At 34.8% G+C, this 72,089-nt stretch overlaps 3 protein-coding genes and 1 pseudogene across 3 annotated transcripts; all 4 read left to right on the top strand.

Annotated features, from left to right (window-relative positions):
• Positions 1–21,327: 21,327 nt before the first annotated feature.
• Positions 21,328–22,266, top strand: LOC100616992 (olfactory receptor 8K3-like; annotated as a pseudogene).
• A 12,146-nt stretch (positions 22,267–34,412) lies between these two features.
• On the top strand, positions 34,413–35,351 carry LOC100023593 (olfactory receptor 8K1-like). The gene has a single exon (XM_016423635.1). The coding sequence runs from the start codon at positions 34,413–34,415 to the stop codon at positions 35,349–35,351; it is 939 nt and encodes a 312-aa protein (XP_016279121.1).
• A 10,058-nt stretch (positions 35,352–45,409) lies between these two features.
• LOC100619920 (olfactory receptor 8K1-like) lies at positions 45,410–46,357 on the top strand. The gene has a single exon (XM_007497456.1). The coding sequence runs from the start codon at positions 45,410–45,412 to the stop codon at positions 46,355–46,357; it is 948 nt and encodes a 315-aa protein (XP_007497518.1).
• Positions 46,358–60,066: 13,709 nt separating this feature from the next.
• LOC100020485 (olfactory receptor 8K3-like) lies at positions 60,067–61,103 on the top strand. The gene has a single exon (XM_001366291.3). The coding sequence runs from the start codon at positions 60,105–60,107 to the stop codon at positions 61,092–61,094; it is 990 nt and encodes a 329-aa protein (XP_001366328.3). The 5' UTR covers positions 60,067–60,104; the 3' UTR covers positions 61,095–61,103.
• The last annotated feature ends 10,986 nt before the right edge of the window (positions 61,104–72,089 follow it).

The raw sequence follows: 72,089 nt of genomic DNA, 5'->3' as shown, positions 1-72,089 counted from the left end.
TATTATAGTATTTTGTTTTAAAGATCAAACAATATATTATTTATTAAGTTGTCAGCACAGAAACTGCCCTAAAATGCACATTTAATAAATGCTTATATACATTGCTTTTTAATGATTACAATCTTTACCAAAACATAATCCCTTATGTATGTGTATATATATATATATATGTATATATATATATATATGTAAATTAATTTATTTTAACCACCTTTTTTATTTTCTGTCCCAAATCCCCTTCTTCCTCCAGGGCTCTGCTCTACCCATTAAAAAAAGTAAGCAATAATATATCCATTATGTATGTGAAGTTATGTAAAATTTGTTTCCATGTTATCCATGTAGCAAAAAATAAATTTAAAAAATATATAGAAAATAAATAACAAACCGTGTTTTTCAAACTCTATTCATTGTTTTATCAGTTATTTTTTTCTCTAGTGGTAAATCTCTTTCATTAGGAGTCTTTTGAAATTGTCCTGGGTCATAGGACTGATCAGAATAACTAAGTATCTCCATCATGCTCCCTATTACACCGTTGTTGTTACTATGCATCATGTGGTCTAAGTTTTGTTCATTATAATTTGTATCAATTTACATAAGTGTTTAGCTGCAGAGGCCATTAGAATAAGGCCTTGTGTGGACAGTAAATTTATGTCTAAAGAGAGATTACTGGACCAGGCAGAATCAATAAAGACCATTATTGTGTTTTAATGCCAAAAAGTGGCAAAAATGTGAATCAATTGATTGCTAAGTTTTATTGAAAAGTTGTTTTTTTTTTAACTGAGAAGGAAAGTTTAAGGGCTAAAGATAATCCTTAATATACTACAAAAATACATATTAACAAGGAGGAAAATTAATATAAAGGTGGTTCTATGTTGGGAAACAGAAGGATAAGTTCAATTAGCTGGGAAGGATTTTTCCTGTGGGAAAATGAATTACACAGGAGATAATGACATGCTCTAAAATGTCAGTCTTAGAGTGAAATGCTTAAAATCTGATTTTTTTAGCTGCCTGGAGCTGACTAATTACTATGGTACAATTCATGTTACATAATAAATATTTGTAGCTGCAGGAAGGAGAGAGGATTTGGTGGCTAGAAAAGTATTTTTAGTGTCAAATAAAAACTAGACCCTTTCCCCTGACAATTTTGGGTACCTCTCCCAGGAGGAGGAAATAAGCAATGATATGACCTTAAAATATTAAAAAAGAAGATCACAGGGGGCAGTTAGATGACTCAGTAGATTGAGAGTCAGGCCTAAAGACAGGAGGTCCTAGGTTCAAATCTGGCCTCTGACACTTCCCAGCTCTGTGACCCTGGACTTAATTCCCACTGCCTCACCCTTACCACTCTTCTGCCTTGGAGCCAATACACAGTATTGACTCCAAGATGGAAGGTAAAGGTTATTAAAACACACACACACACACACACACACACACACACACACACACACACACACACACAAAGAAAGAATAATGTTACTTTTTCATCTCAAAGGTAGAATCTTCTTTGGCTTGTTCATTCTATTGGCTTAATCAGCTGCTGGAGGTAGACTTTATGGGTTTCTGAGCCCCTTTGAGGCCATGCCACATTTCACCCAAATAAAGGCACATACAAATAACTGTAGCAAAATTATTGGTTCATGGGAAGGCTGAAACAATTTAATTTGAAAAATGGAAAATCTCAGCAAATTAATAGCAAGAACTAATTCAGTGCATGACAATAAAAAAAACATTTTAAAGAGCTCATTAAATTAAATCTTACTAGAAGAAGAAATGATTATGGGTATGAAAGAAATCAACAAAAAAAAGTGAGGAATGGTGGCCTAGCAATACCTGATTTCAAACTGCACTACAAAATGATACTTGCTACTGGTAAACAGAGTCATAGATCAGTGGAGGGAAAAAAATTAGGTACACTATCCAATAGTAAATGGCCATAGTAATCTAGCATTTGAAAAACCCAAAAGTCCAAGTCTTTGAGGAAAGAATTCATCATTTTCAAAAATTGCTGAGAACACTAAAAATCATTTTTCCGGAAAGTAGACAGAGTCCAACATCTGACAAAACAAATCAATATAAGGTCAAAATACATCCACATTTTATACTCAAAGAATATTATAAACAGAATTTTAAAAAAAGTAATGAGAAAATTATCAGTCAGATATATGGATGAGAAAAGATGTTTTTGACAAAGCACATAACAAAAAGGACCCAAACTGGGAAAAATGGAAAACTGATTATGTGACAAAATGTTTGTGAACAAGGAATACATAAGCACTCAAAGTTACACAGATAGCAATATGTTGTGGGAGAACTTGATATTGTGTGGTTCAGGAGGTTACATTCTCTTTTTTTTTTTAAACCCTTACGACAGTCAATACTGTGTATTGGCTCCAAGGCAGAAGAGTGGTAAGGGCTAGGCTTTGGGGGTCAAGTGACTTGCCCAGGGTCATACAGCTGGAAAGTGTCTAAGGCCAGATTTGAACCCAGGATTTCCCATCTCTAGGCCTGACTCTCAATCCACTGAGCCAACCAGCTGCCCCCGAGGTTACACTCTCTTATGGAATTACCAGGCTCTGAGGAATATCTTTAATTTATTGAGTGAATGTCCACGAGTGTAATAGATATTGTTGTAATGGTGAATGAATGCATATTCTGGTACTGTAACATTTTTCAATTTGGTGTGCAGAATACACAAGCAATTTACATCCCAGGACTATATCATATGATTGAATCCTTGGTTGTTCTTTCAGTTACTAAGACTTCCATTCCATTCCATTCCCCTTTTCAAATTCAACTGTCATGTCACTCCCATTACTTTGAATAGGATTATTGGTTTCAAATGTAATGTCAGCTACATTTTCAGTAAAATTTATCTTGCCTAAATCAATCATTGATGGATGGAAAGTTTCAGCTTCTGGATTCAAAGCAGATGTTTTTTCCTAAGGGGTTTTGTGCCATGTAGCTATTGGACGAATTAACTGAGGTTGGTGGTTTCAAAACAATTATATCTCTAGCAAGAGTAACCTGTAGGGAATTGAAATTTTGTTTCTCTGTATCTCTCACTAACTCCTGCTTGAGTTTCTTGTGACTTTGTCCTTTTCTTTTACTTGTACAAAATGCAATCCCAATCTACAATGAAAAATGTTCTCTAATAATGATTTGGTTTGATTTGCACGTTTTCTTGTGTGGTTACTATACAGCCATTCTCAAAGTCTCATATCTCTCTTGCTATTTGAGAAATTATTTCTTTTATTTCTACATCCCTCTTTTACTTGTCTCTGCAATTCTCTTGATTTATTAAATGTACTATCACTCACATATTCACTTTCTTGCACAGATTTTTCACCATTTCTTATCTTTTTCCTTCTTATTTTAACAGTAGCCTCTTTTTCACTATCAATTCTATCTCCATGTACCAAACTATATACATTATAGGCTTGACTTCATAATTCTTTCCTAACCATGTCTGAATCCTTAGGTGTGGCTCCAGATTTAATGGCCTTTTGCATCTCTTCTAAATTAGATGCTTCATTTGTGGATTTTAGCTTACAATGAGAACAGCAAGTGGAATTTTGTTTTTTATATCTATTTTGTATTGTCTTGTTAATTTCATGTTTCTTCCTCAGAAACAGTCTTTTATGAGATGTCCTCTCTTGTGGCAAGAAAAGCATTGCCTAGTCTCTCTCTGCACTGGTTTTGGTTTATAACTAGGTTTTGTGTAAGTCCTAATAGTGTTGAATTTCTTGATTTCCTCAATCTCCTATCTTTTAAGTCTTGCATTTGTTTGTGCTGTTCTGACTGATTATCATGGAGGTAACTAGCTGTTTCATGTAGTTCTATCAGATTGACAGTGTCATATTGAGGGAAATAGTGTTTAAAAAATTTCTTTAAGTGAGGTGTGCAACCCTTTGAAAACTGGCTTCATAGGTGACTCGAAGACTCCTCACTATTAGCCTCTAGACCCATTAATTGATTCTGCCAATTCAGAGAAAGGATCAATGAGTGTGGCTGGATGTTTCCCTTTGTTTTGCATGAGTTAATCAAATCTTGCCCATGCATTTGGCTTTGAGCAACACTGTTTTATAGCTTGGAGAAAGTCTTCCCTACATTTCCTTAAGTAGGACACACTAGTGGGGTTTACAAAATCTAGATCTTCCCTTTGCTCCTCAGTTGGCCAACTAGTTAAGTTGTTATCAGTTCTGGTCTTTTCAAGGAATTGCCTTTGCTTATGGGGGCTAAACAGTTCAGACAGGAGAAACTCTACATCTTCAAAGTCTAGGTCAAATATCCTAAAAGCATGTTTCAGTTCTTTCTGCATTTTAAAAGTTTGTTCTATGAATTTTGGAAAACGTTTCTTTAGGGATTCAAGTTCCTGAGATGTGGACTGTGGACTTTAGGTTGTAGTACACCAGTTGTAGTTGATAGCTTGGTGACCTCCTTTAGTGGGTAAATATTTTCTGATTCACTGTAAGACTTATTGTCCTTGTCACCTTCATTTCCCTTTTCATTGACCTTTGATTTCTTTGTCTTTCTTTTTTTTTGGGGGGGGGGGAAATCTGCCTGGCCATTGTTCTTGTCCTTAATCTGATCTAACCCCTTTTCTTTGATCAATTCCACAAACAAGTTCTTAATAATGTTTTCCAGGTTTTTTTCCTACCACTAGTATCTTTTCTGTCTTTTTGGGTATCACAAATCTAAAGACATTTTCAAATAAGTCAGAGTCTGAATGAACCTATTTTTAAATATTACACTACAATACCTGTATTCACTGCTTTAGTGACTTTGTAACAAATTATTCTCATATTTTTTTCAACTAGAAGAAATCTTTATATTCCTGTATAGTAAACTATACTTTACACACCTGACTCACCAGTGTGTTTGAAACTGGCTCATAATTGTGAAAGTTTAGTGGGTTGTGGCCACCATACATACTACAGGTTCTTGGAGACACAGATGAGAACTGGGTAGCTGGTAGACACAAAAGGAAGAAAGTGGCACTAAAAAAAATATAAAATAAAATAAAAAAAAGGTTTAGTAAGCTAGTAAACCCTTAAACTACCAGTACTAGTCTTCCTGAATACTTTGTATACCTCTATGAAATATTATATGATATGATTTCAAATCAAGTGCATTTGTGATATGACAACTAAATTGATAAAAGTATACTATAATTAAATAGGAAAGTTCCTAATCACCTTTTCTAGGTCATTTTTTTTATCAACTAACTGCATAATTGTCTATGCAAACTGTGAATTTTAGTTTTACTCCATGCTACTTAGCCTTTTTTTTTTTAAACCCTTACCTTCCATCTTAGAGACAATACTGTGTATTGGCTCCAAGGCAGAAGAGTGGTAAGGGCTAGGCAATGGGGATCATATGACTTGCCCACGGTCACACAGCTGGGAATTGTCTGAGGCCAGATTTGAACTCCGGTCTCCAGGCCTGGCTCTTAACTGAGCTATCCAGCTGCCCCCCCATGCTACTTAGCCTTTAGAATTCTAGCAACCAGGAATGTATACACTCCCACATTAAGGATTGGGTGTGGAGGAGGAAGGCCTAATGCAGGCATGTGCTAGCAAGTGACAAATCAGAAACAACTGACAGACCCCCTGGGCTGTCCTAAGCCAAGTTTAAGACACCATTGGTACATGTGAGACACAGGAAGTGATGCAAAGAACTGCCTTTATATTTTGAGTCACTTCCTGTGAGAGGGAAGCTTTTGAAGACTTGGCCCTGGAACTCGAGCCTGATGGAGTTGAGTGAGAGGCCTCGGACTGCTTTCTTTTTAGAAGGTCATGTAGTGAGTTATAAAGCTGACTCCCCTTTCCCTTGGCTTCCTGGAGAGGCCCCTTGGCCAAGGCCTTGGAATTCCTGCCTGGCTCAGAATTTAAAATTAGATTTTTATGCTTATATGAGAATTCTAAGGTAATATTGTGGTCATAGATTTAAAATATAGCTCAAATCAAAATGACTTTTAGTACTGGTTATTTACAAAAAGGTAGAAAGAGTGAAAGTAGAGAAATGAAAGAAGAGGATAGAGAAAATGCCTAGCTTATCACATTAAATGTTGTTCTGGTGTCTGGTTCAGTCCTGCTAAATCTTGTTAACTCTCAGCAGGAAAAACTGGTAGTGTCTTATGCAAGGGTTTCACCTATGCAGCCTACTGCAGGAAAGGAAAGCCTCTCCAGGAATTAATCTCTCCAGAAGCCAGGAAAGGAAGGCCAGCTACTCACTCATCCAAGATGAAGTCCAAAGAAGAAGATCTAGGAGTAGTTCTCCAAGAAGCAGTACAACAGTCAAAGTCAAGGTTCAAGCTGTAGGTCAAGTCCAAAGTCAGCTCCAAAAGCCAATTCACTAGGAGAAACCCCTTGGATAGGAAGTTTAGGACTTTTTATAGTCTTTTTTCCACTTCAATTCCTGTTCATTCCTCAGCTTTATGGGAATCAATTTCAGTCTTTCAATTTGCTTAGCAGTGCCCAGGGGTTGGTCCTTGGCCTCTGGAATTGTTACTCATTTTAGTAAGTCACTTGGGAACTTCCTTACTTAGTGTTAAGTAGAGGCATTTAAGTTTTTGATTGATTAATTTAAAAATTGCTGATTGATAAACAAAGAAATTTTGATTAACTCTTCACAAAGTATAATTTCAATGCATTATTGAAAGCAAATAAATTTCTGCTAGATTTCTTTTTTAATTTGTCCCTCTTCTCTTCCATTGCAGAAAAAAAAATGTTTCCTAATATGTAGTCAGAATGATTTTTTTGTTCATTCATTTTTAATTCATCTGCATCCACTAAATCTTAGTTATTTAAAATAATCTATTTCATTACATACTACAGTTATATATCCTAACTATGGTTAAAGTTTTCTTCTGTAGGAAAATCAATTAACAAGCATTTAGAAAATACTGTCAGGGGGTGTAAATCTTGAAATCTCTCAGACTTGTGAATGTTAAAAATTTCCCCACTGGGGAATTCTTAATTGGAACAAATTCCCTACTGCAAAACATCCCCCATTTTGATGTGAGAACTCGCCAGTATTAGAAATGGGAGGACCTTAATTCCACCAGTACTTAAGACTGCTTTAGGGCATAAAACTCCTTGCTAAACAAAGAAAGTACTTGGATCCATGCTTATGGTGGGGCAAGGAGTTCTTTGAGCCAGGCCTGTTTTTAGAATTGATACAATGGGATGCTAGGTACCTAAAAGGGTCGGGCAAGTTTTCTCTTGATGAGATTAGTTGACTCAGCTGTGTTTTCTCTTGTTCAGACTTACTGAGGAGATTGGTCAACACAGCAGCATTTTTTCTGATTCAGACTTACTGAGGAGATTGGTCGACTTAGCAGGAATTTAGATGGGCAGTCCTTTGGAAAGAGTCTACAGTGATTGGTAGATGTAGGGACTTAGGGGAGGTGACATGGGAGAAAAACCCCTATATAAGAAAAAAGCAGAATCTCTTGAGGGGATCTCCATTTGGAGAATTCCTTTTGGAGGATCTCTGATGAGGACCGCTTGGGAAGAATCTCTTGAGAGAGGTTCTGGAGAAGGGAAGCTCTTGGAGGACAATCTCTAAGGAGGTCTCGATGGAGCTCCTATAAGGGGACTCTGTCCCTCTGGAGGCTTTGGAGAGAGGCCCTTTGGAAGAGTCTCTGGCTGGAAGGCTCTCTCGTGATGTCAGCTGAGATGGAACTGGCCTGGTGTCACTAGAATCATTGTTTAGACAGACCTTGTGGTGAGTGTTAAAAGACTGGCTGACTGATCTCTCTCTCTTAAGACTCAGGTCTAGGCCATGTTGGCTTAAGGCCCTTCATACTTATTTCCTTTTTCTCTCTTTCTCCCTTTTCTTTAATTCCACATTTGTATTAATTAAAATCTCTATAAAACCCAGTTGACTTGGGCATATTGAATAATTGGGAATATTTCCCTGGTGACCACCTTATATTTGATTTAAAACCAAGACACTGTAGTGAAACATATTTTCTGCCGTCAAATTTACTCACCCTCTCTTATATCTATCACAATTTATATCTTCCACCATTTTAACTCACTACAATTTAAGACATCAAATCTCACGGGGGGGGGGGATAAAGATCCCTACCCCCTTATACTTGATTGGATTTTAGTGATAGTGATAGGTTTAAGATCATCAGTTTGTGATTCTAAAGTGATTAGTATAAATTCCATTACAATCTTAACACAATTGGTAGAATTACAAGGATTTCTAACTAAAGCATAAAAATGGCTTCTAAAGGGAATTTTCAACCCCTCTCTAAACTTGTACTTCCCCTTAATCATAAGATGCTGACCTTCTAAGTTTCATGACCAAACTTGTGATAAACATCTTGTACCTCTCCCTATTTGGAAATAGCCATCCTTCCCCCCAGATCAGATGAGAGAGAGAGATAATGGACATTTGACTTGACCTTTAGACTAATATGGGCTTTCTGAAATGAACTAACCAATCATCTTTGTAATTGAGTAACTGTTTCTAAAATTAGGTCTATATGATGTTATGTCTTGTGATATGTCATTTTGTTATATAAACCAGGTATCAGCCTCTGGGAATTGTCTCTTGATGGGTTCTGACAATGTAATACATGCAAGAGAATACTTTTATTGGAAGACTTGGCCCTCATCCAATAAAATCGGACTTTCTAACTTGACTTGGAGAAATTTGGCTTTTTGACTTTAATTACCTAAATTGTCTATATGGAGTCTGTGGGTTTATATTTTACAACAGTACTGGTATTTGTTTTGTGCTGGGCATTGAGAAGAAAACAAAGCTTATATGAGAGACATACTATCTTCCACAGAAGACAATCTACCTTTGAATATCTCTTTTGTTTTTTATTTTTAATTTGGAAAATTTTATTTAATAAATTAATTTAGAAAATTTTTTCCATGGTTTCAAGATTTATGTTCTATCCCTCCCCTCTCCCAACCACCTACTGTAGCTGATACATTATTCCACTAGGTTTTACTTTTGTCATTGATCAAGACATATTTCCATATTATTGATATTTGCACTAGGGTGATCATTTAGAGTCTACATTCCCAATCATATCCCCATTGACCCATGTGATCAAGAAGTTGTTTTTCTTCTGTGTTTCTGCTCCCACATTTCTTTCTCTGGATGTGGACAGTGTTATTTCTCATGAGTCCCTCTGAATTGTCCTAGATCATTGCATTGCTGCTGGTAGAGAAGTCCATTACATTTGATTTTACCAAAGTGTATCAGTCTCTGTATAATGTTCTCCTGGTCATGGTCCTTTCACTCTGCATCAATTGAATATCTCTTTTGGTTAAGTTGGTTATCCTCATTATAAACTTAATTTTCCCTCTACAACTTCTATCTATAACTTCATGTCTTTTTTATGGATCAGAACTAATTGCTTCCCTCTCCCTTATAATAATTATTTAAATTCTTGAAGAAAAATTTCATTTTCATCTCTTATCTTCAGTCCCAGTTCACTGTAATAATGCTTACAACTACTTGGTTGAGAACTCTTTTTTAAAATGAAACAAACACAAACAAAAAAACCTACCAAGTACTACAAAACAATTTTGTAAAAATTAGTTTACACTAACAATGGACATAATTATAGCATCTACCTCCATGGATTATTGTAAGGATTAAGTGACAAATTAATTGCAAAATGCTTAGTACATTGCCTTTCACATTTTTTTTATTTAAAATTATTTTATTTGGTCATTTCCAAACATTATTCACTGAAAACAAAGATCACTTTCTTTTCCTCCCTATACCCCTCCCATCACCTTTCCCTCTCCCATAACCAATGCACGATTCCACTGGTTATCAAATGTATTCTTGACTCGAACCCATTTCCCTGTTGTTGGTATTTGCATTAGAGTGTTCATTTAGAGTCTCTCCTCAGTCATATCCCCTCAACCCATGTAGTCAAGAAGTTGCTTTTCGTCGGTGTTTTTACTCCCACAGTTTATCCTCTGCTTGTGGATAGTATTTTTTAGATCCCTGCAGATTGTTCAGGGACATTGCATTGCCAGTAATGGTGAAGTCCATCACCTTCAATTGTACCACAATGTATCAGTCTCTGTGTACAATGTTTTCCTGGTTCTGCTCCTTTCACTCTGCATCAGTTCCTGGAGGTTGTTCCAGTCTCCATGGAATTCCTTTACTTTATTATTCCTTTTAGCACAATAGTATTCCATCACCAACATATACCACAATTTGTCCAGCCATTCCCCAATTGATGGGCATCCCCTCGTTTTCCAATTTTTGGCTACCACAAAGAGTGCAGCTATGAATATTCTTGTACAAGTCTTTTTGTCCATTATCTCTTTGGGGTACAAACCCAGCAGTGCTATAGCTGGATCAAAAGGCAGACCGTCTTTTATCAACCTTTGGACATAGTTCCAAATAGCCCTCCAGAGTGGCTGAATATATTCACAACTCTACCAGCAATGAATTAGTGTCCCCACTTTGCCATATCCCCTCCAGCATTCATTACTTTCCATAGCTGTCATGTTAGCCAATCTGCTAGGTGTGAGGTGATACCTCAGAGTTGTTTTCATTTGCATCTTTCTGATTATAAGAGATGTAGAGCATTTTTTCATGTGCTTATTAATAGATTTGATTTCTTTGGCTGAGAACTGCCTATCCATGTCCCTTGCCCTTTTATCAATTGGAGAATGGCTTGATTTTTTGAACAATTGATTTAGTTCTTTGTAAATTTGAGTAATTAAATGTTTGTCAGAGGTTTTTATGAAGATTGTTTCCCAATTTGTTGCTACCCTTCTGATTTTGGTTACATTGGTTTTGTTTGTACAAAACCTTTTTAATTTGATGTATTCCAGATTATTTATTTTGCATTTTGTAACTCTTTCTAATTCTTGATTGGGTTTGAAGTCTTTCCTTTCCCAGAGTTCTGACATGTATGCTATTCTGTGTTTGCCTAATTTTCTTATACTTTCCTTCTTTATGTTCAAGTCATTCACCCATTTTGAATTTATCTTGGTGTAGGGTGTGAGGTATTGATCTCAACCTAATCTTTCCCACAATGTCCTCCAATTTTCCCAGCAGTTTTTATGAAATAGTGGATTTTTGTCCCAAGAGCTGGGATCTTTGGGTTTGTCATATACTGTCTTGCTGAGGTCGCTTGCCCCCAGTCTATTCCACTGATCCTCCTTTCTGTCTCTTAGCCAGTACCAAATTGTTTTGATGACCTCTGCTTTATAATATAGTCTGAGATCTGGGACTGCAAGACCCCCTTCCTTTGTATTTTTTTTCATTATTTCCCTGGATATCCTTGATCTTTTGTTCTTCCAAATGAACTTCGTTATGTTTTTTTTTTTTCCTAAATCAGTAAATTTTTTTTGGAAGTTCCATGGGTATGGCACTAAATAGATAGATGAGTTTGGGTAGGATGGTCATTTTTATTATATTGGCTCATACTACCCATAAGCAGTTAATGTTCTTCCAATTGTTTAGATCTAGTTTTAGCTGTGTGGAAAGTGTTTTGTAGTTGTGTTCATATAGTTCCTGTGTTTGTCTCAGGAGATAGATTCCTAAGTATTTTATTTTGTCTAAGGTAATTTTGAATGGGATTTCTCTTTCTAGTTCTTGCTGCTGAGCTGTGTTGGAATTATATAGAAATGCTGATGACTTATGTGGGTTTATTTTATATCCTGCAACTTTGCTAAAGTTGTTGATTATTTCGATTAGCTTTTTGGTTGAATCTCTAGGATTCTTTAAGTAGACCACCATGTCATCTGGAAAGAGGGATAATTTGGCCTCCCCCTTTCCTATTTTAATGCCTTCAATTTCTTTTTCTTCTCTAATTGCTACTGCTAGTGTTTCTAGTACAATGTCAAATATTAGAGGTGATAATGGGCATCCTTGTTTCACTCCTGATCTTACTGGGAATGCATCTAGTTTATCCCCATTGCAGATGATATTAGCTGATAGTTTTAGATATATATTTTTTATTATTTTTAGGAATGACCCTTCTATTCCTATGCTTTCTAGTGTTTTTAGTAGGAATGGGTGTTGTATTTTATCAAAGGCTTTTTCTGCATCTATTGAGATAATCATGTGGTTCTTGTTGGTTTCCTTGTTGATGTGGTCAATTATGTGGATAGTTTTCCTAATATTGAACCAGCCCTGCATCCCTTGTATAAATCCTACTTGATCATGGTGGATGGCCCTTCTAATCACTTGCTGGAGTCTTTTTGCTAGTATCCTATTTAAGATTTTTGCATCTATATTCATTAGGGAGATTGGTCTATAGTTTTCTTTCTCTTTTTTTGGCCTGCCTGGCTTTGGAATTAGTACCATGTTTGTGTCATAAAAGGAGTTTGGTAGAACTCCCTCTTTGCTTATTATGTCAAATAGTTTGTATATCGTGTTCCATGCTTTGCGGTCTCTTAGTGTGTTAGCTGCTAGGTCGTGTGTGATACTTATGGGAGCCCCCTTATATCGGAAACTCCTCTTCTTGGCTTCTTGTAGGATTTCCTCCTTTTCTTGGAAGCTCTTGAATTTGGCAATTACATTCCTAGGGGTTGCCTTTTGGGGATTTAGTATAGAGGGTGTTCTATGAACCTTTTCTATGTCTATTTTGTCCCCTTCCTCCAGAACGTGTGGGCAATTTTCTTTTATAATCTCCTGTAGAATAATATCGAGTTTATTGTTTATCTCTGGTTTTTCTAGGAGACTGATAATTCAGAGGTTGTCTCTTCTCCCTATGTTTTCCAAATCTGTGACCTTCTCAGTGAGATATTTTATGTTTTCTTCTAATTCTTTAATTTTTTGGCTTTGCTTTATTGATTCTTGCTGTTTTATGATCTTACTTTCTTCAAGTTGCTTAATTGTGGTCGTTAGGGACTGGCTTTGCTTTTCAGCTTTTTCTGTCCCTCTATTGGATGCTTCGAGCTCTTTTTCCAATTGAGCAGTCTTTTCTGTCAGAATGCTGATCTCTTTCTCCCATTTTTCTTTCCAGGTTTCCATCTTCTGGATAAGTTCCAGTTTGAGATCTTCCAGAGCTTGTTGATAGTTTCCATTTTGGGAGGCATGTTCTGATTTTTTTTGGATTTCTCCCTCATTCTCTTCTTTTCCTTGGGTACTTCCACCATAAAAGTTATCAATAGTCCCCTTTTTCCCTTTCTTCCTGGAGGCTTGATTTTGGGCCATGTGAGCCATCCCTTTGGTGGTTTTATTCCCCTTTCCTTTTTGGTCTGGGGTCTCAGTGATATGGACTGGTTTTCTGTGAATTTAGGTTTCCTCAGACTAGTTCTTCCCAGCCTCCTAGGTTTCTTAGAGCACTGGGCCCCTAATCACATCCAAACTGCCCAGGTGTTCAGCTCCGCCCAGATAATCATGCAACCTCCCCGAGTAAGGCTCCGCAGCCTGTGCTCAGCACAGGGTTCTCCCTTCTTCCAACTTCTCCCATCTCCTCAAAAAGACATGCTAATTATTATATAAAAATATGAATATTGATAAGGATATAGATATGATAAAGCAATTACCTTAATCTTTCCGTTTGTCTCCATAAGAGGCTAGAGAGCAGGGTTTCTAAGTAAATCAGAACTGACAGGAGTCAGTGAACCAAAGCTGAAGATTCCATTACCAGGAAGACCAGCACTGAGGAGAGGAAGTAGCTGGCCCTGTCACAGGAAGTTATGGGGGACAGTTTGTCAGTGAAGAGAAAAAGGAAGCAGCCACAGACAGTTGAGGGTCTGTCTTTTACCTCTGGGATCTCTAGAAAGCAGGAGATCTGTCTTGGAGGCAAGGATCTGCTGGCAGTTGGCTACTGACAATTGGGCTGCTGTAAAGAACTGATTGAAGGAGTGAGTGAGTGATGGCTGTCTATTATTTTAGGAAGTTAGTGAGTTAGTGAATAATTTATAGATAGAGGACAGTAGAGTCGTCCTGGCCTGCCAGGCAGAAGAAACTGTCCTCAGAAGACATTGAGAAATGGTTTATGAAATTTTAGGTAGTATTAGGAAATTTAGATATATTTATAGGGTAAGAGATTAATAATCTCTCTTTCTTCTTTTCTATCTTTCAATCTGTATTTCTTTCTTAAATTAAACAAGGATTCTGTTAAATTGCTCTCCTTACTTTTTAAAAACTCTTTAACTCTTACCGATATAAAATATGAATATATGTAAACATATGTTATAGATTATATTAGAGGGTATATTTGATGGATCCTTGACAATTAATAGATCAGGCAGCTATCTTTCTTTTGTCTTACTATCCTCCCTCTAAACCTCCCTTCCGCCCTCTTCCAATCTCCCTTCCTGCCCTCTTCTTCCCTTCAATTTTCCTCTCCCTTCTTCTTCAGCCTCCAAGTCACTCAGTGTGGGCTATGATGGTTCAGAGGAAATACTCTTTTCTCTTCTTTATCTCAAATAAGGGTTTATTGGGGCAAAACAGGAAAGATAGAGGAAAAGGTAAGAGGGTGAAGGTTTCCCTATTATCTACAGTAAATCTTAGGTTGAAGGATATTGAGAGAAATGGCAATAAAACAGAACCAATCAGAGAGATATATGGTCGTTCTTCTTCTGCCTTCAAATCAGCCAAGCCACCTCCAGCTTGATTATCCCATGTTCCAGAGATAAACCCAGCTTCTTCCTTCAAAGTCACTACCATCAGCCCAAAGCTCAGAAATACAGTCACTGTTCCCTGGGCTCCAAAATGTTTTTCCAGTAACATTCCAAATGGAATTTTCCTTTGATTGACAGTTGACCCATCTCCAGCTTCTGTCCTTTGCAAATGTGCCTCTTCTGCACATATAATCATGTAATACATTTTCTCCTGTTTATCATGTTTTGAAACATGACACACATTATGACATAGAGTGCTTATACTAGAGAAAAATTGATGTAGGAAGTAAAGTGAGGAATTATATGCTTCCATCTACATTCAGACTCAATCTGTTCTTTCACTGGTGTTGGATATTCTCTTTACCATGAGCCCTTTTGGGTTGTCCTGGACCCTTGACTTGTTTATAAGAGTTAAATCATTCACAGTTGAGAACATTCAGATCATTATCAAAGCCCAATGGTTTCCATTACAATAAATCAAAACATACAATTACTGTTGTTATTATACATTTTCTAATCATTCCCCAGAGAAATTATGTTTCAATGCTTATGGGTACACTTTGTCTGGAAATTAGATTTTTCTTTAATAAAACAGAAAGACTAGGAAACTTTTCATTTTAAAGAGGAATTTTCTTTTAATAATGAAGTATAATCAGAATGAAACATAAAGTCCATTAAACCTGTGTTGTTATTACTGTAATTTAGGAGGAAATGGAACATAAATATATATATTTAAAGTAATACTTTTTGCGAGCTTTCACCTAACTCTTTCTTTGTTCATTTCATTCCTCTGTTGACCTTTTTGGTTCTAGATTATATGTCCTCTCTTCCTGATAAACTTTTCAAATTCAGCATTATTTAACTGTCACTAATTAAGCAACTGCTATGTGCTTAGGACTTGGGTAGACACTTGCGATTAGAAGATACGAGCTAACCAGTCCCTACTCTAAAGACCTTCTGTTCTACTGGAGGCATCAATAAATACATAATGCTGAGAAGGACCAATATATCCTTTAGGAACAAAAGGCAAATTAGAGATTCCAAACCAGGCACACATTAACAAAGAAAGTTGATGGTACATTACTGTGGAGAGGAGGTCAGTTTCCTTATGTACAAGGATTTTAGGTAAGTGAGAAAACTATTCTGCAAGTATAAAATTCTTGTTCCTAAATATAACATATTGGGAGAGAGATATGAATTTAGGACTACTGTTTTGGGTTCCTCTTCATGTAACATATTTTTATGATGTTAGACTGGATCTATTTCACTCATGTCTTACTTATGCATAACTAGAATCTGCTTCCCCATTTCCTCCAACCCAGTGCATCCTGTGAATGGATGTGAACACACAGGGATATGTGTGGGGGCATGAGAGGTGGACTGAGAGTCATGTGGGAGGATGAACACATGGTCAGAATTAGAGTAGAAAAATTGTATTTAAACTTCTACCTATTGGTTCTCTCTATTTCAAATGATTTTTTAATAAACTCCATGGAAACTAGAACCTGAAGTTATTCATTTAATTTTAACACTTAGCCAATCCACATTTCTCCCCACTAAATTATACTAACTTGTCACAAAGTTAGAAAAGTACCCAAAAGTCTCTAGAGCTATACGTTCAATTATTTTGACATGTATGTTCCCTGTAGCAAAGTCCCACAGTAGTAACTGTAAAATAATAATTAAAGATATGGCACTAAAGAGACCCAAATAATATAGAAATATTAAAGTCTCTTGGAGAGACTGTTCCACTATAATAAAATTACAATTTTATCTAAATTGATTTACTATTTCAGTGCCATACCAAACCACTAAGCAATATTCTAAATATTTTATAGACCTGTGGAAAATAGTAACAAAATTATTTAATGGAAGCAAAAGATCAAGAATATCAAGAGAATCAATTATAAAGGTGATTGATGGTAGCTTAGAAGTACTAGATTTCTAATTATATTACAAAATGGTAATCATCAAAATAAACTATTAGTGGTGACGAATTAGTGGTGAATCAGGGGAAGAGATTATGTACAATAACACATTAGCAAATAACCATAGTAAGACAGTGTTTGATAAATCCAAGGATCCAATATTTGGGGCCACAAAGTCAGCATGTCCAAAACCTTCTGGGAAAAATGAAAAGTAATTTGCTAGAAAGTATGCATATAACAATATTTCACACCACATAAGATTATAAAGAGTATATGCTTTAGACATGAAGGATGATATGAAAATTATGGGAACATGGAAAAATATCTGTCAGCAATATGGATAGTGTATTTTTAAGACCAAAAAGAGAGTGCATAATAAGAGATAAAATGTGTAATTTTGACTACATGAAATTAAAAATTTTTAATAAAACTACAGATCTCAAAGTTCCATGGAAAGTAATAAACTAGGAGGAAATAATACCTATTTTCTTTAATAAAATACTTCATTTTCAAATATGTAATTGTCAAAATTATAAAAATAAGTGTGTTTCTCTAATTGATAAATAGTAAAAGGATAATAAGAGACATGCTTCAGATAAAAAAAAAATATCAATTGCCATACCAAAAATGCTTTAAATAACTATTGATTAGAGAAATACAAATTTAAATAACTCTGAGCTACCACTTCAGAAACATCAAATTGGGAAACATGAAAGAAAAAATAAAATGAAAAGTGTTGGAAGGGATATGGGGGGAAAGTATGTACATAATTCACTGTTCTTGGAGTTGCAAACTGGTCCAATCATTCTATAGTACATATGGTATCTATACTGTTCTAAGATTATTTCTGGTGATCTTGAGACCACCATGATAGTCTTTCCTTAAGGGAAAATGTAGACATAGAAAAGAAATTCCAATAATATTGTTCAAATTTTATATAGTTGTGTGCCCAAATATAATACTTTGCCTACCAAAATTTTCCCTTTTATCTTTGCACCTTTGTACTACAAAAATCTACCTGGCAACCTGAATTTTGACATAAAAATTAGCCAATTCCAGATGGCCACCAAATTAAGGATAACATATCTCACTTAGAAGTATATTTTGGAACATATCAGACCCTCCTATAATAAAGACCTCTTAACAATACACTTACATGTATCTTATTGTATGTTACTGAATATTATTTTTAAATGGGATTTCTTTGGCCCTTTTCCTTTCTTCTTTTCATAATGTCCCAGTATTCCCAACCACTCAATAAATCGGCATTGAATTCATCCCATTTTTTATTAAGGAGCTTAATTTCCCTACCTCTGGTTAGATTACTAACCTATTTTATAGAAAAAAAGAAATTATTATCCAAGCAAGGTCTTAGTTTCTTGACAGCTATATTTATACTATATGAAGATGGCACTGTGACTCTACTCATTTTGAAACAAAGACAATAGGACAACTCTATGTCAGAACACTGTCACAAAATACACCAATGGCTATAAAACTTTGCATATCCATTGATGATGAGTAGGTTTTCACCAAAACCTGGTGAAGATATAAATGATCTGATACAAAGTGAAGTGAACAGAACCAGAGAACAATGCCCACAGTAATAACAACATTACAATGATGATGAATTTTGAAAAACAGCCAGTAGAATCATTAAAATTATGTTATTTTCCAAAGGACTTACAATGAAAAATATTGTTTATCCTCATATATAATGAGTATTAATTACTTGTTTTTAAAATGGGTGTAAGACTGGGATAGGAGGAAGAGAATTTAAAATTTAAAAATACTGATTGAAATAAAAAAAAATAAACCTATGGACTACTTTCTTTAAAAAAATGGTGTTATTAAGAAAGAAAACATGCTAACATTTATTAAATGCTTATTATAGACCATCTGTGCTTACTACTTTATAAATTATATCTCATTTGTTTCTTATAATAATTCTACCTGATAGTGCTATTATTTCCATTTGAATGTTTAAGAAACTGATGTAGAAAGAGATTAAATTATTTGTCAAGGGTCACAGTGCTATTAACTTTTTGAGACAATTTTGAATTCAGTTTTATTGGTTACAGGGCCAGAGAAGTATCCATTAGGCAACTTTAATACCTGGAAAAAATTTAATTGATCCTCATGAAAACACTGCAATTCAAGTGCTCTCATTAACTTTATTTTGAATTGTTAAGGGTAAAATTTAGGGTTTAGACTGAATATATTATTTAGTGGTCGCCAGGGATTGAAATTCTAAATTCCAATGAAATACTCAAGTCAGAATAGAATTTTATGGTAGTTTATTTACAATAGAAGGAAGAAATTAAGAATGAGGGAGACAGAGAGAAAAGGGTAGAAGATCTGAACCAGTCTGGCCTGAGGCTGTGAGATAGATTTACAAGGCAGAGGAACTTCAGAGCCTTCAGCCAATGGGCCTTCCCAGAAGATTAAATGTAGCTCAACTTCCAGGCACTAGGCCTTCCACAACATGAGGGACCTCTTTTGAGGCTGGTGCCTTCAGAAAGCAAAGGAAAGAGGATTCAGTATTAACACTCACCACATGGTCAACTAAGGGAAGTAGTCTGAGGTCTCACATTGAGCCTCTCCAGGGTGGAGCTTCATGGCCAAGTCTGCAAAAGCTCCCTCTCACAGGAAGTTTTGTGAAACATAAAGGCAGTTCTTTACATAACTTCCTGTGTGTCACATGTGCCAATGGTGGCCTAAGTTTGGCTTAGGACAGTCCAGGTGTTCAGTCAGTTGTTTCTGATTTGTCACTTGCTATTACATTCTGGTCATAGGCCTTCCTTCCCCACACCCAATCCTTAAGTGGGGGTGTATACATTCTTGGTTGATAGAATTCTAAAGACTAAACAGGGTGGAGTAAAACTAAAATTCACAGCAAGAAGAAATAAGTAATTAGAAAAAGGTTAAGTTACTTGCAAAAAGGTAAAATATTTAATGTATGAAAATAGATTATAAATCATCTCTTCCTACCTGTAGACCCAGTCTTCTATTAACTCCACTGTGTAGTTTCTTCTAAAAGACCTGATAATCCTCTAAATACAAACCAGTTTCTTCATCACCCCTTGGTTATTTGGGTGCCCAGCACTAAGGTCATTTTACCAATCTTTCTTAGAGATGCATCCAAAACAACAGACACTCCTCCTTCCTCATCCAAATTGATGTTATAATCTGGGCACTACATGTTCTTCATCTACTCCATCTTTAGTATGTAAATATTTAAAATTAACTTTTCTCTTTGACTAGAAAACTCCTGCATGCCTGTCAAAGTCCTTATACTTGGTACAACCAGCATATACCATCCACAAAAAAAACCTGGAACATAATAAATATTTAAGAAATATTTCAAGTAATTGAAAAAAGACTGGGTAATTTAGGTGATACAATAATATGCAATTCATTAAACTTTTTCAGTACTCTAGAGATGAGAACGCATGGGAACTGGGGAAACCATAAAGTCTCCCTCTGAAAGCCAGTAATATGGATGATGTGAACAAGCCACAGAAGATTCTTTCTTCCAGATAACCAGGTAACCTCATTCTTCATGACCTCTTTACAGAAATTATCAAGTCATAGGATATCCAGGTAACAGTTCAATAAGCCAATCACTCTGCCCATTGAAAGGCCCTGTGGTGAATTCATTCAATTTTATATTTAAAGAAATCATTTTATAAAGGAAATAAGATGAAACATAGCTCAGACCAATGTTAGAAATATTTTTTTCCACCACTAGAGAATTCAAGTAATATTTCCCAAGGAATATTGACTGCCAATAATATGTGCGATCCCAGTAATCTTTGATATTTACTTTGCCATTGAACATCATCTGAAAATAAATGTAATAAAAAAAGGGTTTTAATGTGACTTGAAAGGAAAGGCAAAATCCGAGATCATAATCATAGTGCAGGAAGCAAAATATTCTTTCTCTGATAAGACAAAGGGAAATGATCTTATACAGAGTGAGGAGATCACTAGTGTTTTGCTTAAGTTCATATAGTTAAAGCTACAAAGAAGACTGCAATAACTACTGAACCTTTAATTTGAATTATTTTTGACATTCCTAAGAAGGAAATTCTATCTATTGGAACTGGTCATCACTTTGTCTACAATAGGAATTTATATGACTCCTGGTATTATGCGGAAATATGCTGGATATGATTTCAGAATGTAGATCTTTTTGGCTTCAAGGTCAACTTGACACTTTTATTGTTCAGTCATTCAGCCATATCTGATTCTTTTTGACACAGTAGCCCTTACTGATAACCAATTCACCATAATGTCTTAATAAGATGTTCTCAAAAATCTATCCTCATTTAGTATCTCACCATAGTTATTTTAAACCCACTGATTATTTAAATGTTTTATATATATACATATATATAATTTATAATTAATTATAAAATTAAATTAAATCTAAACAATCATATATATGTGTATATATATAAATATATTGTCCAGTCTCATTATGATCCACCTGCACACTCATTAAAATTATTTTTCACAAACAATTAATGTTACAATATTTTAAAAGTTAATCCTTTTCTATCCTCTGAGGTTTAAGGAGCTTCATAATTTATAATTCATTTTGTAAAATAAAACTTGTTGAATTTTCTCTTCATAATGAGATATGATTAGGTATGATATAAATTAAGTATAATTGGATGGGAAAATTCTGACTCATATAAGATATTTCTTCTCATTTAAGATATTTCTACCCAGTAAATTTTTAATTGACTACATAAATAATGCTCAAATGAAACTTCATTTTATCCTCAGATTCTCTTCCTTAGACTGAAGAAATGTACAATTTGAATGAAACCATTGGAAGTCAGGTCACTGAATTCATTCTCATTGGCATTACAAATAATCCTGAGCTACAAGGTCCCCTCTTTTGAGTATTTTTCCTCAATTACATGGCCATAGCTCTGGGGAACCTGGGACTGATCATCTTAACCAGTGTTGATCTCCATCTGCAAACCCCCATGTACTTTTTTCTCAGGCACCTGGCATATGTTGATCTTGGCTATTCCACAGCTATTGGTCCAAAAATGCTGGTCAGTTTCACAGAGGAGAAAAACATCATTTCCTACAACGGATGTGCAATACAAATATGTTTCATTGCCGTACTTATAACCTGTGAATTTTTTATCCTGTCGGCCATGGCCTATGATCGCTATGTGGCTATCTGTAAGCCCCTTCTTTACATGGTCATCATGTCAGACAGGGTGTGCTGGGTCTTATTGGCTATCTCATATGCCCATAGTGTTATGATTTCCTTAGTGATCACAGTAAAGCTTTTTAATTTGTCCTTCTGTGAATCCAATGTAATACATCATTTCTACTGTGACAGTCTTCCTTTACTGTCCATTGTATGCTCAGACACAAGTGAGACTGAATTAACTATTATGATCATTTCTGCATTTAATTTGATTTCTTCAGTATCAATAATCCTGACCTCCTATATGATTATTCTTGTGACTATCCTCAGGATGAACTCTGCTGAAGGTAGACAGAAAGCCTTCTCTACCTGTGGCTCCCATCTCACAGTAGTAACTGTTTTTTATGGGACACTTATCTTTATGTACCTACAACCTCAATCAAGCCACTCCTTGGACACAGACAAAATAGCCTCTGTATTTTACACTCTGGTAATGCCCATGCTCAACCCATTGATCTATAGTTTGAGGAACAAAGAAGTAAAAGGTGCTTTGAAAAGACTCTTTAAGAAAATAATGTAAATACTCTCCTCTGCAACTAATATATGTTTTGATTCTATTGCCTTATGAAAATCAAGAAAACCAGCTAGATTTCTTAACTTCTCTCCAATTTTCTTTTGCAGAAAAAACCTCCACTAATATGCAATGAGGGGATTTTTGTTACATTTCCATATAACTATTAATCTTCAATAATCTTATTTGTTTTAGTTTCATGAATCTTTTGATCAAAGTGATGTTTTAGAGTTTTTAGCACCTAATATTTCTATGAAAACAATCTATTGTATTATGTATGCCAAAAGTAAAATGCAACATTGCTTTCAGTTATCATCTGTGGAAGAATCAATACATTACTTATATTTAGAGAACACTGACATGAAGTACAGTGCTAGTCACTGGGCATACATAGATTTAAAAAATGTTTCTTGCTAACAAGGAATTTATTTTTTATTAATGGAAATTACATGTATAATAATCAAATAATCTGCCACAGCAATCATTTCACTTTCTAATTTCTTTAATTATTAAGATGTTTACCACAATATTCCCTCTAAAATTTCTAACCATCCCTCCTGGTTTTCTTCTCTGTTTTAAAGTATTAAAAATATATTTCTTCTTTGTGATAAACATTTAAATTATTGAAGACAGCTTTCTTCCCTTCTTATACCTCCAGTTCCCGATCTTTCATTCTTGTGCTAGAGAATAAAGACATATGAGTTATAAATGTTGTTCTAAAAGGGTATCTCTTCATTTTCCAGTAGTTCTTTGCCAACAGAAATTGATTTGCTATTAATATATGGGTACGAGGATGTACTTTTCTCCTATCTTTGATCTCTTTGGGATATAGATACAATGGTATTGCTGGGTTAAAAGATATGCACAATTTTATGGCCCTTTGGGAATAATTCCAATTTGCTCTCCAGAATGGCTACATCAGTTCACAATGGCACCAGTAGTTTATTAGTGTCACAGTTTTTTTAAAATCTCCTCTAATATTTATCATTTTTGTTATTATAACCAATCTGAAATGTGTGTAGTGGTACATCACAGTTTCAGTTCACATATTTCTAATTAAGAATGCTTTGGATAATTTTTTCATATGACTAGAGAGGATTTTACTTTTTCCTTTGAGAACTGTTTGTTCTTATCCTTTGGGCATTAGTCAGAGAGTTTTGTATTCTTATAAATTTGACTGAGTTCTCTATATATTTAAGAAATGGGATCTCTGGCAAGAAACAGTTAGTAAGAAAATTTACCCCAAGTTTATTGTTTGTCTTCTAATATTAATTGCATTTGTTTTCACTTTACTACTACTACTACTAATAATAATAATGTAGTCAAAGGTATCTATTTTACATCTCACAGTTTTCTGTCTTGTTTGAGAATGACTTATTCCCTTATGCTTAGATCTGACAGGCAAATTATTCCATGCTCCTCTAATTTGTTTAGGGTTTTGTCCTTTATTTCTAAGTAAAAATATGATTTATTACTAAATCAAAATATCATTTTGATTTTATCTTGGTAAATGGTATGAGGTGTTGGTCTATTCTTGGGTTGTCATACTGTTTTCTAATTTTCCCAGCAGTTTTTGTCATATAGTGAGTTCTTTGAAAAACTTAGTTCTCTGGCTTTGTCAGATATTACATTACTATTATCTTCCACAATGCATTTTGAGTGATTAATCTATTCCATTGATCCATTCTTCTATTTCTTAGCTAGTATTTTATTGTCACCATTTTTATAATACAGTTGGATATTTGGTATGGCTAAGCCAACTTCCTTCATTTTTTTTTATCCTTTGGCTTTTGCTCTTCCTCATGAATTTTATAATTTTCTTCTAGCTCTCTTAAACAATTTTTCAATACTTCTATAATCATGGTACTGAAGAGGTAAATTAAGTTAAATAGAATTGTCATTTTATTATATTGGTTTGCCTTAACCATAAGCAATATCTCTTTCCTTTTTTTACCTCTGTATAGTTAAAAGATCTGGGTTCAACTTATAAATGGGTTACTTGTGACATATCCTGGACAATTAGTTTTATCTGTCTTGCATGCATTCATCTATAAAATGTGCAAATATGATGATAAAAAGTTTAAGCACCATTTCAGTTAAAATCTATGATGATGAACCTATTCTTTGTACTAACATAATTTCTTTCCTTGATCCTCATGTCATGCGTTTTTGGTTTTCCAACATTATTATTGCTTCGATCTGTTAACTGCAGAGCTTGTTAATGTCTATACCAAATATTGCCTCCAAAAAGTGTATTGTAAGATTCAAATTTGGTCAAGGCAGAATGCAATCTGACATATTTTATGCCAGGATGCTAGGTCTTCTTTTGTGCATATCGTTTAGCTTCCTTTGTTGATGTATATGCCCTAGATTCATAATAGTGGAATCTACTCAAATTGATTTCATCAAAAATATGTAAAAATATATTTCTTTTCTATTGACCACTTATGAAACTTTAAAAAATACAACCTAAGTGAAATATTTTACAATTGTCCCATTTGAATGTTGTTATGTTTTTAGCTTCATATAAATTCATGTCTAACTTGATAATTTTTAGGAGAAAGTTCTTGACTTGTAAGAAAGATACTTAGAGGTAAGGCATCTCTCTTACTTTCATTGACTAATTAAGAAAGACTTTAATTGTTAGATCTAATTGTTTTGAATTTTTTTTATCTTTCTTTCAAGTTCAATCCCTGAAAAACGTGTGTGATTCAACATCATTGAACATATAGTCTCTTCTAGGTTTTTCTTCAATGAGAAAAGACTTGGGGAACAGTATTTATCAGCTGGTCTGGGGAGAGAACTAGAAATATTTGCCTGAATATATAGATTCAGGAGGAGAGAAAGCACCATTGAATTGTTTAGTGATTTTGATTTGGAATGTATTTAAAATAAAATGTTGACAAATGTCTATTTTTATGTAATATGCCTTTTCCCAAATTAGTTCTATACTCAAATCGTACAGCAGTAGATTTCCATTGGACTGATAGGATTGTTTCATTAACAAGAATTTCAGTACCACAGTATTTGAAATCCTAGATTTCCTACAACATATAAACAAATAAAAACACATAGATAGATAATGGATAGATAGATAGATAGACAGACAGATAGATGGATAGATAGTTGGATGGATGGATGGATGGATGGATGGATGGATCGATGGATGGATGGATACAAGCTAAATAAAAAATAATTAACAAAATGAAGTCACCAGAATTTAGAGGATTTCATGAATGCTCTTTCCATCATAATCCCCTGAATGTTGGCAGTTTGGAATATACCTCTTCATTCTCTTTGAAAAGCAGGTTGTAGTGTCAGGGATTTTAGCCATGATGGCAGAGTAAACTCAACCATCTCCAGAGTCACCTTGAGAATCCTCTCCAACTGATATTTAAATATTATCACAAAACAAATACAGGAGTGAAAGAACCAACAAGGAGACACAGTGAAACAACTTTCAAGAAGAGAAAAACCCAAAAGGTTGGCAGAGAATATCTGGGATACTGGGGTGAGAAGAGAACACAAGCAGCAAGATAATGTCAAGGAGTGAAGAGCAAGCCAAGAGCAAACCACACACTCCCACCCCACATCTCCTGTCCCAAGTTCAGAACCTAGGTACAAACTAACATTGGGACCCTGAGATCCTGCCTGGGCAAATAGTGGCCCAAGTCAACCCACACCCCTTGAAATTTCAGACCTGAGGAAAAGTCTGGAGTCCTATCCCAAGGCAGTCTAGGCTGAAGTGGGATGATCTGTGTGAGATCAAAAAAGAAGCCAGGAGTCCCATTCTGGCCTAGAATGAGGACATAGTTCACAGTTCAGAGTGACTGATAGTAGTAAGGGGAATCCCCACTGGATATTTTCATCTAAGACTCAGGGTGGAGTTCCAAAACAAGACAATCAAGGATGTGCCCTATCAGAAGTACACAGCAAGATCAAAAACTTATACCTAAGCCCAAGGCTACAATTTAAGCAATTACTGACCTGATCAAGAACAAGGTAAGACCAAAAGCTTACAACGAAGCCAAAGGCAAGCCTTTGAACTATCAAAATGTGAAGGGTCAATTAAATTAGCAGGGGGAAGGACATATGAGAACTCTTAGACCTCAGAAAATCACATCATCCTCCAATAACTGAAAGTGGTAAAACTCAGAAAATAAGCTGATATTTCTTATCATTAAATTGGCCTCATATTGATCAATTATTTTTTCCAAATTCCTTTAATTAAATATAGTCATTTAAAGGAGGCAAAGCAGGACACTTCTTTTTCTGATGATAGAGAATTGTTCTTGTGTGATGTCCCCCTCCAAAAAAGAAAGTTCCTACTCTTTCTTCAATTAGAAATCAGATTACATAATATTATATAATTACCTTTTGCTTATTGGCCATATTTGATTAATTGTTTTTAATATATCAAACTCTTCCCTTTCTTCTGAGATCCAGTCCTTAACTTAAGAAGAGGCCCTGGTCCCAAAACCTGTAAACTCAATAATATGTTAGCTGTTGGTGACTATCTCATAAATGTATAGCCTCATTTTATGCTTACTGGCCAAAATTGAGATTTTTAATTCATCTTTCTGTAAACCTAATAAAATAAGAAATTTCCACTGTGAGTCTGCCTTTATTATTCATTATACGTTCAGACACAAGTGAAATTTAAATTTTAATTAAGATTCTTTCTGCATTTAACTTGGTTTGATCCATCTTGCTTATCCTTGGCTCCTTCATGCTCATTGTTGTGGCTATGATCACAATGAACTCTGTAGAGGCCAAATAGAAAACCTTCTCTATATGTGAACTTTCACTTCACAGGGGTGGTTTTATTGGATAGGGGCACTTCTCTTAATGTAGGTATAGCCGTATTCTAGCCATTCTTTTGATTTAATCAAAATGACCTCTCTGTTTTATGCCTTGGTCATTTCCATGCTCAGTCCATTGACCTATAGTTTGAGAAGCAAACTGGTAAAAGGTACCTTCTTTTAAAATTTGTCTTAGCCTTCCCTTTAAAATCCAGTATAGAGTATAACTCCCTTACATTATAAGAAGCAAGTAAGGGTTTCCTTGATTTCTTAGTTAACTTCTTCCAAGTCATCTCTCTTTTTTGAATAAACAAACATGTCATTATATTCATTCAAAAATGATTTTTATTTCTCAGTTACTTTTAAAGATATTTCTTTAAAGACATAAAGGATAAGGTAAGAGGGTGAAGGTTTCCCTATTATCTTAGGTTAGAGGATATTGAGAGAAATGGCAATAAAACAGAACCAGTCAGAGAGAGACAGAGAGATATGGACTATTTTCCTTCTTCTTCTGCCTTCAAATCAGCCAAGCCACCTCCAGCTTGATTATCCCATGTGCCAGAGATAAACCCAATTTCTTCCTTTAAAGTCACCACCATCAGCCCAAAGCCCAGAAATACAGTCACTGTTCCCTGGGCTCCAATCTGCTTTTCTGGTAACATTCCAAATGGAATTTTCCTTTGATTGACAGTTGACCTATATCCAGCTTCTGTCCTTTGCATGCATGCCTCTTCCACACATATGATCATGTAATACATTTTCTCCTGTTTATCATGTTGTGAAACATGACACACATTATGACATAGAGTGCTTATACTAGAGAAAAATTCATGTTGGAAATAAAGTAAGGAATTATATGCTTCCATCTACATTCAGACTCAATCTGTTCTTTCACTGGTGTTGGATATTCTCTTTACCATAAACCCTTTGGGGTTGTCCTGGACCCTTGAACTTGTTTATAAGAGTTAAATCATTCACAGTTGAGAACATTAAGATCATTATCAAAGCCCAATGGTTTCCATTACAATAAATCAAAACATATGATTACTGTTGTTATTATACATTTTCTAATCATTCCCCAGAGAAATTATGTTTCAATGCTTATGGGTATACTTTGTCTGGAAATGAGATTTTTGTTTAACAAAACAGAAAGACTAGGAAACTTTTTGTTTTAAAAAGGAATTTTCTTTTAATAATGAAGTATAATCAGAATGAAACATAAACAAAGTCCATTAAACCTGTGTTGTTATTACTGTAATTTGGGAGGGAAAGGAATATTAATATATACATTTAAAGTAATACCTTTTGCGAGCTTTCACCTAATTCTTTCTTTGTTCATTTCATTCCCCTGTTGACTTTTTTTGGTTCTAGATTATATGTCCTCTCTGCTTGATGAACTTTTCCAATTCATCACTATTTAACTGTCACTTATTAAGCAACTGCTATGTGCTGCTTACTTGGGTAGACACTTGGGATTAGAAGATAAGAGCAAACCAGTCCCTACTCTAAAGACCTTCTGTTCTACTGGAGGCATCAATAAATACATAATGCTGAGAAGGACCAATATATCCTTTAGGAACAAAAGGCAAATTAGAGATTCCAAACCAGGCACACATTAACAAAGAAAGTTGATGGTACATTACTGTGGAGAGGAGGTCAGTTTCCTTATGTACAAGGATTTTAGGTAAGTGAGAAAACTATTCTGCAAGTATAAAATTCTTGTTCCTAAAAATAACATATTGGGAGAGAGTTATAGGACACATCAGAATACTTTATTTTCTGAGTAATGCATCTTATCTCATACTACCATAATTTAGGACTACTGTTTTGGGTTCCTCTTCATCTAACATATTTTTTATGATATTAGACTGGATCTACTTCACTCATGTCTTACTTATACATAACTAGAATCTGCTTCCCCATTTCCTCCAACCCAGTGCATCCTGTGAATGGATGTGAACACACAGGGATATGTGTGGGGGCATGAGAGGTGGACTGAGAGTCATGTGGGAGGATGAACACATGTTCAGAATTAGAGTAGAAAAATAGGATTTAAACTTCTACCTATTGGTTCTCTCTATTTCAAATGATTTTTTAAATAAACTCCATGGAAACTAGAACCTGAAGTTATTAATTTAATTTTAACACTTAGCCAATCCACATTTCTCCCCACTAAATTATACTAACTTGTCACAAAGTTAGAAAAATACCCCAAAGCCTCTAGAGCTATAGGTTCAATTATTTTGACATGTATGTTCCATGTAGCAAAGTCCTACAGAAGTAACTGTAAAATAATAATTAAAAATATGGCACTAAAGAGATCCAAATAAATAGAAATATTAATGTCTCTTGGGGAGACTGTTCCACTATAATAAAATTACAATTCAATCTAAATTGCTTTACTAATTCAGTGCCATACCAAACCACTAAGCAATATTCTAAATATTTTATAGACCTGTGGAAAATAGTAACAAAATTATTTAATGGAAGCAAAAGATCAAGAGTATCAAGAGAATAAATTATAAAGGTGATTGATGGTAGCTTAGAAGTACCAGATTTCTAATTATATTACAAAACGGTACTCATTAAAACAATCTACTAGTGGTGACGAATTAGTGGTGAATCAGGGGAAGAGATTATGTACAATAACACATTAGCAAATAACCATAGTAAGACAGTGTTTGATAAATCCAAGGATCCAATATTTGGGGCCACAAAGTGAGCATGTCCAAAACCTTCTGGGAAAAATGAAAAGTAATTTGCTAGAAAGTATGCATATAACAATATTTCACACCACATAAGATTATAAAGAGTATATGCTTTAGACATGAAGGATGATATGAAAATTATGGGAACATGGAAAAATATCTGTCAGCAATATGGATAGTGTATTTTTAAGACCAAAAAGAGAGTGCATAATAAGAGATAAAATATGTAATTTTGGCTACATGAAATTAAAATTTATTGAAAAACAAAACCACAGATCTCAAAATTCCATGGAAAGTAATAAACAAGGAGAAAATTATACCCATTTTCTTTAATAAAATATTTCATTTTAAAATATGTAATTGTCAAAATTATAAAAAAGGTATTTTTCTCTATTTGATAAACAGTAAAAGGATAATAAGAGACATGCTTCAGATGAAAAAAATATCAATTGTCATACCAAAAAAGCTCTAAATAACTATTGATTAGAGAAATACAAATTTAAATAACTCTGAGCTACCACTTCAGAAACATCAAATTGGCAAACATGAAAGAAAAAAGAAAATGAAAAATGTTGGAAGGGATATGGGGGAAAATAGGTACATAAGTAACTGTTCTTGGAGTTGCAAACTGGTCCAATCATTCTATAGTACATATGGTATCTATACTTTTCTAAGATTATTTCTGGCGATCTTGAGACCACCATGATAATCTTTCCTTAAGGGAAAATGTAGACATAGAAAAGAAATTCCAATAATATTGTTCAAATTTTATATAGATGTGTGCCCAAATATAATACTTTGCCAACCAAAATTGTCCCTTTTTTCTTTGTACCTTTGTACTACAAAGATCCACCTGGCAACCTGAATTTTGACATAAAAATTAGCCAATTCCAGATGGCCACCAAATTAAGGATAACATATCTCACTTAGAAGTGTATTTTGGAACATATCAGACCCTCCTATAATAAAGACCTCTTAACAATACACTTACGTGAATTTTATTGTATGTTACTGTATATGTTTTTTAAATGGGATTTCTTTGGCCCTTTTCCTTTCTTCTTTTCATAATGTCCCAATATTCCCAACCACTCAATGAATCAGCATTTAATTGATCCCATTTTTTATTAAGGAGCTTAATTTCCCTACCTCTGGTTAGATTACTAACCTATTTGATACAAAAAATTATTATCCAAGCAAGGTCTTAGTTTCTTGACAGCTATATTTATACTATATGAAGATGGCACTGTGACTCTACTCATTTTGAAACAAAGACAATAGGACAACTCTATGTCAGAACACTGTCACAAAATACACCAATGGCTATAAAACTTTGCATATCCATTGATGATGAGTAGGTTTTCACCAAAACCTGGTGAAGATTTAAATGATCTGATACAAAGTGAAGTGAACAGAACCAGAGAACAATGTCCACAGTAATAACAACATTTCAATGATGATGAATTTTGAAAGACAGCCAGTAGAATCAATAAAATCATGTTATTTTCCAAAGGACTTACAATGAAAAATATTGTTTATCCCCATATATAATGAGTATTAATTACTTGTTTTTAAAATGGGTGTAAGACTGGGATAGGAGGAAGAGAATTTAAAATGAAAAAATACTGATTGAAATAAAAAAAATAAACCTATGGACTTTCTTTAAAAAATTGGTGTCATTAAGAAAGAAAACATGCTAACATTTATTAAATGCTTATTAAAGACCAGCTTCTGTGCTTACTACTTTATAAATTGTATCTCATTTGTTTCTTATAATAATTCTACCCTATAGTGCTATTATTTCCATATGAATGTTTAAGAAACTGATGTAGAAAGAGATTAATTTATTTGTCTAGGGTCACATTGCTTTTAAGTGTCTGAGACAATTTTGAATTCAGTTTTATTGGTTACTGGCCCAGAGAAGTATCCATTAGGCAACATTAATATCTGAAAAAATTTAATTTGATCCTCATGAAAATACTGCAATTCCAGTGCTCTTATTAACTTTATTTTGCATTGCTAAGGGTAAAATTTAGGGTTGAGACTGAATGTATTATTTAGTGCTTGCCAGGGATTTAAATTCTGAATTATAATGAAATACTCAAGTCAGAATAGAATTTTATGGTAGTTTATTTACAATAGAAGGAAGAAATTAAGAATGAGGGAGACAGAGAGAAAAGGGTAGAAGATCTGAACCAGTCTGGCCTGAGGCTGTGAGATAGATTTACAAGGCAGAGGAACTTCAGAGCCTTCAGCCAATGGGCCTTCCCAGAAGATTAAATGTAGCTTGACTTCCAGGCATGAGGCCTTATAAAACATGAGGTACCTCCTTTGAGGCTGGTGCCTTCAGAAAGCAAAGGAAAGAGGATTCAGTATTAACACTCACCACATGGTCAACTAAGGGAAGTAGTCTGAGGTCTCACATTGAGCTTCTCCAGGGTGGAACTCCACAATCAAGTCCTCAAAAGCTCCCTCTCACAGGAAGTGATGTGAAACATAAAGGCAGTTCTTTACATAACTTCCTGTGTCTCACATGTGCCAATGGTGGCTTAAGCTTGGCTTATGACAGTCCAGGTGTTCAGTCAATTGTTTCTGATTTGTCACTTGCTATTACATTCTGGTCATAGGCCTTCCTTCCCCACACCCAATCCTTCAGTGGGAGTGTATACATTCTTGGTTGCTAGAATTCTAAAGACTAAACAGGGTGGAGTAAAACTAAAATTCACATCAAGAAGAAATAAGTAGATAGAAAAAGATTAAGTTACTTGCAAAAAGGTAAAATATTCACTGTATGAGAATAGATTACAAATCACCTCTTCCTACCTGTAGACCCAGTCTTCTATTAACTCCACTCTGTAGTTTCTTCTAAAGGACCTGATAATCCTCTAAATACAAACCAGTTTCTTCATCACCCCTAGGTTATTTTGGTGTCCAGCACTCAGGTCATTTTACCAATCTTTCTTAGAGATGCATCCAAAACAACAGACACTCCTCCTTGCTCATCCAAATTGATGTTATAATCTGGGCACTACATGTTCTTCATCTACTCCATCTTTAATATGTAAATGTTTAAAATTAACTTTTCTCTTTGACTAGAAAACTCCTTCATGCCTGTCAAAGTCCTTATACTTGGTACAACCAGCATATACCATCCACAAAAAAAAACCCTGGAACATAATAAATATTTAAGAAATATTTCAAGTAATTGAAAAAAGATTGGGTAATTTAGGTGATACAATAATATGCAATTCATTAAACTTTTTCAGTACTCTAGAGATGAGAACACATGGGAACTGGGAAAACCATAAAGTCTCCCTCTGAAAGCCAGTAATATGGATGATGTGAACAAGCCACAGAAGATTCTTTCTTCCAGAAAAGCAGGTAACCTCATTCTTCATGACCTCTTTACAGAAATTATCAAGTCATAGGATATCCAGGTAACAGTTCAATAAGCCAATCACTCTGCCCATTGAAAGGCCCTGGGGTGAATTCATTCAATTTTATATTTCAAGAAATCATTTTATAAAGGAAATAAGATGACATATTCTTGCTCAGACCAATGTTACAGATATTTTTTTTTCCTCCACTAGAGAATTCAAGTAATATTTCTCAAGGAATATTAACCCCCAATAATATGTGGGATCCCAGTAATCTTTGATATTTACTTTGCCATTGAACATCATCTGAAGATAAATGTAATAAAAAAGGGTTTTAATGTGACCTGAAAGGAAAGGAAAAATCCGAGATCATAATCATAGTGCAGGAAGCAAAATATTCATTCTCTGATAAGACAAAGGGAAATGATCTTATACAGAGTGAGGAGATCACTAGTGTTTTGCTTAACGTCATACAGTTAAAGCTAGCAAAATAGACTTAAATAGCTACTGAGCCTTTAATTTGAATTATTTGGGACAATCCTAAGAAGGAAATTCCGTCTCTTGGAACTGGTCATCACTTTGTCTACAATAGGAATTTATATGACTCCTGGTATTATGCGGAAATATGCTGGATATGATTTCAGAATGTAGATCTTTTTGGCTTCAAGGTCAACTTGACACTTTTATTGTTCAGTCATTCAGCCATATCTGATTCTTTTTGACACAGTAGCCCTTACTGATACCTAATTCACCATAATGTCTTAATAAGGTGTTCTCAAAAATCTATCCTCATTTAGTATGTCACCATAGTTCTTTTAGGCCCACTGATTACTTAAATGTTATATATATATATATATATATAATTTATAATTAATTATTAAATTAAATTTAAACAATTATATATATACATTTATGTATGCATGTATATATATATATAATATTATCCTGTCCCATTATGATCAATCTGCACACTCTTTAAAATTGTTTTTCACAGAAAATTTATGTTACAATATTTTAAAAATTAATCCTTTTCTATCCTCTGAGGTTTAAGGAGCTTCATAAATTATAATTCATTTTGTAAAATAAAACCCTGTTGATTTTTCTTTTCATGATGAAATATGATTAGGTATGATATAAATTAAGCATAATTGGGTGGGAAAATTCTGACTCATCTAAGATATTTCAACCCACTAACTGTTTATTTGACTACACAAATAATGCTCAAATGAAACTTCATTTTATCCTCAGATTCTCTTCCTTAGACTGAAGAAATGACCAATTTGAATGAAACCATTGGAAGTCAGGTCACTGAATTCATTCTCATTGGCATCACAAATAATCCTGAGCTACAAAGTCCCCTCTTTGGGGTATTTTTCCTCAATTACATGGCCATAGCTCTGGGGAACCTGGGACTGATCATCTTAACCAGTGTTGATCTCCATCTGCAAACCCCCATGTACTTTTTTCTCAGGCACCTGGCATATGTTGACCTTGGCTATTCCACTGCTATTGGTCCAAAAATGCTGGTCAGTTTCATAGAGGAGAAAAACATCATTTCCTACAATGGATGTGCAATACAAATATGTTTCATTTCCGTACTTATAACCTGTGAATTTTTTATCCTGTCGGCCATGGCCTATGATCGCTATGTGGCTATCTGTAAGCCCCTTCTCTACATGGTCATCATGTCAGACAGGGTGTGCTGGGTCTTATTGGCTATCTCATATGTCCATAGTCTTATAGTTTCCTTAGTGATCACAATAAAGCTTTTTAATTTGTCATTCTGTGAATCCAATGTAATACGTCATTTCTACTGTGACAGTCTTCCTTTACTGTCCATTGTATGCTCAGACACAAGTGAGACTGAATTAATTATTATGATCATTTCTGCATTTAATTTGATTTCTTCAGTATCAATAATCCTGGCCTCCTATATGATTATTCTTGTGACTATCCTCAGGATGAACTCTGCTGAAGGTAGACAGAAAGCCTTCTCTACCTGTGGCTCCCATCTCACAGTAGTAACTGTTTTTTATGGGACACTTATCTTTATGTACCTACAACCTCAATCAAGCCACTCCTTGGACACAGACAAAATAGCCTCTGTATTTTACACTCTGGTAATGCCCATGCTCAACCCATTGATCTATAGTTTGAGGAACAAAGAAGTAAAAGGTGCAGTGAAAAGACTCTTTAAGAAACTAATGTAAATACTCTCCTCTGCAACTAATATATGTTTTGATTCCATTGCATTATGAAAATCAAGAAAACCAGCTAGATTTCTTAACTTCTCTCCAATTTTCTTTTGCAGAAAAAACCTCCACTAATATGCAATGTGGGGATTTTTGTTACAGTTCCATATAACTATTAATCTTCAATAATCTTATTTGTTTTAATTTCATCAATCTTTTGATCAAAGGGATGTATTAGAGTTTTTAGCACCTAATATTTCTATGAAAACAATCTATTGTATTATGTATGCCAAAAGTAAAATGCAACATTGCTTTCAGTTATCATCTGTGGAAGAATCAATCCATTAATTATATTTAGAGAACACTGACATGAAGTACAGTGCTAGTCACTGGGCATACATAGATTTAAAAAAATGTTTCTTGCTAACAAGGAATTTTTTTATGATGGGAAATTAGATCTATAAGAATCAAATAATCTGCCACAGCAATCATTTCACTTATTAATTTCTTTAATTATTAAGATGTCTACCACAATATTTCCTCTAAAATTTCTAACCATCCTTCCTGGTTTTCTTCTCTGTTTTAAAGTATTAAAAATATATTTCCTCTTTGTGATAAACATTCAAATTATTGAAGACAGCTTTCTTCCCTTCTTATACCTCCAGTTCCATATCTTTCATTCTTGTGCTGGAGCATAAAGACATATTAGCTATAAATGTTATTCTAAAAGGGTATCTATTCATTTTCCAGTTCTTTGCCAACAGAAAAATATCTGCTATTAATATATGGGTACGAAGATGTACTTTTCTCCTATCTTTGATCTCTTTGGGATTTCCTTTGGTCTGATAGGATTGTTTCATTAATAAGAATTTCAGTACCACAGTCTGTGAAATCCTAGGTTTTCTGCAACATAAACAAGTAAAAACACATGGATAGATAGATAGATAGATAGATGTACAGATAGAGGGATGGGTGGATGTAGGTATGTATGTATGTATGTATGTATGTATGTATGTATGGATACAGGCTAAATAAAAAATAATTAACAAAATGAAGTCACCAGAATTTAGAGGATTTCATGAATCTCTTTTCATCATAATCTCCTGAATATTGGCAATTTGGAATCTAGCTCTTCATTCTCTTTGAAAAGCAGGTTGTAGTGTCAGGGGTTGGAGCCATGATGGCTCATTGAGTAAACTCAACCATCTCCAGAGTCACCTTGTGAATCCTCTCCAACCAATATTAAAATATCGTCACAAAACAAATGCAGGAGTGAAAGAACCAACAAGGAGACACATTGAAACAACTTTCAAGAAAAGAAAAACCCAAAAGGTTGGTAGAGAATATCTGGGACACTGGGGTGAGAAGAGAACACAAGCAGCAAGATAATATCAAGGAGTGAAGAGCAAGCCAAGAGCAAACCACACACTCCCACCCCACATCTGATATCCCAGGTTCTGAAACTAATCACAAGCTAACATTTGGAACCTGAGATCCTGCCTGGGCAAATAGTGGTCCAAGTCAACCCACAGCCCTTGAAATTTCAGACCTGTGGAAAAGTCTGGAGTCCTATCCCAAAGCAGACTAGGTTGAAGTGGGATGATTTGTGGGAGCCCAGAAGGAAGCCAGGAGTCCCAGTCTGGCCTAGAATGAGTACATAGTTCACAGTTCAGGGTGACTGATAGTAGTAAGGGGAGTCCCCCCTGGATATTTTCATCTAAGACTCAGGGTGGAGTTCCAAAACAAGACAATCAAGGATGTGCCCAATCAGAAGTACACAGCAAGATCAAAACTTAAACCTAAGCCCAAGGCTACAATTTAAGCAATTACTGACCTGATCAAGAACAAGGTAAGACCAAAAGCTTACATCTAAGCCAAAGGCAAGCCTTTGAACTGTCAAAATGTGAAGGGTCAATTAAATTAGCAGGGGGAAGAACATATGAGAACTCTTAGACCTCAGAAAATCACATCATCCTCCAATAACTGAAAGTGGTAAAACTCATAAAATAAGTTGATATTTCTTATCATTAAATTGGCCTCATACTGATCAATTTTTTCCCAATTTCTTTAATTATATATAGTCATTTAATGGGGGCAAAGCAGGACACTTCTTTTTCTTATTATAGAGAATTGTTCTTCTATGATGTCCCCCTCCAAAAAAGAAATTCCTACTCTTTCTTCAATGAGAAATCAGATTACATAATTTTATATAATTACATTTTGCTTATTGGCCATATTTGATTAAATTTTTTTTAAATCAAACTCTCTTCCCTTTTTTCTGAGGTCCAGTCCTTAGCTTAAGAAGGGTCCCTGGTCCCAAAAAAACTAGAAAATTGTCATGCATTGTTTAATAAATTTGTATGCCCAGAACATCAAATCTTTGTTTCCTCATTTATTCTATCTTTCACTTCCCACAACCTGTAACCTCAATAATGTGTTAGATGTTGGTGACTATCTCATAAATGTATAGCCTCATGGTATGTTTACTGGCCAAAATTGAGATTTTTAATTCATCTCTCTGTAAACCTAATAAAATAAGACATTTCCACTGTGACTCTGCCTTTATTATTCATTATATGTTCAGACACAAGTGAAATTGAGTTTTTCATTAATATTCTTTCTGCATTTAACTTGGTTTGATCCATCTTGCTTATTCTTGGCTCCTTCGTGCTCATTGTTGTGACTATGATCACAATGAACTCTGTAGAGGCCAAATAGGAAACCTTCTCTATACATGAACTTTCACTTCACAGGGGTCGTTTTATTGGATAGGGGCACTTCTCTTAATGTAGGTATAGCCGTATTCTAGCCATTCTTTTGATTTAATCAAAATGACCTCTCTGTTTTATGCCTTGGTCATTTCCATGCTCAGTCCATTGACCTGTAGTTTGAGAAGCAAACTGATAAAAGGTACACTCTTTTAAAATTGATGTTAGTCTTCCCTTTAAAATCCAGTATAGAGTATAACTCCATTACATGATTAGAAGCAAGTAAGGGTTTCCTTGATTTCTTAGTAAAGTTCTTCCCATATCTTCTCCCTTCTTTGAATAAACAAACATGTTGTAATTTTCATTCAAAAATTATTTTTATTTGTCAGTTACTTTTAAAAAATATATCAAAGACCAGTGGAAAGTAAAGTGCATATATATTGAGGATAATATTCTGACTTGATAGTTCTTACAATATTGGAATAATGAGAGAGATACTTCCAAACCCTCTGTCAGTTTCTTTGGAATACAATCATCTCTGGACTTTAATGACCCTTTATATGTGTAATAATATTTGGCCCTCTTTGTACAGGCTTCTCCTGATATATATAGAGAGGATACCATATCTCTTCAAACACCTATAGATAGCCAATATCCCTGTGTCAATACTGTGTATTGGCTCCAAGGAAGAAGAGTGGTAAGGGCTAGGCAATGGGGTCAAGTGAATTGCCCAGGGTCACACAGCTGGGAATTGTCTGAGGCCAGATTTGAACCTAGCATCTCCCATATCTAGGACTGGCTTTCAATCCACTGAGCTACCCAGCTGCCCCCTTCACCTGCGATTTTAATCAGAGACATAATGATAAATATCAAAAAACCAGAATATTTCATTCAGAACCTGCATTAGGCAGGTAAAGAGAATTGTCTACTGAGTGTCTATTAAATGGTAAGATATTGAGACTAGATTATAGTGCTGTGTTTGAAGAAATGAACTAACAACCGATAGTCAAATTTCAATGGGAAATGCATACTTGAAAAGTTAACATTTCACTCTCTTTGAAAGAGTAAAATGGACAGCATTTTGTACACAGTAATTAATTGAATATTAAAGAAATCTAAAGTGTAGTAGAGGTTTAGGTAGCAAAGAAGATTTCTAGCGAAGGGTACTCTTCATTTGTCAAGGCACATATCAGTGATTTCTTGAGGAAAAGATGGTTTTAGAGGAGTATGGCATTTTGCGGGAAGTAACCTTCAATCAAATAGCCATGGGTATAAGCCTGGTCTCATTCCTTTGAGAGTTATGTTATCTTTTTCACTCTTTGAATGTGGAAGTGGTGTATAGAGGTGGAGGTGGAGGTCGTAGATAGGAGCATCTTTCTTCCTGGAATGTTGACAACAGGGCAATGGGAAAGGAAGGGGAAGAAATATATGACTGATCCCCAATTGATCCATAGAGACCAACCTTTCACAGTTATTCAGTTCTGATTAAAGAATACTAACAGTTGTTGAAGGAAAATTCTATATAGGAAAGAATCATGAAGAAAAAAATTCAATATTCCTGTGTTTTATACAACTAACAATGTAAATTACATGGTGAAGTATTCTTTTTATAGCAAAAATGTTTGTGAGTTCTGCTAGACATTTTAGATGAAATTAGCTGTAGAGTAACACTCTATATAAAGACATTAAGAAGACACACTACATCTGGGTCAGGAAACTTCGAGTTCTCATCAAAACTTAATCATTTATTAAGTATCTTAATCTAAGCAAGTTATTTGAACTCTGTCCCAGTTTCCTCAGGTATAAACTGGGGATAATCAAAACTCCTAACACCCAAGATTTTTTTGAAGATCAAATCACATAATACTTGCAATGTCTCTATCACAGTAGATACAACATAAAACATATCCTGCAAATGTTATTATTTATTATTATTATGTTCTCTAAGTAATCAAAATGGATTGATTACTTAAATATTAACTTTTCGAGTATGCATTTCCCATTGAAATTTGACTATCAGTTGTTAGTTCATTTCTTCAAACACTCAGCTATAATCTAGCATCATAAAACAGAAATAAAAAAATCCCACTTAGCTTGTCAATCAACTGACAAATATTTATGATGACAATTCTCTATCATGCACACTATGATAGGTACTGGACATATTCTAAAAGGAGTGAGTGAATACATGAAAATTGAAAAATGAAGTATATGGTGTTCCCATATTCCAGAGTCAGGTCTCAAGTCTAGTTCTTCATGATTTGAAGTCCAATCTTCCACCTACCATGCAAAACTCATCACACATTTTCTTTTGTTCCCAATCACAAGAGCCAATTAACTGGTAAAGAGAGAGGATATTCTTTCTTTTAAAGGATACTAAAGCTTATTTGGATAGACATTCAATAGGGATGGGTTCTGGAGATGCCCAGGAAAAGGGTGAAAATGGTGATGACATTACAATGAACATCTGTTATTTCAAAATTTTACATCATGGAATAGAACATTTCTTCTGATAGCATAATGCATACAATTTGAAGCATATTGTGACTATTTAAAATTAAATGATTTTTAACATTGAAAATTATATATATATATATATATATATATATATATATTTAATATTGGAAGGGAAAGAAAGGCCTCCATATATTTTTGTCCTCATAGGGAAGTAATGGACATCTGTGGATCTGTGATTGCTAACACACTGGTAAGACCTCCAATGAGAGAGTGCATTATTAAATTCAGTTGTAGGCAGAATTGTAGACAGTGCTAGGCAACGATTCAGATAATTACCAGAATTCATTGCTTTCCATTGCCATAACTCAGAACAATTACTGTTACTATTTGCATTTTCTAATAAGACCCCAGGGAAGTGATGCTTCAATGGATATGAGTTTACAGTTCTAGACAGTGAGCATTATATTTTGCTTATATGAAAACAAATTTGTATTTATTGAAACAATAATTAATTTTAAAGAGTATTTGGAATCAGAATGAAAGATATGCAAAAGCCATTGATTCTATTTTATAACTATTTTCATTTGAGTGAAAATGATATCAATAAATAAAATGAAATTTTGCCTTGTTAATCAGACCAAAGGAAATTCGATATTCTTTTTCTTATTTGTTCATTTCTGTTGCCAAATTCTCTTATTATTCTAAATATTGAGTTTTCTTCATTCTAAACTTTGTTACAGTTTATTATTTAATAGCTACTTATTAAGTTCCTGTCATTCACTAAGCACTAGGCTAAGGGCTAAGAATTCAATGGGAAAACCAAAACAATCACTGCCCTCAAGAAGCTTGTGTTCTTCTGGGAGGAATGAAGATGTGCATTATGATAAGGAGATATATTCTTCAGAAACAAAAGGCTACAACTGGATTTCAAACCAGGCCTATACAAATCAAAACTACTGATGGATTACAGAGTCCAGACAAGGTATTATAGTGTTGTTGTGCTTTATTTGGTCTCCCTAAGTCTAAGTATTTAAGAAAATTGGGAAAAATCACTCATGTTAGAGAAATAGATTCCTTTTGATAAATGTAGTGGACTGGGAAAATGACTTGAGTCATGTTCAGAATAATTTGCCATCTGAGTCATGAATCTTGTCCCAAAACACCAAAATTTATCACTACTAACTTTGGTGCTGTAAAATTGGATTTGAACTCTGGACTTCAATCCCCACAATTCCTTGCTCCACTTCCCCAAAATGCTTTGTAATCTCACTGAATTCTCAGGTGGGCCGAGATCGAGAAGGGATTTAAACCTGGTTGTGAATAGGCTCAGTCTCTTTTGGACTTCCGTTTTAGAGCACATGCATCTCTTCCATGATGTGAGATTATCTTATCTAGGCCTCTCTGGCCTAGGCACATATTTCTTATCCTGTATTTTCTTTAATCCTTAATCTTTAATAAACCTCATAAAAATATAATACTCCTTACGGAAAGAAACTGTTTTTTACCTGCCTCAGTCTCCCCTAAATTTTAATCTTTACAGTTCCTACCATAAATTATTATATACATTGGTGTGATGCTAGACTGCATATACCTTTGCTCTTTCTCATTCAGCCAAAGAAGGCATCTCTCCACTAAGCTATGCTGTGTCACCAAAAATTAGAAATTTCCTCTAGAGTTATAAATTCACTTTTTGTATTATTGTGTTCTGTTTCAAATCCTTACAATAGTAACTGTAGAATTATGATTCTATTTTAAATGGGCCTCCTTCAAAAAGTTTGGAGTCATTAACAAAGGAAAGAAACAAGTAAATATTGGAGGCAGCTAGATAGCTCAGTGGAGAAAATACTTAGTCTGGAGCCAGGAAGACCTGAATTAAAACTAGACCTTACACATTTACTAATGAGTCCAGCTCGTCAAATTATTTGTGGGTCATGGAATGGGATAAGAGGAATGAGGTTTGATCAGGACAGTCACAGACAGACTTACAGACACACTCAAAGCTGCTTGCTGATCAGCGACCAAGTTTATTGATTTCGGGAAGGTACTTATAGAGAAAGTGATATAGGCTAAGGGATTAGGTAAATTTTTACACAGACAATGGTTAGTAATGATTTACAATCAGTGCAATGACTTCGTTTATGTCACTAAAGCTTAGACAGAGTTTTCTATAGAATAATAAATCATAGGTAAATATGTTACCATCTAACCAAGCTTTTCACAGAATTCCTGCATCAGTAATTTGTTGGCAGAACATACAGTTTTTACAAAATACAGCAGGGAGTGGTTAGAAAGGAGGGATTTGGAGGCCTCATGTGATGCCTAGGCTATGTATCTAGCTATTTCTAAGTTATGACTGTGATTTTACTGGGACTTACTCTCACTACTGGGGGCTACAGATTACTAGCTATATTAACCTGAGTTAGTCAATTAACTGTGCCTTAACCTAATGCAGAAAAAAAAAAGATGGCAAACCACACCAGTATCTTTGCCAAAAGAAATCGAATGGACAATATAGTCCATAGAGTAATAAAAAGAGTTGGATACAACTGAACAAATATACATGGAAGTTACCACATAACATTACAAACAGTATCTTAGTTGATCCACACAACAATTATATTAGGAAGTTTTATGATTAGCTTGATTTCAAAGTTCAAAAAACTTGGGCAGACAGAGATCAAGTGATTTTCTCTAGTTTACACTGAAAATAAATGATTGAGATCACTTTTGAACTCAGTTTTCTTGAGTTTAAGCCTAGTGACTTATCCACTCTGCATCTTAGATTCCTGATAATTTCATTTTATGCTCACAAAAATCCTTACATAGAGGTACTCTTATTAAACTGATTTTTACAAGAAAGAAATAGTGGTCAAAATAGGTGGTACCTGCCATAGGTCACATGACTCATGTGTGAGGTTAGGTTTAATAGTTTTTCTTGAATTCAGGGCCATTGTTCCATCCACTGAACTATCAAATTCCTTCTAAAAGATTTTTTAAATTCTCTAGACAATTCTATCTATTGACCACCTCCTGGCTATTTCTGGAATCATATCTTGTCTATTTGTACAATCTGTCCCAAATACATACACAAAAAGGCAAAATCTCCACTTTGATCATCCAGAGTTATATTGTCATTTAGGTAGTAGCTATTCTTTACCTACTAGGCCTTTACTTTGTGAATGATTAAAATAAACTGTTCTGGAGGGCAGCGAGGTAGCTCAGTGGATTGAGAGCCAGGTCTAGAGATAGGATGTCCTGGGTTCAAATCTGACCTCAGACATTTCTCAGCTGTGTGACCCTGGGTAAGTCACTTAACCCCCATTGCCTAGCCCTTACCACTCTTCTGCCTTGGGACAAATACACAGTATTGATTCCAAGATGGAAGATAAGGGTTTAAAAATAAATAAATAAAAATAAACTGTTCCGATTGACTAATGTCCTCTCCAAGAACCTTTTGCATTGTTCTTGGATAAGCTACAACCAGCACAATATCCCCTACAAAGCAGAGATTGGCAATAACTGATACTTATTGTTTCATGGGACTGGTTAAAATTATTGTCACTTACACATTGCAGGCACAAAGTTATGCCAATTTCCTTGAGATGATCCTATCAAGTTCATTATAGCTCACCAGTACTTTGGGGACATGGCCTCATGGGGATTAAGAAACCCATAAAGTGTTCCTCCAGCAACTGGCTTTAGGAATAACATGAACAAGCTACAGATGATTGATTCTATCTTCCATGTGAGTAGATAATATAATAATTAGTGAGCTTCTCACTAAATTAGATATAGAAACTCATATTTTTCTCAAATGATTAAGTTAAAAAAAGTCAAGAATGATACATACTTTGTGGGGGCCTGGGAGAATGGGGAAATTCATGCACTCCATTTTGAATTCATTTGAATTGAAAGTGCATAAAAGAGTTCTAGAAATCTCACTACTTGAAATGTCCTCTCTGACCAGTGTCACAAATGCTTTTTTTTTAAAAGAGAAAAATCAAATAAATTGATTAAGGATCAATAATAACATGTGAGGCCTCAAGGACTTTTGGGCTCTATGCTATGCAAATGGACTTGCTCAAAGGAACAAATTTAATAAAAATTGTTTTAAAATTTCCTTTCATGTGTCTACAAATAATAGGCATTGAAAACATCAAGCTTAAAGCCTACATCATGTTAATACCTTTGCAGAAAAATATTCTATCCCTGATTAGAGAACAGAGAGGTGAGGCTATACAGAGGGTGAATATCCTGCTAGTTTCCCAGAGGTCATATATTTAATGAATTTCCATAGGACATAGAAAAAAGAAATTGGACCTTTTACTTTAATGGCTTGAGGCTCTACTTAGAAGAAAATTTCATCTAATTCTACCAGCTATCTGTTTCCAATTTATACTTGTAGAAAGTGGCTTAAACTACCAAGATTTTATATAACTACCATAGCATGACTGAGAAATATGGTACATATCATTCTCAAACCCAATTCTTCTCAACTTCAAGTACACCTTGTTACTTACTACACCATAATGACTCTTTCAGGTGTTCTCATATGAAATATCCTTCCTCAGGATCTAAATATGATCCATCTGCACACAGATTATTAAAGTATTTTAAAATTCATTCATAGTATTATACAATCTCATTTCATATGTAATATAGGTTAAAGATTTCCAAAATTCACTCCTAATTTTGTAAAATAAAATTATAATCATTTTTATTTTAATAACATGATGATATGATATGATGTATGATATTCTATGATCAATATGACATTAATACATTGTGATTTTGTGGGAAAATTGCTGCTCAATTTATCTGGGATATTTCTACACACTAACAGTCTAATTGATTATGCAGACTATAGTAAAAGAAGGCTTATTTCTTTTATACACAGATTGTGTTTCTTGGATGGAAGAAATGATCAAGTTGAATGAAAGCAAAGGAAGCCAAGTGACTGAATTCATTCTCATGGGCATCACAAACAATCCTGAGATGAAGGGTCCCCTCTTTGTTGTCTTTTTACTCAACTACATGGCCACAGCTCTGGGGAATCTGGGCCTGATCATCTTAACCAGTGTAGACTCCCACCTCCAAAACCCAATGTACTTTTTTCTCAGGCATCTGGCATATGTTGATCTTGGCTATTCCACAGCTATTGGTCCAAAAATGCTGGTTAGTTTCATAGTGGAGAAAAATACCATTTCCTACAATGAATGTGCAACACAGTTGGTTTTCTTTGGGGTATTTATCACCAGTGAACTTTTTATCCTGTCAGCCATGGCCTATGATCGCTATGTGGCTATCTGTAAACCCCTCCTCTACATCATCATCATGTCTAACAGAGTATGTTGGGTCTTGGTGGTTATTCCTTACCTCTATAGCATCATGGTATCCTTATTGGTCACAATTAAAATATTTAATTCATCATTCTGTGCATCAAATGTAATAAGACAGTTCTACTGTGATAGTGTTCCTCCTTTGTACATTATATGTTCAGATATAAGTGAAATTAAATTAATCATTATGATCTTTTCTGCACTTAATTTAATTTCTTCCCTTTCTATAGTCCTTGTCTCCTACCTGCTTATTATTGTAGCCATCCTTAGGATGAGCTCTTCTGAGGGAAGGTATAAGGCTTTCTCTACCTGTGGCTCTCATCTCACAGTGGTGATTGTGTTCTATGCAACACTTCTCTTCATGTACCTGCAGCCCCGATCTAGAAACTCTTTTGATACAGAGAAGATAGCCACTGTGTTTTATACCCTGGTTATTCCCATGCTTAACCCTTTGATTTACAGCTTGAGGAACAAAGAGGTTAAGGGTGCTTTGAAAAGGGTCTTTCAGAAATTGAAATGAGCCTTCAATTTAAGCTCTGATGTAGAGCATGATTTTGTTACATTATTATAAGCAATCTTGCTAAATTTCTTAGAAAACTTTTCTTGAAGAAATAAATAAAAATTTCCTCCTAATATATACCCAGATAATTATTTTTGTGATTTAAAAAAAATCCAACCTCCAATTAATATTATTTGTGTATAAAGGAGCTTAAGAGGAGCATTTAGTCTAAATTATCTTGATAAATTTTTCCCCTATTATATTCCCCATAGTGAGTATCCCATCTTTAGTTTAAATTTTCCTTCGTGTGAGAATCAGTAAATTAATAAACACCTAAAAAAACTGGATGCATATACTGTGTCAGACACTAGACATAAAAAATAAATAAAAATTGTTCTTGTCATGAAACAATTTACATTAGTAAGGGAAAATGAGCAAGGAAAAGTTACTACATGCTATGGCAACTATTCAAGGTTTGCATACCTCAGATTGCTGGGAAATTTTTACTTGTCATAATTTCTCTACAACTTCTATCTATTTCTTCTGGTCTTCCCTCTATGTGCAAGTAGAAAATATTTATTCCTTCTCTTTTTGTGGCAATAATTTAAATTCTTTTAGGAAAACTTCAATCCCATCCATATACTTTCTTCCATCCCAATATCCCATTCATGGGCTGGAATAAAAAGAGAATTTTTTAAAATAGCATTTGAGTCTTAAAATTTTGCTCAGATTTTTATGCATATTTAAAAGTTCTGTATCTAAATGCTATATCTGGTATTTGTGATCTATGATATTCTAAAAAAACATTTGCCCTCTCAGATCCTAGTTCCTTTGTAAAATATGTGGATTTTATACCTATTTAAGATCCATTCCAGTTCAACATTCATGATGGTAAGACCTTCTTTGTTTTAACACCATATATGCTTTTTTTTTTTTAACCCTTACCTTCTCTCTTAGAATCAATACTGTGTATTGGCTCCAAGGCAAAAGAGTGCTAAGGGCTAGGCATAGGTGTTAAGTGATTTGCCCAGAATCACACAACTAGGAAGTGTCTGAGGCTAGATACGAACACGGGACCTCCTATCTCTAGACCTGGTTCTCAATCCACTGAACCATTCAGCTGCCCCCTCACCACCCTATTTCTTCAATGAATCTTCAAATACCATAATCTAATACTTCTTTACTATTTTGCCTACCTTCTGTTCACTTTGTAAGTTATCAATATCAATTCTGAAATATGTCACCCAAAATTGAATATAATCTTTCTAAAATGTTCTGGTCATGGCAGAATGTAATTATACTATCATGTTCTATTCCTGTATTTATGGAGACTATTTTAGTTTCTTTAGTTTCCATGTATTCTTATAGTCATATATTAAAGTTGGTTTGGACTTAAAAATCAAGGTCTTCAGAGGAATCTATAAGGGGTCATGTTCGCCCTATTATTTATTTGTAAAGGTTGTTTTCTTTTTATTTTTAAGCCTAAATTAAATGTAAAACTTTTCATTTGTCCCTATTGAATTTCTAAATGTTATTTATCTTATCTTAATATATATCATGTTTAGGAAATGCTAGGAAAATTTTTTTTGGTACATAAGGGATTGAATCCTAGAATATCATTTTCTTGTATGTTTCATTGACTGACTAGATAATAAGGTTCCTAGTTTGTATATTCCTATGTCTTGAAATTTCTCTTCCTTCCCATTTCAAATAACACTCTGAGATGTTATGATCTGCATTAGTTTGAAGACTTTAATTCTATAATGGTCAGCATTTCAGCCTCACCTGATATTTCCTTCAATGAAAAAGAATGTGTGGAAGAGTTGCAATGAGATCCTTTTGAAAAGAAACTGGATTCTGGCTTGAAGAAAATCAAATGACATCTTGAGACTCAACAAGGGAAGGTATTATGGGATCAACTAGTGACTGGATGAAAAAAAATGTGTTAAAAATAAACTACCAAAAAATTATCCTTTTTCAGATCTTGTTCCTTTTTTCAGAAGAAATGCTATACCCCAAATTATAACATAAAACTTCCTTTGGTGTGATTAGAAAATGGAAGCATTTAATTATTAATAGTTTTATGATGATCACATTGGACATGAAGTTACTTTCATTTTTGTGGAAGAGATTAATCCATTCTTAGGAGTTCCCAGGATCCGTGAGGAAAAATAGCCCCAGAAAGTATCCTGCCCCAATGGTATCCTTAAAATGGTAAAGTTGTCCTTGGGTAAGATTTTGTTTTGTATTGGTAGAATTCTTGAATGTTTCCTCTTAACTACATTATTTCAGAATGGTGATAATATCAGAATGCTTTCATTATACACATTTTAAGACAAGGCCTATGAACTTTAAGAAAAAAATGTGACATAAGTGACATGATTATGTTAAGTTTATAATAGTATCTCAAGAAAGTTTTACAATAAATCTAAGAGACAGATATGAGAGATATCAACACCAATTCTACTGAAAAATACACTAAAGATGAATAACTTACTGAGGTCATTTGGGTTAAAATTATTAGAGGCAAGATTCAAACCAGGTCTTCCTTAATATAAGTCCAGCATTTTGGTTCTTTTCTTTTTGCTTTATACTGGGCTACATTTCAATTTTGAGTCATCCTGTTACTTAGTGCAATCATTAACATCATTAAAAACACATTTATTTAATAATTAATTCTACATACTTCCAGTGCATTTGGTGATGTGGTAGATGGAAAGACATATCAACTTTAAGAGCATTAGCACCTTTAAGGTATTATGGTGGTCCTGGTAAAAAATCAAGAGTTAAATATCCTTCTGGGAATTGAGATTTAGTGGCAGATAAATATAAACCAAGTTTTCATTTATTTGGAAGATGACACTAAGGAAATTAGAGAGTTATTTGAGAATTACTAGGTGAAAGGTATTTTACCAAAAGGGAAAACTAGTTTCAAGCATACATATTGAGACCCATGAGTCAATTTGAATAAAATGGAAAAGAAATGGGTGAATTAATTAAAATAAATTAATCACACTGTGAAGTAGTTTAGAAAATAAAGTAGAATTGACCTAGATAAAGCAGATTAATCCATTCTTGAATTTTTTAGGAAACTGACCCGGGTCCTACAGGAGGTCAAGCAACCTATACAGGTCATAGTCTAGAATCCAATTAACTTAAGGCTGAGAAAGGAAGATCAAGAAACAAAGGAACATCAGGACAAACAAAGAGGTCGGGATGGAATGCAATGTAACACATAGCTAACTAAGGATAAGTGATTAGTTACATGTGAAAGTAAATGACCCCTGAGTGACCTTAGTGTTATCCACTTATCACTGACCACACACACCTGTGTTTGTGATAATGCTTGCTTGATTGACAAATAAGAACCTCTGTCTTGTAACCTATATAAACTGTCTGTAACTTCAGTTCAGGGTGGATTCCACTAGGGAAGTCTGTCCCAGTTGGTAGATTATTCATTTATCAATAAATACGAGTCCCAATAATTGAATTTCTGGATGTCCAGATTCGATTTATGAAGTATTCCACTTCAACTCTAAGGGTTAAATTAAGGAGCATGACAAAACGAGCAGAGCAATTTAACATTAACTTTGTTTAATTTAAGAAAGAAGTACAAATAAAGGGATAGAAAAGAGAAAAAGAGACATTATTAATCTTATACCCTACAAATATACCTAAAATTCCTAGTACTATCTAAAATTTCCTAAAAGTATCTCTGCCTTCTGAGGACAGTTTCTTCTGCCTGGCATGCCAGGCCTATCTTAACCTACTCTATAAATTATTCACTAACTACCTAACTTCCTAAAATAACAGATAGCCACCACTCACTCACTCCTTCAATCAGTTTTCTACAGCAGTCAACTGCTAGTAGCCCTTTGCCTGAGATACTCCTGCTCTCTTGAGATTCCAGAGCCAAAGACCCCCAACTGTTAGTAGTTGCTTCCTTATCTCCTCACTCACCAACTCTCCCCCCTCACTTTCTATACAAGGGCTCACTACTTCCTCTCCTCAGTCCTGGTCTCCCTGGTAATGGAATCTTCAGCTGTGGCTCACTGACTTCTACCAGTTCTGATCTACTTAGAATTCCTGCTCTCTAGTCTTTTACAGGGATAGAGGGAGAGATTAAGAAAATCCCTTTAATACACTATATAGAAAGAAATATGCTAATCACTGGGGACACAAATAAAAATTGATGGTGATTCCTATTCTCAAGAAGCTTACATCCTAATAGGTAGAATCATCAAATATAGGATGTCTCAGCTATATGTCATATCAAAAAGCTTGTATTACTTAATAGCAAAACATATGATAATGTACTTTCTTTAATTCTAGTAGTAAAATCATAGCTGGTCCAATGAACTATAGTACCAAGAATATTGATAACAGATAAATTTCATTTCTGGGTCAAGCTGTGAGTACAGAACGTGCAGAAGAATTAACCAGGCTATATGTCCATGTAATCAGATACTTGGGATGATGACTATAAATTCTAGGTTAGAACTATGACTAGTGTCTGGGATTCCTAATAGTCATATGGCACTTGAACTTTCTTATCCATGAGTGGAAGGTGGTTATCAGTGAATGTCAAGGATTTTCCACTCATTCTTAACAGTGATGGCTCCCCTCAACAATGGCTTCATGGATCAGGTTTGAAGATTTCCATGTCCATGTACCAGACCAGAAATAAGGCTGAAAGTATTTCAAAAAACTGTCTGACTCATACCAACACTTAACTTCACTATCACTAGGTATTTTATATCTCCTTGTATGAAACTTGGTTTAATATGATTTCTCATCTTCTCACTTTAGCCATGACAATGAAACTGTACTCATTAGAGTATTGAAGACGGAATTGCACCATTTCTGAAGTATATATAGTATTAGCCTCTTTCTAGTTAATTTTTAATTTCTTCCTGGTATGCTATGTTCCATAAATACTCTGATTGCTTTCATAATTTGAGGACCTTATATAAAGTATATTTTTTCCTCTTTATTCATATTTAGAAATTTTGGGCAAGGACCAAGGTCATATAATTTCAATTTGAAATGAATCTATCTTATCAAAGATGAGGGGAATGAGTTTCATATTGAGTAAATAATATTATCTTAAGTTGGTACTCAATGAATTTCACACCCAAATAATAAGTGAGAAGTCTTCCATAGCTGCTTCCAGGTTCTTTGATTTTTTGTTGTTAGGGAGACTGAGAAAATAATCATATCTTTGATCTTGATTAATCCTTAGAAATTAAATAATTCATGGTTTAATATTTGGAAGCCACCAAGGTTCCTTATAGAGTATATCTCATTTCCTCCATATCCCATAGAAAGTAATTAACTTTGGAAGTTCCAGTATATGGAGTTAAAAATGTGGAAAATATGCTAACAAAAACTATACTAAACTCTGTATTTCTTAAATAACAAAATGCTCAAAGGGAGACAACTGATTATTCCAATATTTGGAACTGAAGAGTAGGACATGGTCATTACTTATTTTAAGATATGATTTATCTAGGATAAAAGCCAGGAAACTTTGAATTTTCTATGAATTCTATCCATTTATTATCTTTCATCATATGTTTTGACTCCAGTGCACCCAGGCTAGAAAAATGTAAAATTGAGTCAGAAGTATTTTCAAAATGACTTATGGCTTTTCTTTTGAAAGTTTCATGTGTGAAGATTACATTTGGCTACCTCCTGATTGTAACAATGAAGATAATTAGCTCTTCCTTTATTGGCAAGATTAAATTGTAATACCCACTCTATTTTTAGATTTTTAGATTTTAATACCCCAAAATATTAACTCAGTATTTAAAGTAGATCTACCCAGTTTAACTACAAAAAGGTGCAAACTAACTACTAACGGTGTGATCTAACCAAAAAAGGTATGGTCTAACCAAAAACAAGGTGTGAACACCTATTTCATGCATTGAGTGGGAAGTCTATGACCTATGTTTGAAAGAGTGGGTAGTCCTGGAGATGAGCTTCTGCTGTGATTAATAGACATGACATTTAGGGGAGGTAAATAAGAGAAAAAGATCTTTAAATAGAGGATCGCAGAGAAGAAAGATGTCGGAACTTTGACTTAGAGTTGGACTAGAGAATCAGTCTCTTGAGCTTGGAGTAAAGAAGTCACTCAGAGGAGAGAGTGGAAGACAGACACTTGTATTTGGCTGTGGAACTTGACCCTAGAGGAGTTCCTGCAGGAGACCTAACACTGCTTTGCTTTTAGATGGTCACTGTGCTGAGTGTAAGGGCTGACTTAGTTTCCCTGCCTTTCTAGAGGTGTGAACCTTTGAGAAAGGCCCATCATCTTGAGACTCCTTCACCTGCCTGGGATTTAGAATTTCTACCTGGCTCAGAAGAAGCCAGAGTTTTTTTTTTTCTCTCCCACCCCCCTTTTCTCACTTCCATATCTTCTCTCTATTGTAAATAAACTACCAATTTTACTTTAGTAATTCATTTTGGGATTTAGAAACTAAATCCCTGGTGAACACCAATCAAATAATTCAGTCCAATCACAATTAAATTTAACACATGGTTTAGAAAAATAGGTTACATTTCTATGGTTGATTTCTTCATCTGTTTTGAGGTGATATGCTGTGGTACAGGGAATTCTGTTCTTGGAAAAGCTTGAATTGAGTATTGAAATCTGAGATATATTTGGAATCCTGTTCAGGAACATTATAATAAAAAAAAGTCAATCCCACCAAAAAGTTCATGTGAGAGTAGAGGTGGTAAGATCAGTCATAAGATAAAGCACTACACAGAGGCAAAAATGAGTCATCACTGACAATGTGTACCTCTAACAAAAGGGAACTTATTACAGGAATAGAAATAATATGTCTATGACAAAATAATATACATTACACATGAGTTTTTTTTAAGTTTCTTAAGTATGTCATTATAATTCTGTATTTGAAGAAATGTCCTAACATTCTAAAGTCAAAATTCAATAAGAATACATTTTAAGAAAATTATACTTTCATTATACCACTGGAAGAGTAAAATCAACAAGAGTTTATATATTAAAAAATCATATAATATTAATGAAAAGTAGAACTCAATGGAAGTCTGAGGGGGGCAGAATAGATTTCCATCTATTGGTTCCTTTTACTGGTCAATGGAAGGATCAATGAAACCCTGAGGCCAAGTTGGCTTTAGAAGGCTATGACATATTTAAGGTTCCAAGCAGAAGTCTGCTCACCCCAACTATGACCTAGTACTCATTCTATTATTGGGTAGATTATGTTTCCTAGTGTTTGTGTGTCTGGGAGGTGGGTGGAAGTTTGTAGTGAAGAGTAGTGACTTTTTTCCTGAAATGGTGACACCAGTGCAATGAGAGAAAAAGTAGATGGAGCACATGTCTGATCCTCAATTCTTCTGGAGAATCAAAATCATCAAAATTCTTCTCTATTGGACAAAGAATTAAAAAAAATCATTGAAAAAGACAGTGTAAGCAAAAACCAAGAAGAATTTTACTTAATTTCATTGTTTAAAAATATGACAAATTACTTGAGAGCTCAGTATACATGAGATCAATTATTTGAGACCTATTATTCCCAAAGAATTTTTTTGAACACTGGTAAGCATTTTGATAGAAATTATATATAGATTTGCACATTACACCATATACCATGAAAAGTATTAAATGCATTTATGATCTGGATATAGGAAGATGCAATTAAACAAAATATATATATAAATTAATAAGTAAATAAATAAATGAATAAATGAGAAGAGAAAATAACAAGATACATTTCTTAGATATGGCTATGAACCAAGCAATTGACACATACTTATGAAGAAAAGAGAAACCATGAAGGAAACCAAAAATTTAAATGTTTACATTTATAGGTAGGAAGATGTCATTGGATCTTCTAAAAATTTTGTCATTATTAGGACAGTTAGGAGTACTCATAGAGGGAGGGAATAGATATGAGATGACTATTGTGAAGACTGGATTTGACTATCTCCTGATTATAACAATGAAGGTACTTAGCTCTTCCTTGACAGTGAAGATAAAATTGAAATCCCCTATCTACTTTTAGATTTTACTCCCCAAAGTGTTAACTCAGTATTTAAAGTAGATCTATCCATTTTAAGTATAAAAAGGCGTTAACTAACCAAAAATGTATTAACTAACCACAAAAGGAGTTACCTAACTACAAAAGATATGAACACCCATTTCATATATTGAGTGGGCAGTCCTGTAGAGGAGCATCTGTTCTGATTGGTAGATGTAAAATTTAGGGGAGGTGACACAAGAGGAAAAGGTCTTTAAACAGAGGAAATAGAGGCACACAAGGATGGATCAATCAATATAGAAAATTCAGCCACTTGAAGCTGGACTGGAAGACAGACACTTGAAAGACTGGAAGATAGACACTCAGATTTGGAGTAAAGACACTTGGCTGTGGAACTGGACCCCTGAAGGAGCTCCTGCAGGAGACCTCAGACTGTTTTCCTTTTAGAGGTCACCATGGTGAGTGTAAAGACTGATTTCTTTCCTTGCCCTTTCTGGAGGTGTGAACATCTGAGAAAGGTCCATCATCTTGAGACTACTTTCTACTGAGTGGTGCCTTAGAAATTCTAACTGGTTCAGAGGAAGACAGAGATTCCTCTCTCTCTCTCTCTCTCTCTCTCTCTCTCTCTCTCTCTCTCTCTCTCTCTCTCTCTCTCTCTCTCTCTCCCCCCTTTTCTCTCTTCCTTAGTATTTTCCCTATATTATAAAATAAACTACCATTAATCCAATTTACTTGAGTATTTCATTTTGGGATTTAGAAATTAAATCCCTGGTGATGACAAATTAAATATTCAGTCCAACCACAGATAAATCTAACATGATGATGGGAAGATTAAAAAAAATATGAAATTAAGAGGAGAGAAAATTAATTAAGACCAAGCAAGAAGTGGAGAATAGTACAAGATCAAGAATGAATAATTTTGATGATGTTAAATTAAAAAGGTTTTGTGCAAACAAAATCAATATAGTCAAAATTAGAAGGTAAGCAACAAATTGGAGAAAAATCTGTATAACACAAACTTTTAACAAAGGTCTAATTTATTAAATTTATAAGGAACTAAATCAATTGTACAAAAAATAAAGCCATTCCCCACTGATAAATGGGAAAGGGACCTGAATGGGAAATTTTCAGATAAAGAAATCAAAACTATGAATAAGCACATGAAAAAATGTTCATAATTTCTCATAATTAGAGAAATGCAAAATAAAACAACTTGGAGGTACCACCTCACACCATTGTCTAATATGATAGCAAATGAAAATAATAAATATTGGAGGCAATGTAGCACAATTGGGACACTAATGCATTACTGGTGGAATTGTGAATTGATCCAACCATTCTGGAAGGCAACTTGGAATTATGCCCAAAGGGATTTAAATGACTGCCTGCCCTTTAATCCAGCCATACCACTGTTTGGTTTGTAACCCAAAGAGATAATAAGGGAAAAGATTTCTACAAAAATATTCATAGCTACATATTTTGGTGGGAAAAAATGGAAAATGAGGGGATGTCCTTCAATTGGGCAATGGCTGAAAATTTTTTGGTATCTGTGATGGAATACTAATGTGATAAAAGGAACAATGAACTGGAGGGATTCCATGTGAACTCGAACGACCTCTAGGAATTGATGCAGAGTGAAAGTAGCAGATCCAGGAGAATATTGTACACAGAGACTGATACACTGTGACACAATTGAACTTAATGGATTTCTCTATTAGCAGCAATGCAATGATCCAGGAAAATCCTGAGGGACTTATGAAAAAGAATGCTCTCCACATCCAGAGAAAGAACTATGGGAGTAGAAACACAGAAGAAAAACAAATGCTTGATCACATGGTTTGTTGGGGATATGATTGGGGATGTAGACGCTAAATGATCACCCTGGTGCAATTATCATTAATAAGGAAATAGATCTTGATCAATGACACATGTAGAACACAGTTGAATTGCTCATTGGTTATGGGAAAGGGGGAAGAGGAAGGGAGGAAAGACCATGGAGAAATATTCTAAATTAATTAATTTAATTAATTTTTAAAAAGGGACCATGTAAGGGAAAGCAGATTCTCAATAGGAAAAGTGATCAAAGCTGAGGATTGTCTTGGGCTAGTTTGCTACTTCCAATAGATCATAAACTCTGATTTTTCTCAGCCAATGAGGAAACAGAGGAAGGCTTCCCATGCTAGGCTTGGGAAATATATCATGCTGTTCCTTCCTTCAAGGGGGTGCCTGTACCAAACTTGGGTTAAACACCCACTCTTGCAAGGTTATAAATAAAGGGATTTTTCTAATTCACAATGCAATAAGAATTTTCTTTTTAGGTAAGATCATGTTTCTTACACTAACTGAGGGGCACTCAGGTCTCATGTCATGGACCCAAGATATATACTCCCAAGGGATTACAGAGAAGATTAAGAGAAAATGTTGGACACTGCTTCAAGTTGTGACCCAAGACAAATGCCCCCAAACTCACAGAAAACCCTCTTATATATAGGAGAATTCTGATGTAATCAAGCCTCCTAGAAGGGATTATAATAGCTGGAAATGTAGTGTTGAATAGTTTTACATTGGCTTTACAAGGAACACATTGAAGCTAAATTAACATCTTCAAGAAATTGAAGACTCGCTTCACAATGGCTACATGCAAGCAAACAAGCAAATGAATATTTTAAAGAAATGATCTGAAAATTGGACACAGTTACAAAGAGTGGAGTGGTTCAGGACTCTGTTATCTAGGAGGGGCTGATGAGAGGCTCATTCAAGCCATTGGACTGACCTCCTTTTAGAAGCTTCAAAAGTCTGAATACAAAGAAACAATAGGAGAGTCTTCTAAGACAAAAGGATATTCCAGATTGATATTTAAGATTTGGCCTCAGGCTGTGACTCCTGCCTGGGGCAATTCCCAGATAGGCTCAGTTAAAGCTGCAAAGCTTTTATAAGAATGGGGGGGGGAGGACACCCATCTTTAGATAGTAACAACTTTTTTTTTTAACTTTTTTTTAAAATTATATTTTATTTGATCATTTCCAAGCATTATTCATTAAAGATGATAGTAACAACTTTTAATAACTTGAGAATAACACACTGATTTTTCACTCTACACATAAGTAAGTCCTATCAGATTGACAGCCTTATTTTATGAAACCCCAAATTTACCCTTGTCACATGGGAACTTGTCTCCAAGTCCTGGACTGACCTTTGCCCCCAACTGAATAAAAACACATTGAGTGCCCTGAATAGAAGTGGAAGATGAACTCAAAACTTAAGCATTCTCTTTTGTCTTAGTTTTCCTTATTGTGTTTAAATCCAGTCCCAGATACCCTTGCCTCAGACTACAACCTCTTTCCCAAGCCTCTATGTAACCATCCAGTTGTCCTACCTTTCATAATTTTCCTAAGCTGTAAATATACCCCAAATTCTTGGTGCAAAAATTCCCATTATTGGTGTTTTTCCCAGAGACCTTGTTTCCCCGAGTCTCAAAGCTTGGCTCTGTGTTTTGTGTATATGGCTCTGTGTGGCATCCATAAGAATACTGTCTCTCCCTTGTCCTAATTAAAAGACTTATTCCATTAACTACTGTGGTAGTTCGGTGCTGGTTTTTTTTTTTTTTTCAGATTGACAAGATGATAGCAAGAAATTCATTAAAATTCTCTAGTACTTGAGGGATACAGCCACATGGGGACTGAGAAACCTATAAAATCTCCCTCCAGCAGTTGACTAAAAGAAAAATATGATGACACCATAAGAAATTCTATCCTTCAGGTGAGTAAGTAATAATTTTTTTTTATTGTCTTGTGAAACCAAGTGTTAAAAAATCATACAAGACTCAAGTAACTTAATTGCAAAAGGGATACACTGTCGCCACGGTAATGGGAAATGGAACATTTTAGAAGCTACGTGGTTAATTCACTAGAAATTAAATTTTGTGAAGTTTTCTGGGAAAACCAATATTTGGCAGGTCCTGACTCTGGTACATATCAGATGCATTTCTAAGAGAAATAAAATAACTTTTGTCATGGAGCACTGCTCACTAATAATATTTTGGAGCCCAGTGATCTCTGGGGTCTATGCTGTGCAACTGAACATTCTCTTAAGAAGAAATGTAATTTTTTGAAGTCTATTCATGTCACTTAGGATGATATCAATGAGCAGTTGCTAAAAATACCAAAATATCAAGTCTACAATTTTAGAGGCCTAGGTCATCCTAATCTATGTTGAAAACTCTTTTTCTCTAATAAAGTGGAGCTATAGAGAGATATCTATACTATCTTCCTAGAGAGAACACACATACACACACACACAAACACACACACATATTTGCTTTTAAACATTTTATTTGGTCAATTTCAAACATTATTCATTGGGCACAAAAATCATTTTCTTTTCCTTTCCCCCTCCCACCACCCCTCCCATAGCTGATGTGCGATTCCACTGGGTATTACATGTGTCCTTGCTCCGAACCCATTTCCATGTTTTTGGTATTTGCACTAGGATGTTCATTTACAGTCGACATCCCCAATCATATCCCCTCAGCCCCTGTAGTCAAGCAGTTGCTTTTCCTCAGTGTTTTTACTCCCACAGTTTGTCCTCTGCTTGTGGATACCTAAAGAGAACGTATTTAAAAAATAGCAGGAGATAGGGGCCAGAATAGAGGCCAAACTTATGATTTCAATGATTTAGAGAAAATTTAAGAATGGAAATACCCCTTATTAACAGTGAGTGGGAACTTTTATGCAAACTATAGTGAGAAGAAATCACCTAGATTACCAACAGGTTATCACCCAATTATATGGCATATGTGGTTCTTAAACCCTTCTTTGAAGTCAGTTCTGTCCTTACTACATCACATTGATTTTCCTAACTGCTGTTAAAGTAGCCCACCTTTTCTCAGTATCCTATTTTGACTTTTCTAATCGCTGATGAGATAAAATATTTTAAAATTTTAGTAATGTCATCCTGTCTCATCTGGACTTAAAAAGCTCCTTTAAATATTTTAAATTTCCTACAATGAAATAATAAGCAATTTCTTTTCAGTACTGGGATGTTGATGCTGTATTATATGGAATGATGAGCTCTAATATGACATTGTAAACATTAAAATATAATATTTGCAATGACTATATATTAATTTTAATTTTTACAATAATTAAAATGTTACAGTTTCAGAGCTTTATTAATGATCAATAGAACTAAAGGAATGGAAAGGCAACAAAATGAAAACCAAGTGCCCATTGCTAATCAACCTGTTCAAAAAGCCCACATAGGGGGCAGCTGAGTAGCTCAGTGGATTGAGAGCCAGGCCTAGAGATGAAAGGTCCTAGTTTCAAATCTGGCCTCAAACACTTCCCAGCTGTGTGACCCTGGCAACGTCACTTGACCGCCATTGCCTAGCCCTCACTGCTCTTCTGCCTTGGAACCAAAACATAGTATTGATTCCAAGATGGAAGGTAAGGGTTTAAAAGAAAAAAAAAAGACTGCTTACCACCATGGTCACAACCCAGGAAGCCAAGAGGGTTTTTTGAACAGGTTGAATAGCCATGGGCACATGGTTTTTATTTTGTTACCTTTCTATTCCTTTAGTTCTAATGATCTTTATTAAATCTCTTAAAATATAATATTTTAATAATTGTACATTAATTTTAATTTTTACAGCAAAAATTTTTGAATTTTAGTGAAAAAATTGTCCTCTTCTTCTCAAAGCCATTTCTATCCCACAGTAGCACAAAGGACTATGCTAACAGTTCACAATGAAGGCTTCTCTTTTTTTATTTCCAGATTATGCTCCTACTATGGAAGATATGATCAAGCAGAATGAAACCATAGGGAATCAAGTGACCGAATTCATTCTCATGGGCATCACAAATCGTCTGGAGCTACAAGGTCCCCTCTTTGGAGTGTTTTTCCTCAACTACCTGGTCACAGCTCTGGGGAACATAGGCATGATTATATTAACCAGTGTTGATTCCCGTCTCCAAACCCCCATGTATTTTTTTCTCAAGCATCTGGCATTTGTTGATCTTGGTTATTCTACAGTAATTGGCCCCAAAATGTTAGTTAGTTTTATAGTGGAAAAAAATAGAATTTCCTACAATGGATGTGCAACACAACTAGTTTTCTTTGTGACATTTATCATCAGTGAACTTTTCATCCTGTCAGCTATGGCCTTTGACCGCTATGTGGCTATCTGTAAGCCTCTCCTGTACACAGTCATCATGTCAGATAGAGTGTGCTGCATCTTAGTGGCTATCCCCTATGTATATAGCATCATGGTATCCCTACTGGTTACAATTAAGATTTTTAATTCATTATTCTGTGCATCTAATGTAATACGACATTTCTACTGTGACAGTCTTCCTTTACTGTCCATTGTATGCTCAGACACAAGTGAGATTGAACTAATTATCATGACTCTTTCTGCCTTTAATTTGATTTCCTCTCTCTTCATTGTCCTTGTCTCTTACATGTTCATTCTCGTGGCCATCCTCAAGATGAATTCTGCTGAAGGCAGGCACAAAGCATTCTCCACCTGTGGCTCCCATCTCACTGTGGTGGCTGTATTCTATGGAACCCTACTCTTCATGTATTTGCAACCACAATCTAGCCACTCCTTTGATACAGACAAGATGGCCTCCGTGTTTTATACCCTGGTCATCCCCATGCTCAACCCTTTAATCTACAGCTTAAGGAACAAAGAGGTGAAAGGTGCCTGCAAAAGATTCTTTAAAAAAATGATGTAACAGTGCCTTTAATAATAGTCAAAGTATAGGATGATTTGATTATATTATTAGAATCAAGCAAACTTCTAAATTTCTTTGACTTTTTTTCTCAATTCTCTCTTCTTGCAGGAAAAAAAAAAGTCTTTTTTATTATACTCCAAGAGATTTGGGATTTTTGTTAATTTTTTGTTTGTTTGTTTAGTTTTTTAGTCATCAGTATTCAAAAAGTTTTAGTTTAGGGGATTTTTATTATGTTTTTAAGAAAATACATGGCAATTTGGATCTTTATTTTTGTTAAAATACTTTTTAAAAAGTGTGTGGCATGAAAATACCATTTAAGGAAAGTTTAGTTGTTTGAGTTTTTTTCTTCTAAGTATAATCATCACTGTGATACTTTAGATATTCAAGCAATCATAGAAGGTTTGTTTTAGAAGAGGAGAAATAATATTCTTAATATAAGTCCAAACATTGTAATCTAATGATAGCTCACCAACATTCTTGTGGTCTGAGTAACTGTGTAGCTACTAGATGAATAATGGAATTGAATTACTTCATAGTTTCTAAAATACACTGTTTTGAGATATCTAAAATGTTTATATAACTAATTTTTATTTACTTAAATGATCTGAATTGCATTCTATTCCAACAATTTCTGCATGTATAAATTCTGGAAATACAGAAAAATATAAGTCTTAACAAGGGGAAAAGATCCACAAAAAATTTGTTTTAAAAAATTGTGTTATGGACCCCAAAATGGGACATATGAGCTTTGGACTAAATTTGCCTGAGTTGGAGAATCAATAAATTAACCAATATTAAGTAGTTTCTATATACTGGACACAGTGCTAGGCACTGGACATGCAAACAAAGAAAAATAAAAGGTAGTAAGTTGCCTCCTGTCATCAAAGAGGTTACATTTTATTAAAGGAAACAACATACTTGTGAAAGCCACTCTTCCTACCAAGGCAATTATTCTACTTTTGGATATCTTTGTTATCTGGAAATTTGTCTTGACCACAACTCTAGTTTCCCCCTCTAAAACTCCCATTCATTGCTCTTGGTCTTCTCTGTGACCAAGCAGAGCAAGTCTCTTCTCCCTTTTTTTGAGTGTTGATCATTCACATTCTTGAAGGGGAAAAAAAAAGCATCTATCTTCATACCCATTAATTTAAAATATTCCATTCTTGTGCTTGAATGGAAAAATCTTTGAGTCTTTAGGATGTCCCTAGTGTCTTATTACATTTTGACTTGCAAAAACTTAAAATGCATTATGACGTTTAAGACAATATGTACTGTTAGTACAGTTACTGTTAGAGGTTCTGGGTCTCAAAACAAGGTCAGTTACTTTATTTTATTTTATTTTATTTCTATGAATATAAACCTAGTGATTTTATTGAGACCCTTATGATTCCTTTTTTGTTTGCCTTTTTATGTTTCTCTTAAATCTTTTTATTACTAAATTTATTTAGATTATTTTCCCATGGTTACAAGATTCCTATTCTTTCCCTCCCCTCTTGTTTCCCCTCTTTTGGACCTGACAAGCAATTCCACTGGATTATACAAATATCATTGTTCAAAGCCTACTTCCATGTTATTCATATTTGTAATAGTGTTCTTCTAAAGCCAAAACCCTAATATAGCAAATGAACCTCATGATCAATCATATGTTTTTCTTCTTCATTTCTATTCCCACAGTTTCTCCTCTGGATGTGGATAGCATTCTTTCTCAAATGTCTCTCAGGATTGTCCTGGTTCTTTACATTGTTACGAGTAAAGAAGTCCATTACATTTGATTGTGCCACAGTGTTTTAGTTTCTGTGTACAATGTTCTCATTTCACTCTGCAACAATTCCTGGAGGTCTTTCCAGTTCACCTAGAAATCCTCCAGTTCATCATTCTTTACAACACAGTAGTATTCCATCACCATCATATACCACAATATTTTCAGCCATTGATGAACACATACTCCTCATTTTCAATTTTTTTGCCACCAAAAAGAGCATGGCAATAGGTACTTTTGTACAAGTCTTTTTCCTTATTATCTCTTTGGGCTACAAACCCAGCAGTGCTATGGTTGGATCAAAGGCAGGCATTCATTTAAAGCCCTTTGGGCATAATTCCAAATTGCCTTTCAGAATGGTTGTATCAATTCACAACTCCAGCAGTAGTGCATTAGTGTCACAATTTTGCCACATCCTGTCCATCGCTTATTATTTTCCTTTGCTGTCATGTTAGCCAATATGCTATGTATAAGGTGGTACTTCTGAGTTGTTTTGATGTATATTTCTCTAATAAGGAGGGATTTAGAACACTTTTTCATGTGGTTATTGATATTTTTTATTTCTTCATCTGAAAACTGCTTATTCATATCGCTTGACCATTTGTCAACTGGGAAATAAGTCAGTTAATTTACACCAGGGATCCTTTCTTTCTATATTTTTACTTATCTTTAAAATATGGAGTTTTGATGAAATATTGTTTAATGTCCATTCTTGTACAAGATCTATGATGCCATGGACCAATTTGTTGCACTGACAGATATTTTCAAAAAATATCTTTATATGACATGTACTTATAACTTGAAATTCATGTCTTCATTCTTTTGTTCACCTTGGAACTTACTGATATCCTCCCTAAAATGTGACATAAAAGTTTTTTGGTTTGTTTTTTACACAGCTGGGAAGTGCCTGAGACCAAATTTGAAGCTAGCATCTCCCATCACTAGGTCAGGATCTCTATCTATTGAGTCACCTAGCTGCCCCTCTCCTAGAAAAAATGAAAACAATCCTCCAAATGTAGAGTGGCCAGGACAGAATGCAAATATAATTATAGTAATGAAGGTCATATTACATTCTATATTTTTCCTACAATCTTTAAAGTTGGAATCTACTTAGGATTCCAGGTGTTTTGAAATGGATTGAATCAGGTCCCTCCTACTGTTTGTTCATTTTAGGAGCTTTTATTTTCAAATGAAATTATATATACAATTTTCCATTTGTCCCTATCAAATTCCTTTATGTTGTTAATCTCATCTTAAAAAACTCCAACAAAACAAACAGAAAATAAAAACATATCTTGCCTTCTATATTAAAATCAATACTATATATTGGTTCCAACACAGAAGAGTAGTAGGGGCTAGACAATAAGGATTAAGTGTCTTGTCCAGGGTCACACAGCTATGAAGTATCAGAGGTCAAATTTGAACCCAGAACTCTCATCTTTAGTCTGAGTTCTCAATCCTCTGAGCCACTTACTTGCCCCTGTTGTTAATCTTATTTTACTACATGTTAGATTTATGAATTTCTAGGGAAATTAATTGAAATGCACAGAAGAATGGGATCTAGAGGTAAGACAGTGATTGGGTATGAATTGTGTTAAAAATAAAGTGTTGAAAACTATTTTTCTACGTATTGTGCTTTTCTTAGAAGTACTGCCCCCAAATCTTGCAATGTATGATATACTTGGACGTGTTTAGAAAACTGAATCATGTCATTCTTTATTGTTTTATTACTACAATATTTGAAAACATGGACTTTCCCTTACCTTCATTTCTAGTGGGGAAAAAGTAGCTTTCAACCCTCTCCCACTATAGGAACATATAGTTCTGCCCTTAGGCCATGTGTGTAAAAAGAGTATCAGAGATCAACTTCTCCTAATGAAATATTCATAATAGTAAGGAGGTCCTAGGGTAAGTTTTTTAAAACAATTTCTGCTTAAAAAGATTACTTTTGAGGAGGAGAATAATGGTAAACCATTTTTGTTATATGCATTTTAAGAAGAGTCTAAGAATTTTAGCATGATATTGCAATGGATTGCAAAGCTATTAAGTGAATAAATAGATTAGAGGTTTATTATCTGCATATCTGCTTTTTGGAAAATAAAAATACAAGACTTTGTTTTCTAATGACCTTAATGGAGTGAATGAGAAAGTTTGTATTTATCCATTAACAATCACAAAAGGATGGTGGAGGAGACATTGACCCTTTTCTACCCTGTGGAAAAGCTGATGCCTGGTGCTGATGCTTCCTACAGACTTTGGGAAACTGAAACAGTAACAGCAGGTGGTGATACTGAAGCAATGGAAATGCATCTTAAGGATGTGGGGTGTTGATTAGTTATTTCACTCAAAGTGTGGTTTGTTTTTAAATGCATTTACTTGTTAAAAATTCTCCTTGGTGAACCTCATTTTTTCATCGATCTTCCAAGTTCCCTCCCAGGAAGAGAATGTCTAGTTCACCATCAGTCTTGAACAATATGATTCTACATTACTCAGCATCACATTACATAGCTTCTCCTGCTATGAATACTGGATTTGATTATATTGAAATTCATTCAAGCTTCACGACTGCCCCAAAGAAAACATTTTTACAATGTTTTTAAAAAGAAGAAGCAGGAGGCAGCTAGGTGGGTCAGTAGATTCAGAGCAAGGCCTAAAGAGAGGAAGTTCTAGGTTCAAATCTGGCCTCATATACTTCCCAGCTGTGTGACCCTGGGCAAGTCACTTAACTCCCCTTTCCTAGCCCTTACTGCTCTTCTGCCTTAGAAGCAATAAACAGTATTGATTCCAAGACAGAAGGTAAGAGTTAAAAAAAAGAAGCAAAGCTTATTGATATTAAGTAGAAAGGTCACCTAGGTTATAAGTGCTACTGGTAAGATTTGAGAGAGGTTTTGCTGAATGTAAATCTAGTACTCTGTGCTTGATCCCTTTCATTAGAGTGTCTCTCAACTTAGATTCCTTCTGTTATACAATGTAATTATTGTAATCATCATCAAATGCATATTTATTTAACACTTACTCCTAAGTGTTTCTTTTGGATTGGTTGCTGTGTTAGATGCGGACCTACCAGACAGTATAATAACAAATATACTTAAGGCTTTCATCAAAATGCTGGAGAACAGATGGGAAGTGAATATCTCTTCTTTAATTATTTTGATTCCAAACCAGAGAAATAGAAACCAAAAGTGTCCATGTTTTGGGGAGATTGTATTAGGGCAACATGAAATTTGCTTTAGACTTATTTGGTATGTAATTTATTATACACTAACTAGGCACTATGTTGTATACTGACTATACTAAAGGAGGTAAAAGACAATCCCTGCTCTCAAGGAGTTCATGATCTAATAGGGGAGACATCATGCAAACAAATATATATATATATATATATATATATATATATATGTATATACATAATATAAAATAAGGAGGCACGTGCAGGTGAAGTTTGCCTCTCTGAAGAGAAGGGGTCCAGGATTTTTATGCCTTAGAGCAGGGATCCCCAAACTTTTTACACAGGGACCAGTTCAATATCCCTCAGATCATTGGAGGGCTTGTAAATCTTGAAATTTCTCAGACTTGTGAATGTTAAAAATTTCCACATTGAGGAATCCTACATTGGAACAAATTCCCTACTGGGACCATTCCCCATTTTGATGTGAGAACTCTCCAGGATCAGAAATGGGAGGACCTCTACTCCACCCATACTTAAGACTACTTTAGGGGAGAAAACTCCTTGCTAAACAATGAAAGTACTTGGATCCATGCTTATGATGAGGCAGGGAGTTCTTTGAGGCATGCCTGTTTTTTAGAATTGATACAATGGGATGCTAGGTACCTAAAAGGGTTGGGCAAGTTTTCTCTTAATGAGATTATTCGACTCAGCTTTCTCTGGTTGAGATTTACTGAGGAGATTAGTCGACTTAGCAGGAATTCAGATGGGCTGTCCATTAGGAATTGTCTATGGTGATTGGTAGATGGAAGAACTTAGGGGAGGTGACATAGGGAAAAAAAAACCCTATATAAGAAAAGGTATCTCTTGAGCAAGAGAGGCTTGGAGATCCTTAGATCCTTGGATGCTTGGGGGTAACTCCAAAATTCCATGTTCCATATCATCCCCAGAGCTCAGGACAAGTTGAGAGGATGAACAAAGAACTTAAATCTATGATTGGAAAACTATGCACTGAGACACATTTAAAATGGTCTGAAATCCTACCTTTGGCCCTATTTTATCTTACAATCAGGCCTAGAGGAGGCCTACACATCTCACCATTTGAGATGCTTTTTGGACATCAGCTTATACAGGCTAAACCTTTTTCCCCTGCATATACCTCACTATTAGGGGGAGATATTATTATTGCTTCCTATATACAGGAGTTACAGCACAAACTACATGAACTTCATAAATCCAGAGCTGCAGTTTCTCTGCATGACCTGAGTCCAGGAGATAAAGTTTATATTAAGAATTTTAAGCGAACTGGAACAACTCAGCCTTCATGGGAAGGACCATTCCAAATATTGTTAACTACTCCAACATCTATAAAGATTGGAGAAAAGGACTCTTGGATTCACTGCTCACATGTGAAGAAAGCATCTTCTGCTGAGGCTGATTGACTGTATCCTATCATATGAATTGTAGATAATAATCCATAGACAAATGGATGCTGTTTTTTGAGAACACATTGAATTACTGATTTTTCCTTACTTTTATTATTGCTTTTCTTTATTTTGGTTAGAATATTTGATTCTTCTCATTTCTTGTACAAAAGGTACATATAATTAATATTTTTTCTGCAGTAATACAAATTTATATATATATATTCTTGCTATAATGTCAATATATACCTAAAAGCTTTAAACAATGGGAACCTGCCATTTATTGATAAAATATTATAGGACTGTGATTAATGTTTGTATCTGATTCCAGAAAAAGAGATAAAAAAGGAGGAGCACAGACTTAACTCAAATAGTGCCAAAAAGAGCACACATGAAATACTAATGTGAGACTCGAGGTTGCGATGCTTGACATATGTTAAGTTGTAGGACTTCCTTGTATCTACACTCTTTGCATAGTACTCATATAAGTACCAAGTTTGACTATCATGCTTGCTCCCTATATCCCTGAGAATGTCAAAAAATCAGACGAGGAAATGATGTTTCCCTATCAAAATAGAATTCTAATTCTTTTCTTCTTATATTATGGCAACTTCCTGTAGTCTTGGCTACAAATGACTAAGTGAAATATTACTGCATTTTGTCCTACATACTTGTGGGATAGAAATTACTTCAAATTGGACCTATACAAGGACCTATTTTGAATTTTTTCTTATGTTTTTGATTATTTTTTCTCTTCTTTTGATAATTGACTCATACACCCCCATAACTCAACATTGCATTCTGAGTTGAAGTGAATGCTTTTTAACACCTACTTCAGGGGGGATTGTATTTTAATTTAAACTCTAGGAATTTTTGAATTTTTTGTATGAGATTGTATTTTTATGAAACTTTTATATCCAGAGAATGAACTGTTGCAGAAAGATGCCGGAAAACCTACACTTCATCAAGAAGATCAAGAATGAACTTTGAATATGATTGATTGAACTGAACTTTGATTGAACATTTATTGTAAATGTACACATTTATGCCAAAAGGGACTGCCTCTAATTTTGCTTTCTGTCAATGCGCCTAGCAAAACATTGGTTTTGCTTTCTTTTCTTTTCTATTTACTCCCTCACTATTCTAATTCCTCTTAGAAATTTGAATATTGTGTATATCTATAGTTAGAAGTGCATTTATGATTACAAATTGATTATGTTAAATGATCAATGGGGAGACTAGTCTCCCCATGATCATCAGGGGGGATTGTAATTCTTGAAATTTCTCAGACTTGTGAATGTTAAAAATTTCCACATTGAGGAATCCTCCATTGGAACAAATTCCCTAATGGAAAAATTCCCCATTTTGATGTGAGAACTCTCCAGGATCAGAAATGGGAGGACCTCTACTCCACCTGTACTTAAGACTGCTTTAGAGGAGAAAACTCCTTGCTAAACAATGAAAGTACTTGGATCCATGCTTATAATGAGGCAGGGAGTTCTTTGAGGCATGCCTGTTTTTTAGAATTGATACAATGGGATGCTAGGTACCTAAAAGGGTCGGGCAAGTTTTCTCTTAATGAGATTAGTCAACTCAGCTGTGTTTTCTCTGGTTCAGACTTACTGAGGGGATTAGTCGACACATCAGCATTTTCTCTGGTTCAGACTTACTGAGGAGATTAGTCGACTTAGCAGGAATTCAGATGGGCTGTCCTTTAGGAAATGTCTACGGTGATTGGTAGATGGAAGAACTTAGGGGAGGTGACAGAGGAAAAAAAAACCTATATAAGAAAAGGTATCTCTTTAGCAAGAGAGGTTTGGAGATCCTTAGATCCTTGGATGCTTGGAGATAGATCCTTGGAGATAGATCCTTTTGGAGGAGACCCTTTGAAGATCTCTTGAGAAGAAGTCCCTTGGGAGACTGACTCTGGCTGGGACTCCCTTTGGGGAGACTCTGTTCCCCAGACATCCTTGCTTAAGACAATCTTGTGGTGAGTGATAAAAAACTGACTGATTCTCTCTCTCTTAAGACTCAGGTCTAGGCCATGTTGGCTTAAGGCCCTTCATACTTGTACCTTTTCTCTCTTTCTCTCTTTCTTTGATTACTCATTGTATTATTAATTAAATTCTCTATAAAACCCAGTTGACTTGGGCATATTCACAATTTGGGAATATATTCCCTGGCGACCACCTTATATTTGATTTAAAACCAAGACACTGTAGTGAAACATATTTTCAGTGGTCAAATTTATTCACCCTCTCTTATATCTATCACAATTTATATCTTCCACCATTTTAACTCACTACAGTTTACAACATCAACAATTTTAATTATTATAGTTTATGGCCTTCAAATACAGTTTAAGGCTCTCAATCATTTAAATCTTACTTGCTGGACTATTAAAAAAAACTATGAATAAATCTGTATACTGCTGTCTGGGATAGAGGAGGCTGCAGCACTGGCACACATTGCACAGACCCATCACAGCAACCACTATACCAGGCAGCAGTACACACAGTGTGGAATCCCCTCCCCCAGATCGCCACTCACCATGCTGATGTCTTCCATTGTGCAGCCACATAATCCTTTGTGCAGCACCTTGTTCTCATTCAGTTACTCTCAGAACAAGGTGGCACACAGAGGATTATGTCATCGGAAGTAGTACTGTACATGAGGGACACTGCGCTTTGAGGCACCCCCACATACAGTGCTCCTCTCACTGACCACCAATGAAAGAGGTGCCCCTTCTGGAAGTGTGGTGTGGGCTGGATAAATGACTTCAGGGGGCCACATGTGATCAGCGGGCCATAGTTTGGGGACCCCTGCCTTAGAGGAAGAGATCAACCAAGAATGGAAGGTGGGAAAGGAGGGGGGGCAAACAGAGAGGATTAGGTGGTATTCCCCTGTAATATTCTTTGGTGTCTGAGGTAGAAACACAAGTATATATTATTTATTGTTAAATTGCTAAATCTTATTATTATTTTTATTTTTGTTAATCTCTAATCATAAAGGACAGTGAGTTGGATATCTCAGAGAATCTAGTGATGTTCAAGATACCAATAGGAGGTGTGTTAAAAACTCTTCTCAGAACATTATAGGAAATATACCTGAAATAGAAGGAAATCTCTCAGAAAATCTTTGATTATGAAGTTTGTCTCTTTATTTGCATCAGTGCTATTGTTCTTTAGACAGACCTCCAGGGGACTATAGGGTGGGGAAATTCCTCATGTACTCTTTTGACCTGAGATTCCTCTAGAGACTTGGGATGTACAGGGGATGCTATACTCCAAACCATCTCCTTGATCTCAGGTTCTGTATAATTATTATTATTATTTTAAATTGTAAAATTTAAATTCCTTTTGAGAAGAATTTTGGGTTAAAAAACATGCTACCTCTCTGAATCCAGAAACTGAACTGTTTGGAAAAGTCCTTGATGCCTCCACAGACCACAAGCTACATGAGAAGATCAAGAATGAACTTTGGGTTTGGGTTATTGAACATTTATTTGTATGTATGCTTTTATGCCAAAGGGGACTGCCCCCTAACTGGCTTTTTGTCAATGTGCCTAGCAATCATTGGTTTGTTCTCTTTTCCTCTTATCCTCAAATTGTTGTAATTTCAATGTTGTTATATTTACAAGACCCAGCGGAGAGACTAGTCTTCCTCGGACCTCAGGGGAAATGTAAAATGGAGATTTGAAACCTAGACTTCAATCCCCAGAAGTCCTTGGTATTTCCCAGAATTCCCTATAATCTCACCTGAGTCTCCACCTGGGCGAGATCACAATGAGTAATTAACTGGCTCTCTGCCTCACACACCTCTCTCTATTCAGTCATTGCAATAGTGAAGTAAGTAAGCTAAGTGTGGGCATTCTGAATTGGCTAATCAGCCATGGGCATGTGGTATATATTCTTTATTCCGATAATGCTTAAAAAACCTCACAAAATATAATATTTCTATTACTAGAGACTAATTTAATTTTCACAGTTCTAAGGAAAAAAGTTCAATGGTCTAGCTTCTGTAACTTCTTCACAGCTGATAAAGGGCATGGAGCTGTTCCTGCATGTTTCAGGAGAGAGTGAGAGTGGCTGTGGGCACAGGGGTCATTAGAACATGGCCTCAGCAAATTTCTAGGTTCTTGCAGTGGCCAGAGATCTGAAGGGCTTGCTGAGGTTACTACTTCTCCTAACTGACATTTGGAGCATAGGTGGGAAAGTTTAGTCCATGAGGCAGCAGCAGGGTAGGAACTATAGGAACTAAGGCAAAAGGCTAAAGCAGATATAACAGATATAAATAATATAAAATTATATAACAGTATATATATCATAAATATAAATTCTATATATAAATATAATATAAAAAAGAAAAAAAAATAGTAAATATAGCCATTGATAACACTGATTAAACATCAGACTTCTTTGCATTTGAGTAACTTGTCTCAATAGCCAACAAATCCCCTACCATAGTCATTTGGTTCTGTGTCTGCCATTACCAACAAGACAACATATTTCTGAGTAGTATATGCTTGTTGTAAGACAAGAACATTAGAGAGTGGTAAAATTATATCAAAGTATTTGGAGAATCAAAGTGACTTTTAAAGTCAAAACTGTTAAGATTAAAATTTAGGGAAACTGAGGCATGTAGAA

The sequence above is a fragment of the Monodelphis domestica genome, chromosome 6 (assembly GCF_027887165.1).
Source record: "Monodelphis domestica isolate mMonDom1 chromosome 6, mMonDom1.pri, whole genome shotgun sequence".
Classification (NCBI taxonomy): domain Eukaryota; kingdom Metazoa; phylum Chordata; class Mammalia; order Didelphimorphia; family Didelphidae; genus Monodelphis; species Monodelphis domestica.
This window is presented reverse-complemented; position numbering and strand designations above follow the sequence as displayed.

What these genes read in the sequence shown, in the direction of transcription:
- LOC100023593 (XM_016423635.1), top strand. Translation starts at nt 34,413, where the DNA reads ATGACCAATTTGAATGAAACCATTGGAAGTCAGGTCACTGAATTCATT.
- LOC100619920 (XM_007497456.1), top strand. Translation starts at nt 45,410, where the DNA reads ATGGAAGAAATGATCAAGTTGAATGAAAGCAAAGGAAGCCAAGTGACT.
- LOC100020485 (XM_001366291.3), top strand. Translation starts at nt 60,105, where the DNA reads ATGAAGGCTTCTCTTTTTTTATTTCCAGATTATGCTCCTACTATGGAA.